Below are 71,408 nucleotides of genomic sequence, written 5' to 3' on the forward strand. Positions count from 1 at the left end.
AAAAAAAAAGCTTCTAGCCATTCTGGCTGCAAAGCCCAGCCAGCCAGCAGGACCAGCGGCAGTGCTGGCTCCGAATCTGCACTCAGACAGTGTCAAACACCCATCCACGTTATGATCTTGCCTTGTGAATGTGGAGAAACTCCCTGCCCCTTGTAGACTAGCCTTCACGGGGTGGGTGAATCGCAGTGCTAACACGAAAGGGAGCAGTGAGTATAGTGCCCTTTTCTGGCTCCAGCTAATGGCCATGCACTGGAGCATGTAGCCAATGAGTATGTCGTGTTTGTTACTGCAGCCGGCTGAGTCCCCCTGGTGTGATGCTCGGGGGACCAGGGGTATGAGGCACCTGCCAGTGGCATGACATGTCTTGTCTGGGCCTGCTGAAGAGCAGCTCCCTGACCGCACCAGCCTCTGGCAGCACAAGTCCTGCTGTTCTGGCCTCTGCAGACCTGGCTCCCTCTGTGCAGGGAGTGACAGGCACACGCCGGGTCCCCAAAGCGTGCCCTGCGGCGTCCAGCCCCTTGGCCACTCGCCCTAGTTCAGAGTTACCCGGCCTGCTGGTCCCAAAGGAATGGGACACACCAGCTTGTCAGGGTCCACTCCAGCTCATTACTCTGCGCAGCACCGCAGCACGGAGGTCTGGCTGTAGTGAACCCAGGAGTGTTTATTAGCAAAGAACTGAGACTCAGGCAATAAGGAGCAAGATGATTGGAAGCCAATGGTTACATAGAAAATGAAATCAGAACATGCTTCCTGGAGACTGAATGTCACTGATAAGTTACTCTCCTGTCTAAAGCTTGGCTCACCCCGAGTTCTCTCCAGCATCTTCAACCATGCCTGGTTGAGACCCTTGCTCATGAAGCAAACTCACTGGTCCTTTACTTCCTCAGTGAAGGATGCCAGGGTATCTGTTTTGACTCTCAAATATACTCGAGTGCACCTTTGATGTGCACCTCAAGCTAGGCTCCCCCGCCCTCTTGCTTTCTGTTACTTTCCTCTTTTTGAAGTTTTTCAGAAGCCTTCATTAGCATTCAGTTCCGACTGGTGAGAGGAGACGCACTGTGAACTGAACAATACTTAACTCAGCTAAGAAACATTTCTTGTCAGACAGAAAACCTGGTTTCACCTTTGCTGGTGCTCCATCCCAGACACAGACCTTAAGGATTATAATTTTCAGTGTACAGACATAACCCACGAGCCTGCGTTTTGTGACTTCTATAGAGGCAGTGTGACACTGGTTTTGTTAGAGACTCTCTCTGGTGTACATATCAGACCCAGGAGATCCCTGCAACCCCCTGGTGCTCCGAAAAGGTCTGGGGTCCCCTGGACAGCCGCGCCGGCCAAGTGAGCCAAAACGGAGTGGGTAGCAGGAGCTGTACCAGCTCAGTGTCTTGTGAAAAACCTGCCCTTTTGTGGCCCTGCACAGGCTTGTCACTGTGACAAGGCCCAGAGCCTCAAGGTATTAGGCTCCTAACTCATTTCAAAGCCCTAAATACTTTTGAGGATCTGGCTGAGACACTAGTCCAGAGGCAGGTTTCGGTGAAAGCTCCTCTAGGTGGGTTGTAGTCTGTGTCTGCGAGCATTGTGCCCGAGAGATCCCCGCGCCAGTCAAATGCTGGCAGGTGCCGCCTTTATTCAATTTGTGGCTCATGGGCAGAACCCAATTCATTCTTGTTGTTTCTGGGTTTGTCCACGCCTGCACCGCTGGGGCAGGCTCCATGCCGAGGGCACCCATCGCTCTACACGCAAAATTAATAATATAAGTATTGGTTTCCTGGTGGCACAAAAACCAAGTCTTCCTGCTTCCTTCAGTGGTAAGTTATGGGCCAGAGTGGTGTTTCATCATATACCATGCACAGTGCCTACCCTGAGCAGGGCCTTTCCACCTCACACAGATGAGTAATAAAAGCAGCAACTTGGGCTACTACTGATCCTGAAACAGTAGCCTGTGCTAAGGCAGTGGGGTGCAGAATCACAGCACTAGGCTGCACGGCCCCTGTCCACCAGCTGGCAGCGGCCCTAGCCTGTGCCAAACTCGACAGTCAGCAAGCTGCAGCAGGTAGCACTCCACTGTTGCTAACACATTGTCCCCGGCCCCTCGCTGTGCGTTTGTATGTCGTGTGCTGCCTGGGGCAGGAATGGGGCCCCTTTTTCCATTTGGAAAGCATCTGGTGCTGGGCCAGTGGACACAACTAATGACAATAATCTGTGTAATGTCCACGCACAGTAAACCTGCTTTCCTGCAGGCACCCATGACGGCAGCTTCTGTGATGTGGTGAATCAGGGCAGTTATTTGAAGTGCTTATGTTCCGCTATGGCGAGGCCGTACCTGCTAACTGCAGCAGCAGTAGATGTACATCAGCTGCCGTGTACCTGGTGGCGCTGCACAGCAAAATTCTGATAGTGGAAGTGAATGATCCACATGCATTTGTCACAGCCCTTTGGGATGGGCTGCACATCCCTAGCTGTTTGCACTCACCTAGCATGTTCTGTATTATTGAATAGTGGCAGGTGAAAAGAGGATGGGTAATGTGGTGGCAGAAACCTGAAACTGTAATAAGTAGCCCTGGCCTGATGGGTGAATGTCTCTGCATAAGGGGGCGCTTGTCGGGAGCAGGATGTAACTGAAGACAAGCCTCACATTTAACAATGCACTTTTTGAGCAGCAACTGGGGCAACAGAACTCCAGAGTCCTACTCCCAGTTCTGACACGAACTCCTTGATCAATTCAGCTCACATCATGTGCCTCAGTTTCCCCATCCATAAAATACTAATGCCCCTCTGCAAACTGTTTTGACTCATCCAAAGGAAGGTTGTTATAGAAGGGCAAGGCCTTATTAGTAACTACGTTTCCACTGGTGACCAGAAGCACGTTCTGATGTTTCCAAAGCCTGTGCTACACCTGAAGACTAAAGGTGAGATTCGGAACCGATTTAGTGCCACTGGTGCCACTGTGTGTGTATACACCGCTCAGCAGATTTAATCCTGCTTTATAGCGGTTTAGATTGCACACACCATTTTTGTGCTGGTATAACTAGCTGTGTCAGCGAGCAGGGGATATTTACCATTTTAGTAAATAATATACCACACCTTAGCATAGGCAGTTAAACCAGTATAAAGTCCCCTTCTTGTACCACAATAAGCTATATCAGTATAAAGCACCTTCATATGATACCACTGCATTCGCACTGGGAAAGAATATTCTGCTTTAACTCTGTCAGTATGTTCACAATGGTCCAACTGTCTAGCGTAGACAAGGCCTGAGAAATGAACCAGTATAGCCAGTTTGAAACCAACAGAAGCATGACTACACATTAAGTTGTCCCAATTTAACGAACCAGGTCGTTTAAACCAGTGGTTCTCAGCCAGGGGTACACTCACCCCTGGGGGTACCTAGAGGTCTTCCTACGGGTAATCAACTCACTTAGATTACTGCCTAGTTTTACAAGAAGCTACACAAAAAGCACTAGTGAAGTCAGAACAAACTAAAATTTCATTCAGACACTGACTTGTTTATACTACTCTACATATTATACACTGAAACTTTAGGAACAATATTTATATTCCAATTCCTTCATTCTATAACATGGTAAAAATGAGAGTCAGCAATTGTTCAGTACTAACCGGGCTGTGACACTTCTGTATTTTGATGCCTGATTTTGTAAGCAAGTAGGTTTTAGGTGAGATGAAACTTGGGGGTACGCAAGACAAATCAGACTCCTGAAAGGGGTAAATAGTCTGGAAAGCTTGAGAGCTACCGGTTTAAACCAACCAGCATTAATTTGGGGGACACTTGTCCAAAGGTTGCCTAGATGTCCTAGCAACAGAGGCAGAGGTCGTCCGGATCCCCCCCTCCCAATCAAAGCCTTCTGCTCTCTGGGAGTGGGGAGGGCTACGCACTCTTGCAGTTGTAATAGATATTCGCGGGTAACTGCACCTCGGTGGAGGTCACGCACCTGTCAAGCCACACAAAAGGTTAGCAGCGGCTGTTAGAAAAAAAACCGCTAAGCCAAGAAGACAAGCCTTGTTTTGCTTGACACGTTCACAGGCCAGCTGCTTGTGTGAGTGCATGAGGGTGGGATTGAAGGGAGCGTCACCCACAGGGCTCCTCACAGATGGGACACGGCTGGCCTCTACCATTACATTGCAATGACTCAAGCTTCAGCAGCGTTAGCATTTAAATAGTCACCCCTGGGCTTTGAAGTTAACACACCATTAAAAAGAAATGAGGGAGGTTTGCACTGCTGCTGGAGCTATTGTTCCAGACCATCAGGATGCAGCACACTGATTTCCATAGGCTTTTCCTGAGGCTGGGGAGTGTTTAAGTGCAGCTTCGGGCCTGATCTGTTTTCTCTGTCTACAAACAATAAACACATCCTCTCTGCCAAATCATGGGCCTGGTCCACACTACGCCGTTAAATCGATTTTAACAGCGTTAAATCGACTTAACGCTGCACCCGTCCACACTACAGTCCTCTTTAAATCGATTTCTGTACTCCTCCCCAACGAGAGGAGTAACCCTAAAATCGATATTATTAAATCGGAATAGTGTTAGTGTGGACGGATTTCGACGTTATTGACCTCCGGGAGGTATCCCAGAGTGCACCACTGACTGCTCTGGACAGCAATCAGAACTCAGAGGCACTGGCCAGGTAAACAGGAAAAGCCCCCACCCCACGAACTTTTGAATTCAATTTCCTGTTTGGCCAGCGTGGAGCTCTGATCAGCACAGGTGACCACGCAGAGCTCATCAGCACAGGTAACAATGCAGTCTCCTGAGAATCGAAAAAGAGCACCAGCATGGACCGCACAGAGTATGGATCTGATCGCCTATATGGGGAGAGGATTCAGTGCTAAACAGAACTCCGTTCTAAAAGACGAAATGAAAAAACATTTTGAAAAAATTTCAAAGGCTATGATGGGAAAAGGCCACAGCAGGGACCTCAGTGCAGTGCAGAGTGAAAAGTTAAGGAGCTCAGACAAGCATACCAGAAAACCAAAGCAGCAAACGGAAGATCAGGGTCAGGGCCAAAACATGCCGCTTCTACGCTGAGCTGCATGCAATTTTAGGGGGCTGCGCCACCACTACCCCCCCTTGTCCGTGGATTCCGAGGTGGGGGTCATAATCTTTCAACCATGGCCTGAGGATTCAGCGGAGGGGGAAGATGAGGAGGAGGAGAAGAAGAGGACGACCTTGCAGCGAGCACACAGCACTCCATTAGTCCAAACAGCCAGGAGCTTTTTGTGACCCAGACGGAATTACCCCCCCAGCCCTCCCAAGCCACTAGCCCAGACAGTGAAGCCATGGAAGCGACCTCTGGTGAGTGTACCTTTGTAAATATCAAACATGGTTTAAAAAGCAAGCATTTTTTAATGATTGATTTGCCATCAGGGCTTGGATGCATTTGCAGCAGTAAAGTTACAGGAAAAGTTTGTTAACATGTCTGGGGATGGAGCGGGAAATCCTCCAAGAAATCTCCATGAATCGCTCCTGGCGAGGTACTCCAAAAGCCTTTGCAGAAGGTTTCTGGGCAAGGCAGCTTTATTCCGTCCACCATGATAGGACACTCTGCCACGCCATGCATGTAGCAAGTAATTGGTATCATTGCGTGACAAAGCACAGCTGCGTATGGTCCTGGTGATTGCTGGCATTCAAGAAACATCGTTCTTTCATATCTCGCGCTGTTATCCTCAGGAGAGTTATATCATTCATTGGTAACCTGGTTGAAATTCAGGAATTTAATTAAGGGGACAGAGATGGCCATTTTCCTACTGGGCTGTTGCTTAAATCAAATCCTTCCTTTGCATGTAGCCAAAGCAGGGGGAGGGTGAGGAAGGATAGCGCTGAGCTTCTTGAGCTTTGGCCAGCAGGAATCTTCCCAGCTACCAGCCAGCGGTGTGGGGGGGGAGGAGGTGTTGATTACCACTGATGAGCAGCCAGTGGCGGGTGCATGGGGGGAGGAATATAGCAATCCCTTGCATAGGGAAGAGGAGGGGTTGGCGTCTGCTGCTGCCTCGTTAACAGGAAAAAGGCATCATAGGGCACTGTGTATATGAAGGGCTGGAGAAGTCAAAAGATAAAGCCTTACCATGGCCGCATGAAAGCTGAAGTATGATGCCCGGACCTGCGTCTGTGAGATCTGTAACACCAGACGCACAGGCACTCATATTAAAAGATGCAAAATGCGACCTTGTAGTGAAATCACATGTGCTATGTAAGGTGAATAGTGTGTTTCACTGTGAAAGAGTATAACCATTGTTCTGTAAAATGTATCTTTTTACATACTTCTCTCCCTGTTTTCCCTCCCCCATTGCAGCTGCACATTTTCAAGCCTCCCTACTCCATCCCGAAGGCTTAGCTCAGATAAGGCGGAGGAAGACGAGGACGCGAGATGAAATGTTCTCTTGAAATCATGGAAGTAACCCGCAATGAAAGAGCTCATCAAATGAGTGGAAGGACATGCTAGCAAAGTACAGAAAGATGCCAGTGAACGTGAGGACAGGAGGGCACAGGAGGGATAGGAGAGACGCTCAGATGAGAGTTGGGGTGCAGGAAGATCAGGTGTAGGCAGGAAGATCAGCGGTGGCGGGATGCAACGCTGGAGCTGCTGCGTGATCAAACTGATATCCTCCGACGTCTGGTGGATCTTCAGGAAGAGCAGCGGGGTTACAGAGTGCCGCTGCAGCCCATGTTTAACCACCCTCAGTACTCACAATGTTCCATATCTTCCTCACCCAGACGTGTTAGAACGCAATGGGGGAAGGCTTTCTGCACCCGCCCCCCCACTCCACCCCCGTGGACAGTCCAACCAAAAGCTGTCATTACATTGGAAATGTGCTTAATATGCCTTTTCCTTCCCTCCTATCCTCCTCCCAACCACGCCCGGCGATACCTTGATAATTCTCTGCCTCTTTTATTAATTACTGTTTAACAAAGAATACATGCAAAGGGGGGAGGGTGGGTTGCTTACAGGGAATGTCTTTTAATACAGATACATGATTTTTAAATTGATAGTGACTTTATTTCCTTAAGCAAGCTGTAATCAAAGGGGGGGTGGGTTACAGGGACTGCTTACAGGTACATGCCTTCTTAGGAGTCTTTATTATGTTAAGCATGTAATCAGGGGCGAGTTGGGTTGTTACAGGAAGGATGCAGACAAGGGTTCTTGAAGGGAAGCAACACAGCAGTCACTAGGGCATACCCTGGCCCGTGATGAAACTCGTTTTCAAGGCTTCTCTTGATGCGCACTGCTTCCTGTGTGCTCTTCTAATCGCCCTGGTGTCTGGCTGTGCGTAATTCAGCGGCCAGGTGATTTGCCTCAGCCTCCCACCCGCCATAAAGGTCTCCCCCTTACTCTCACCAGATTTGTGGAGCAACACAGCAAGCAGCAATAACAAAGGGACATTGGTTGGTACTTGAGGTCTGAGGCGAGTCAGTAATGTTCGCCAGCGCGCCCTTTTAACGGCCAAATGCACATTCTACCACCATCCTGCACTTGCTCAGCCTGTAGTTGAAGACAGCTCCTGACCACTGTCCAGGCTGCCTGTGTATGGCTTCATGAGCCATGGCATCAAGGGGTAGGCTGGGTCACCCAGGATAACGACAGGCATTTCAACATCCCCAACTGTTATTTTCTGTTCTGGGAAGTAATTTCCCTTGCTGCAGCCCGTTTTAAACAGAGTTGTGCTTCTGAAGACGCAGCGTCATGAACCCTTCCTGGCATATCCCACGTGGATGTTGGTGAAACGTCCCTTGTGATCCACCAGTGCTTGCAGCACCATTGAAAAGTACCCCTTCGCGTTACGTATGGTGCCCTGGGTTGCTCTGGGGCCAAGATAGGGATATGGGTTCCATCTATGGCCCCCCCACAGTAGGAATCCCATTGCAGCAAAGCCATCCACTATGACCTGCATAGTTTCCCAGAGTCACACTTTTCGTAGCAGCAGCTTACATTGATTGCTTTGGCTACTTGCATCACAGCAGCCCCCACAGTAGATTTTCCCACTCCAAAATTGATTCCCGACTGACTGATAGCTGTCTGGCGAGTTCGCAAGTTTCAGGGGCTATTGCCACTCGCTTCTCCACTGTGAGGGCTGCTCTCATCTTGGTATTATGGCAATTTCAGGGCAGGGGAAAGCAAGTCACAAAAGTTTCAAAGAAAGTGCTCTTACGCATGCGAAAGTTTCGCAGCCACTGCGAATCGTTCCACACCTGCAAAACTATGCGGTCCACCAGTCTGTGTGCTTGTTTCCCGCACCCAAAATCGGCGTTCAATGGGTAGAACCTGCCCCCCATTACCAGCAGGATTAGCTCCAAAACGCAGGGGCCCGCGGCTTTAGGGAGAATTCAGTGTCCACGTCCTCATCGCTCTCTTCGCCGCGCTGCCGTAGCTGCCTCCTCCTCGCCTGCCGTTTGCAGTTCATTCGGTTCACCATAGACTGCACGAGAATGCGCGAGTGTGTTTACAACATCCACGATTGCGTTACTGATCTCAGCAGGGTCCATGCTTGTGTCTATGGTGTTTGCTCAGTTCACCCAGGAAAAAAGGCGCAAAATGTTGTCTGTTGCTTTAAGGGAGGGGTGAGGCTGTACCCAGAACCACCCAGCGATCGAATGAATTTTGCTGCCCCATCAGGCACTGGGCTCTCAACCCGGAATTCCAAGGGGCAGAGGAGACTGAGGGAACTATGCGATAGCTACAGAATAGCTACCCACAGTGCACCGCTCCAGAAATCAACGCTAGCCTCGGACCATGGACGCACACCATCGAATTAATGTGCCTAGTGTGGACGCACACAATCGACATTATAATATCTGTTTAATAAAACTGGTTTTAGCTAATTCGAAATTATCCCGTAGTATAGACGTAGCCATGGTTGATAGCAAACCAAGAAAGAACCAACGCCAAGTGTCCGTGGGTGAGAGCACAGTGTGTGTTTCTCTCCTCTGCACTGACCACTGGAACCCAGAAATAACCCCCGTTTCTGCATCTAGGAGAGTCTCCAAGATTTAAACACATGACACAAAGAAAAGAAAAGGCATAACAGTTATGTCCACATCTGATTCCACAGATTCATTGAAATGTTCCTCTCAGGCCAGGCCTATACTAGAGATTTTGCCCAGTTTGGGGTGTGAGTCCCCCACCCCGACACTTCTATGCTGGCCCAACCCCTAGCACAGATGCCATTATACCAGCATGAAAGTCCTTTTTCTGGCATAGCTTATTTTGCTCAGGGAACTGGTATCAGCTGCACTGGCCAGAACATTTCTGTTGCTAGTATAAGCTGCATCTCTGCTAGGGAGTTTGGCTGGTGCACTGATGCCAGCGTTGCCCCATTTCGACCGAAGCAGCTAGTCAGAAGTTCAGGGCTCTCTGGGTGGTCCAGCTGAGAGCAGAAATTGACAGGAGCTGGGTGATTTCTTTGATGCGCTCTGATTTATTTACAAGGGAACCTACAAAGTCCTGTGTCTCTGAACAGAGAAGGAACCAGAAACAAATGCAACAAAGTGGGTGAGGCAATGCCTTTTCCTGGGCCAACTTCTGCAGGTGGGAGAGAGAAACTTGTCCAATAAATGGTGTCAAATATCAGGGGGTAGCCGTGTTAGTCTGTATTCACAAAACCAACAAGGAGTAAAAACGTCACTGATGAAAGCTTATGCCCAAATAAATTGGTTCATCTTTAAGGTGCCACCAGACTCCTTGTTGGTTTTGTCCAATACAAGCTATTACCTCCCCCACCTCTCGTATCCTGGGACCAACATCACTGACTGCATTCAAAGAGAAAAGCATCAGTTTCTTAGCTCTACACACCTCCTCAAGCTTCTTTAGCCAACACCAGACCCAAAAGCACTCGCTCGCTCTCTCTCCTCCCGCCCCTCTTTTTCCTGGGTCACACAGGCTCCTGCTTGGCTTTCTTGCCTCTCTTCTTCTGCCTGTCTCTCTTTTTGTTCTTGTCTGTGACCTGATTAGCTGCGTGTTCACTCCCCCACACACCTACCCAAAACAACACTCAGCCCAGAAGCTCCTGGGCAGGTTCACACACACTTTTTGTCTTCACCAGGGGTTAGGTTTACAGTTATGTTAATTTGCAGGCTGAGTTCACACCTATCAACCTCACTGGGGTTTTAACCCATCAATAAGGTTTCACCCAGCTCATAACACCTGCCAGCCTGTAGCGTAGACCTGACCTGAGACGGTTTTGAGTGCCCCTGTGTACACCCTGATGGCTAACACCAGCTATTGGAAATGGGCTTTGGGGTATGATCAGGGTGCTAGCCAGACACCCACGTTTAATTCCCTGCTCTGCCACAGACTTCTTATGTGACCTTGGGCACGTCTGTCCGTGCCTGAGTTTCCAGTGTGGAGAAAACAGCCCTGCCCTGCCTGACAGGGGATTGTGAGGAGAAATTAACCAAGGACTGTAAGGTGCTCAGATACCATGGGAACGGGGGCTTTGTATGTACCACTGACAAGGACGATTGTGTTCATGGAAACAAGGTCTAGTGAGACGGGGATACTGTCAGGCTGTGAGCCACATTTCAATTTTTTGAATGGTTTGACAAGGGGATCGGCTGCTTTACACACATTTGCTCTGAAATAACAGACAGGTGTGAATTGCTCCCGATCTTGTTATTTCCGGACACGTCTCTGGGTGACCACTTTTGTTTTGGAATGAAAAGGGTTGAATTTGATTTAGCTCAAGTCAGTTTGCGTCCAGCCTAAAGCCTGGTCTCCATGGCGAAATGTCTCCAGCAATTTCACATCACTCTTGTAAATGGGACTAAAACCAGATACATTGGTGCAAACCCCTGCCCTGGACACAGTTATATCAATTTCAAAGTGGTGAGATCCCTTGCAAGTTTCAAAGTATTGTGTCCATATGGCAAGCTGGTCTGAGAAAAGCTGAAATTGACGAAACTGATGTAAACACTTACATTGATATACCTGCATCCACTCTAGGCAAATGCACTCATTTAACTGGTCTGTTTTCATTCCACTTTGGTGAGATCAGTGGAAAAACTACACATAGACGGATCCTTAGTTAAATTAATTTTAATCAGTTTCATTCCAAAATAGGAGCGTTCACATGTTGACTCAAACCGAAATAAACGCATGATGTCACAGTCTTACCAGTTCTCCAGTCATCCATTAAGTCTTTTCAAAACCAGACTATATGACCGATGAATCTCAAAAATACGAAGATTCTAGAGCTGAGATTTGAACTCCACTCTGCATCCAGGGCCTTAACCGCAAGACCATCCTTCTTTTTTTTTGATCCATAGCAAGAGTTCATTTCAAGCAGCCTGAGACTGGGTGCAGAATTCCCAAGGGAGTGAGTTATACATGATGTGCAGGGGGTCTCTCTGGCTACAGATGTATATTTCAACTCACGGAAAATACCACTTCACAGCATAAAGCCATGACATGGGGGAGACACTGCAATTATGCAGCGCTGAGGGACAGCCACCTTAGCTAAATGCTGGCAGCGCTGCTGAGCTTGTCAAGTCTGGAGATAATCTCCTCCAGGTGCGAATGGCTGAGGACCTAAGCAATTCAAGAACCTGCCTCTCGGATGCCAGCGAAGGGATCTGGCTAATACACAGGCTAGTTTAATTCTACATGCGAGATCTCTGTGCTGCCCAGTCAAATTCTAGCTCCTGCAGAAAGATCACTTTGTCTAGCCTCAGATGCCTCTACCTGGCCATGAGGTCTGTTTCCTATTTCTTTGGCCTCAGAAGTGCTTCCTCCCTCCTGGGAAGGATTGGAGGTGGCCCACAAGCAGTCAGGCCCTCGTGGATATTTTTAGCAGGACTAATCACAGCTGCTCGCCATCAGCGGATGTGTGAAGAGCCCACTAGGACTGGAGCAGGGAGATAAGCACCGTTGTGGTGCCAGGCCTCGCCAGCGAGTGGCTGCTGGGCTCTTCCCCAGATACCCAGCTGACCCTGCATCCAGGATGTGGGCTGGTGGCTGGCAGTGGGAAGAATATTCCCATCTCCCTCCAGCTGGGAGTTCTTTGGTAACGATTCTCTCCCTACCCCGCCAGCTCGGGGTTATTGACTAGAAAGCAGAAATGCTGTGGGGAGTTTCCTATGGGTCGGGCGCATGGCCAGACGTGCTATTGCTGTGGGAGCTGAGCCAGAGAACGACCTGATCTCCTCATTCACAGGCTGCTCCCTCCCTGCGGCCTTGTGCTGAAAGCAGTAGATCAGTCCAGGCCCTGTAGCCAGATGCACATGCGCTGCCTCATACAGCCCCCTGCACTCTGCCCGCCGGCACCGCAGGTCACTAGCTACAGCCAGGAATCGCTCCTAAAGGCTGCTGCTGTTTAATGGCGCAACAGCAGAGTGTAGGGCAGGAAGTGAAGGAGGAGACTATCCTTGATTGAGGGGGGTTAAGTAGGTCCCAAGGTCCTCTCCACCTTGGCCAGGTTTGGCCAGGACACAGGAGCCTCTCTCTAAACCCCTGAGCCAGACATTTTCACCCCCAAAACTCCCGTCAACACGCAGACGTGCTAAAGCAGAAAGGTCCGAGCAGGTTAAGACAGCATTAGGCAGTTCTCTAGATATTTTCAGAGTTTCTGAGAATAGTCCCACTTGGATGCCAAAGCAGAAGCTGTAGGTGGAATTTCCCTGGGAACCCTTCAGCCCTGGGGAGGATGGAGAGGGCTAGGGACAGAAACGACATCATGGGAGCAAGCCTGTGTCACTGGCTGAAAACACAGCTGTGGTTGGGGTGGGATCTGATGAGAGAAGGGGCAAATAGCTGAGAGGAAACCCAGAGCCCTCCCTCAGCCCCAGTCAGGGCAACTGGCAGCCCCCAGTGACGTTCCATCCCTGTTAACACCACAAGGATTTGAGGAGGCATCGTGTGGTCTAGCCATTTATCATTGGAGTGGGTGACAGGACTCCGGGGTTCTTTTCCCAGCTCTACCCCGACACTCTGTGCAAGTCATTCCATTCCTCCGTGCCGCAGTCCCCCCTCCCCCCCCGCTGATGGTATTTCACCCCTTTCTACATTGCTTTGCGATCTCTCGGTGAAAACGGCCCTCTCAGTGCCAAGCGTTATTATCAAGAGCTAGCTCAGGTCCTAAAATTCCCTGTCCATGTCCCACCCTAGAATGGCTCATTGCAACCGAGACCTCGATGGCAATAAAGGAGCTGAAAGGGCCCGGACAGCTAGAGCAGAGGTGACACAGTTCTGAGCGACCGATGGGCACAATTTGGGGTGGCGTGAGACACAAGGCCAAGGATCAAAGGCCTTTAATCACCTAGCTGTGCAGCAATAAATGAACAGGCTGCTGAGCCCTTCACACAGAGACAAAATGCTCCTGGGATGACATCACTCAAGGGCTGCTATAAAAAGGACCATGATCAATTGCTCTCCTTGTCCGCTGAAGGTCGGACATGAAGTAATGGGCTTAATCTGCAGTCAGGGAGATTTAGGTTAGAGATGGGGGGAAATTCTCTCACTCTAGTGAAGCATTCGGTTCAGGTTAGCTAGGGAGGTTGTGAAATCCCCAGCACTGGAGGCTTTTAAGGGGTTGGGTTAGGATTACTTGGGCCTGTCTCAGTGCAGGGGGGCTGGACTAGGTGTCAGTCGAGGTCCCTTCCAGCCCCGACATTTCCCTGTTTTTTCTCGCAGTCAGAAAGCTCTGTTAGTGAGGGAACGCCTGAGTTTGGGGATTTGGAATAATTGAGACAGATGCCTTAGCAGCAGCCTTAGCATCTGACAGCTGCCCCCCGTGGGTCTGGTAAAGTCACCACTGGACTCGGGGGCACAGTCTGCTGCCATGTGACAGGTGGCATGTGGGACAGGTCTCCTCCCAGCATGATTCAAACAGCTGCCTCCAAGCACAGCGTGAACTGGCAGCAAGGCCCCCCAGAGGATTCAGGAGGCCTGGGGCAAAGCAATTTCTGGGGCCCCTTCCATAGAAAAAAAGTTGCAATACTATAGAATACTATATTCTCATGGGGGCCAGGGGCAAATTGCCCCATTTCCCTGCCCCAGGCGGCGCTGGCTGGCAGCCCCAGTAGTAGCCTCAGAGAAAGGCCAAGGAATAAATGGCTCAGGAGACTGAAGTCCCTTCTGAGCCCTAAAAGCAGCCCCTCCAGGGCACAGGAGAGGCACTCTGGCAGGAAGCTCCCAGTGCTGCTCCCATTAGACTGAGCAGACAATAGCCGTCGCCACAGAAAAGCATCCAGCCCAGAGAGCTGGCCCCAACAGCTGGGAAAGATGGAATCCTGGTGCCAGCTGTGTGACCCTGTCCATGTGGAAATTGTGTCCGAAGCCCAGCCTCTGCCCTGGCACCCGAGGAGTCATGGCCTGTGGCCCTCCGCCAGCAGCACTGCAGGTGCGCCTCTGACGCAGGACTGGTTAACCCTTTACTCTGAAATGCTGCAGCGGTCTGAGCACATGACTGGGAACCAGATGTTCTAATCCCAGCGACTCACTCGACGGCCTTGAGTGAATCCGTTTGTCGCTCTATGCCTCAGTTTCCCCCTCATTAAAATGGTTTGGCTGGTGCTCACTGGCCAGCCTCCCCGGGGGTTCCCAGGATTGGCTAGTTAAGGAGGCAATGGTTAAGTGCTGCGTTTTACCTACATACTGGGGCCCTGGCTTCAGCCGGGGCCTCTAGGCACTACCGTGACTCAGGCGTGATGCTGGTGTCTCTAGAACACACTGCATTGGGATACCCCAGTGCTTCTGTGCATGGACAGGCCTGTTGCTCACACACTTAAGTGGTATTCCCTAAAAAGAGACACTGAGGTGCATCGTGGGCCAGTCCCAGCTGGCTAGGGAGAGCTCGAGGTTCTTTGCTCGGCTGCTTTCTAGCTGTGGGGGTGAGGTGGCTTTGCTGTAGCAAGCAGGCTCCCTGCGCCCTGGCAGGAATCCGCTCCATGCTGTGGCTGGGCTCAGCAATCGGCAAATACAGCTGTTCTCCCAGGCCTGCTGGGCATCCCCAGCCCAGGTACGAGCAGTGCTGGGCCCGGGCCACCACAGCTTTTTTAAATTAATGGGGTGGATTTTTCCTTCCTCTCCCTCCCCTTTCCACCCACTCCCACGTCAGCCACATGCTGTCCAGCCCCATCCTGCAGAGTGTCGACACCTCCGCTCACAAACGACATCCAGCTGCAGCCACCAAAAGGCAGGGGGAGGCTCATGACAGTTTCCACCAGGAGCTGCCCTGGCCTTTCACGCCAGTTTCCTGTGCTCCTCACCCCAGGGCAGGGTTCGGGGTAGATAGAGCCAGGATCCCCCAAGGATGTCCAACCCCCCCTTACTCCCTCATACGGCCCCTTCCTCCTAGTGTCACTTCTCTCTGGTTTGCACCCTCCCCCTTAGCCTTCCTCTCTCAGCCCCCCAGCTGGGCGCTTGGTTTCTGTATCCTACAGCTCCGGCTAGAAGCAGCAGAGAGAATGGGCCCTGCGTGGTGGGGGCGTGTGCGTGTGTCTGAATTTGGTTGCCTGAGTGGCTCGAGCAGCTCCCCTCCCGTGCGAGAGGATGAGCTCTTGGCAGATGTGCATGTGGTTTGTTAAGCAAAGCTGAAGACACTGACAGTATTAATCCCAGGAAAATGCTTTAATGTGGGGCCCGGGGATGTTTTTAAAGCTCCCAAGCATACAGGCCGGTGTCACTGCCAAAGCAGACAGCCGGAATTTGCACAGGGCATGACTTGCACAGGAAGTGACAGCAGAGAAAGGGGTTTTGCCCCTACAAACAGCCCAGTAACTGTTGCTCCCCACTCCTTACCCCTGGCCCATCCGCCTGTCCCCAAACAAGCACAAGTTTCCAGGATCAGAGGTCGCATCTGTGGGGATCTTAGGAAGGAGCTGGCAGCTCTGCTTCCCCCTGCGTAGAGCGAACTGTGAGGAATGATAATCTCTCAGCCGAGAAGCGGGACAAGACTCTGCTTTCGAAAGGCTCTGCTCAGCGGCCTCAGATCCAGCCCTGAAGAAAACGGGCTGGTCCTGGGCCTTGAGACAAGACATCAGCTCCATACACCTAGAAACTCCATCTCTGCTGTGAAAGCCCCAAGCCTTTGCCTCACGTAAGGCCAGGAAGTACTCTGAGTAACACTTACATGGGCTAAGTGCTGATCGAGCACTAATTAAACAAGGCTCCTGCAGGCCTGTGAGGTGGGTGTTATCCCTGTTTTACTGGTGGGAAAACGAAGCACGGAGCAGGGACCGGCTGCAGGTCACTCAGCGAGTCAGGAACTGGCTTAGAACTCAGCAGCTCTGGGCTCCCAATCGATGTGTAGCTCACTAGACCATGCTCCAATTAAGGACAGGTGAAAAAAAGTGTTAGAATTGATGAAGTAAAGCTTGTTATGGCCAACTGTGAGAGCCTGGTTGTGATGTTGACATGTACCTCTGGGGAAGTTTCTTGAGACCCCCAAACTCATTTCACACAGGAGCCAGCCCAGAGTGTTATCAGGCAGGGGTGGAATTTGAACCGGTGACCCACTAGAGAGGTGAAAAAGCAGCTCCTGTGCTAATGAGCGCTCCCCTAGGCCAGCCAGCCCCTGCTAGGCTCCCAAAGCCTCACAGCAGGGCAGCAGCACTCTCCTCAATCCAGGACTAATGGAAGGTAGCTCTGGAGCTCATGCTGCATGTTGATCTGGAGGACGGACAGACTCTGATGGGACGTGAAGGCCCAACCACAAAGAGCCAGCCAGGAGATTTACACGCTGGTGCCGCTCAGCTTCTGGGCTGCAGTTTCCAGCAGGGCCAGCTTTAGGAAGTGCGGGGCCCAATTCGAACATTTTTGGCGGGGCCCTGGAAGGGATGACTTAAAAAAAAAAGTGGAAAAAAGCCCTTCATTTCTTTCATGTATTATTTACTTTCCATAACTATATGAATAATAAAATTATATATTATATACATTGCGTCATATTTGCTGTTGATTGGCTATTAATGACCGCCGTTTCACAGGTGTGGGTCCCCGCCACTCTCTGGGGGTGTGCACATGTGTTGGTCCCAGCTGCTCCCTGCCCCCCTCATTGAAGCAGGTGTGCAAGGTTACTGCCCTGGAAACTGCAAGGCAGCAGTGGACATGGGGCTGGCTGGAGGCAGGGCAGGGGCTGACTGGAGGTAGGGTCTGGCTGCAGGAAGGGCAAGGGGTGTGGGGCTGGTTGGAGACGGGGCGTGGGGCGGGCTGGCTTCAGGCAGGGCCACAGGGGGATGCAGCAGGGGTTTGTAGGGCTGGAGACAGAGGAGTGCGGGACTGGCTGGCTTGAGGCAGTGGGGTGCAGTAGGGGTTGACTGGAGACAGGGCAGGGTGTGGGCAGGGTGTGCAGGGCTGGTGCGGGCAGCAGTGTGTGGGGGCTGGCTGGCTTTGGGCAGGGCTGCAGGGCTGTGTGGCAGGAGTTGGCTAGAGACAGGAAAGGGGGTTTGGCAGGGGCTGGCTGTGGGCATAGGGTGCAGAGCTGGCTGCAGGGGGGGCAGACTGGTGTGGGCAGGGCAGGGGTGCAGCAGAGGCAGCTGGAACCCTAGTCCTTTAAGTAGCGCCCCAAACCCCCTTCTACCCCGCCCCTGGACCTTTTAAATAGCGGGAGCGCTGGGGAATGCATAGGGGAGGCGGGGCTCCGGGGACTATTTAAAGGACCGGGGTGGCAGAGGCAGCTGGAGCCCCGGGCCCTTTAAATAGGCCCCAGAGCTCCTCACTGCCCCAGGGCTCTGGGGGCTATTTAAAGGGCCCAGAGCTCCAGCCGGGGTTGTGGGGCTTGCCGTGCTCTGGCCGGAGCGCTAGACGGGAGTGCCCCACGACCCTGCTCTCCCGGCCAGAAGAGCGGCAAAGCCCCGCCGCCCCGCTTTCCCGGCTGGAGCCCCGGCTAGAGCGTGGCAAAGCCCCGCCTCCCAGGCTGGAGCTCTAGCTGGGAGACCGAGGCTGCTCTGCTCTCCCTCGGGCGCTTCGCTCAAAGGAAGACCCTGGAGCACACCGCAGCCGGGGACCGGGGTAAGTGTAAAAAAAAAAATTAAAAAGGTGCCTAAGGCACGTGGCCCTCTCAGGCGCGGGGCCCGATTCCTCGGAATCGGTGGAATTGGCCTAAAGCCGGCCCTGGTTTCCAGTGTGGTTTCAGGCAGCCATGCAAAGCATTAGCCGAGAGGACCAGGGGCTGGATTGATCCATGCCCCAGACACCTCACAGAGGGAAGCACTAGCTCATCAGAGGCTGTTCCCTAAGCAGACTCACTCTCCATGTGTGAGGGACCTCAGTTCACCCCGGCACTGAATTCTAGGAAGTGCAAGGGCAGCTCAGCTCTAGCACAGGGCTCAGGCCCCTGGCTGGGCCACTCTGGGGAACTTAAACTGAAACCAGACACTTCTCTGTTTCCAGGGGCCCTTAATGCTCTAACAAGGCACCTGAATATTGGGTGAGAGCCATTGTTCTCTCTGCCGATCCTGTTCCAGGTGGATCCTGAGGAGGGCTGAGAACTTCCTGGGGAATATCATCATCCGCCCCCTCCTTGCTCAGTACAACAGCTCCTAAGCCAGGCTGTGAGGAGCAGGGGTTCACCCATTTCATTTCTCACAGGGTTTTTTGCTTTGTAGCCGTTAAGTTTCAGGGCTAGTTTCCAGGGATGGGAAATGAGAGACACATGGAGTCTTCCCCAGCTTGACTGCTCTGCTATGTTAAGTGCCCTTCTCGAAAACACCTGGGCACACATGTAACCAACGCAGACCACAAACATTCAGCCTTTCACCACCCCTCCCACTGCAAGCAAGGCTCCCTCCCCCCACCCCCTCCTCCAGGAAAGGCTGATGGACCCTGCAGCACGGCCTGTGAAGCTCTGGCAGACCAAAGGGAGAGGGAAGCTCAGGATTAGCCTGCTCCCGACCCATCCTCTGAGAGCTGCTGGCTCAGGCACCAGGACTGCATCTCCCTGCAGTGGTATGTCACAAGAAGACCCTGGTGACAAGCTCTGGAGGAGAAAGCCAGCTCAACCAGGTCACAGCTTGAAGCTCACCACATTTAAAGAGACAGTCCTCCTGATTTAGGCTCAGCTGGTGCAACCGGGAACCCTGACCCCAGTCCCAGCCACGCTTTGCACGGGAAGAAGGCACCAGGGTCGTCTTTGGGAAGTGTGGGGCCCAATTCAAACAGTTTTGACGGGGCCATGTCAGGGATGACTTAAAAAAACAACACCACACATTTAAAAAAACACATGGGGTTGTATTCACTGGGCAGTGCTCTGAGTCTTTGGTGGCACTTTGGTGGTGGGTCCTTCACTCGCTCCAGGTCTTGAGTGGCACTGAAGGACCCGCTGCCGAAGTGTCGCCGAAGACCCAGAGTAAGCGAAGGACCCGCCGCTTAAGTGCCAAAGACCCGGAGAGAGTGAAGGACTCGCCGCTGAAGTGCCGCTGAAAACCCAAAGCGCTGCCAGGTGAGTGAAAATTAAAAAGGCACCTCTAGCCAGGGAAGGGATTCTCACTGGGCGCAGGGTCCGATTTGGGGGAATTGGTGGAATAGGCCTAAAGCCGGACCTGGAAGGCACGCTGGGAGCTTGACCTTGGGGAAAGGTGCCGGATTGACCGCCCTGCAAGCGTCTATTTACCCATCTGCTGTCCAGCTTGGAGCCTGGAACAACTGCACCGCTCTGGGATTAAACCAAGAACAGATGCAGCATGAGCAGCCAAACAGTGAGCTCCCCCCATCCCTGGTGCCCCACCCCAGACCTCAAGGGACAGCTGGGTTGTTCAGACTCCGTGGCCCAGCCCATCTGGATCCTACTGCTGGGGACTGGGGCTAGCGCTACTGGCAGCGGGTTGCTGTAGGCACAGAAGCCTGCATTAGATTTGGGTGAACAATGGTTCTGAACTGAATTGGGACATTGGCATGAGCAACAGGCCCAAAGCAAACAGGGACCAGAAAGCGCTCAGGAGAAAGAAGAGTAGTTGTGTTAAACTGGGAATGACTCTTTGAAATACTAGTGTTATCTTAGTTAAGGATTGGGCTGAAATAATAGAAATAAAACGGTTAATTGGCACCAGGTGCAGTTGCAGTAAATAAGTGCCCAGATAAGTTGGTTTAATGTATTACCAAAAAACTGCTTCCTCTGGCCTTAGCGAAGGTCTGAGAAGGGGCAAGGACGTCATTTCTTTGTTAAAGGGGCATAAAAAGGAAAACTGCTAATGGCTGCTGTGACCCAAAGTCTGAAGGCCACCCAGGTTACAGGGCAGGTGGTGACACCTCTTACATTCTGGTTTTCAATCCAGACCAGTGACCCCTGCCTGCCAACCTATATGGGTTTAGCCCCCTTGTAAGTATTTCTAATGCAATGCTTGACAGTGGTTTGGCACTGTTTCCATATCGTACACTGCTTAAGATATAGGATTGTTTTAGACTGTTTAGAGCAATGGTAGAAATGCCGTTCGGCCTCAAGATTTAATAACGGAATTTCGATGACATGGCTGCTGTGGTAGTATCCTCTGTTAATAATTCCAGCAGTTGCCTGATGACTAGGAGTTGGGCTGAGCCTCACCCAGCTCACTGCACTGCTACAGGGGGACACAAATTGGGAACAACTTTCAGCCCCTACTGGACGGGGCTGGCTTGAAAGCCTTGTGAGAAGAGGCCACAGGGTGGAGGGAGAGGAGAACCTTAAATGCAAAGGGGAATGCAATGATAGACATGGCCAGCGAGAGGTGGATTTGCAGCTGCTGTTGCATTGATCCACACCAAAACCCAGAGGGCACAAATCCCTGCCCCTTGCCAGCTCTCCTTCAGTAGGGCTCGTTTTAGGGAGGCTTTCCCACCGCAGTTCCTTGTCTTTGCTTCTGACGCCACCAGGTGGGCGAAATGGGGCATTGCAGCTGTCAGGATGCAGTCCAAACCCCCTCCTGCAATTTACTGCGTTGCCAGAGTGATGTCGGTATTATTGTAGAAGCGATTGGGGGGTGCGGGGGGGGGGGTTACAAAAGGCAACATGGCATTTAATTCTGGGAGTGTGAATCACGGCTGGATGACTCAGCCTTAAAGTCCAGAGAGACAGATGCTGGATTTACATTCCTTGCGAACCAGCAGCCCATGGGGGCAGAACCAGAATAGTTAAATAAGGGCAAAGAGGGGAGGAAAGCGGCATGTCACTGGGATGGCTCAGCCAAGAGCTGGCCTAGCTCCTTGTGAGTCATCCTAGAATGCCAGCAAAGGCTTTGGGACAACTGGGGAACAGGACTGAAAGTGAAAAGCTAACTGCAAACATCCATCAAGAACCTGTCAGTCAATGGCATATATACCAAGGTGAGCAAGCGCAGGGCAGGAGCATATACGCAGGGCTCACCCTTAAATCCAAACTTCCTGGGATGTTTACACCACAAACTTGGGTATCGGACATGGGTGAAAAAAGTAATTTACATGCATCTCGCAGCTTCCAGCCTAAATGACTTGACACTTGGATTTTATTGTCCCCCAGTCATTGGAACACAGCTAGCTCTAGGGTGGAGCACACCAGCAGCCATTTTAAACAGCAGGAGGAATTTGGGTGGCAGGAAAGGGTTGTGTGTGCTGAAAGTTAGCCAGCACATGGGGTTAATGCTTTCAGACAGGATGACAGGACTGCAAGTGGTCAGGATTTTATGATGAGCATCACTTCTGTCATCACCACACACTTGGGGGGCACTGATTGGGTAAGCAGCCAGCGAGCACCACCTGCTGACTTTCCTCCCACAGCCATCACTACCTATTACACCACCTTTCTACCCAGCTCTGATACACAGTGCCCATTCCTGGCAGCCTCCAATGCCATTCAGTGCTAGACACAACAAAGGGAGCTGTCAGAGTACCATGGTTTTCGCATTCCCCCACCTGCCCAGACTGTACCACATCTGCTCATGGGGTGGGTAATAGCCCAGAATCCCATCCCAACCCTGCATAGGGCGCTGCACTTGTTACAAGGTAGCAGAATTCAGTGCAAGCACCAGGAAGCTTCCACACTCTTCTTAGGTGGTATTAACTCTTCCCCTCTGAACCAGGCAACACCCGGAGACCTCCCAGGTCCTGCTCCCAGCCATGAAATCAAACCTGCTTCTTACACCTTCAGCCTCTATGGGGCAGATTAACGTACAGTACAGTGTACCCGTCCCAGAGATCATTGCAATAGACCCCTTTTAAAGGCCGCTCAGAGATATGAAACTGCTGCCTGCCCGATTGCTTGCTTTGTATAGTGTTCTCGGGTCCAGGGAACGCCAGCAAGAACAATTCTTTCTGTCCAACTCAACTAGATTGATGAGCATCAAGATAAGCCGATTCTGGACAGCTCTCCAGGAATGGAGGAAGAAGATGACCTCACCCCTAGCAACCACATCAGGGTACAAGGAACTCCCGCTACCTCAATCCCCTCTGTGGGTCAACTGGATGCAGCATTTGTGCTAAAATTACACTCTTCCAAGCTGGATTTTTGCTTCCTCTATAGACTGCCTCTGAGCATCCATCATGGAGGATCAGTCCATCAATAGCTGTTCGCCAGGATGGTGTCCCTGGCCTGTTTCCCAGAAGCTGGGAATAGGCGACCGGGGAATGGATCACTTGATGATTCCCTGTTCTGTTCATTCCCTCTGGGGCACCTCGCACTGGCCACTGTCAGAAGACAGGATACTGAGCTAGATGGACCTTTGGTCTTACCCAGTATGGCCGTTATGATGTTCTTAAGTGAGGGCCAAGGCTGTGATGAGCCAATAAAGTTAGTTTCATTAGCAGGTCACAAGATATTAGGGCTGAGACAACTTGTCTGGATACATTTCCTGGGGGCAGGGCCAGGCAGAGAAGCATTTTTAATGCAGTATCAGAGGGGTAGCTGTGTTAGTCTGGATCTGTAAAAGCAGCAGAGAGTCCTGTGGCACCTTATAGGCTAACAGACATACTGGAGCATGAGCTTTCATGGGCGAATACCCACTCTGTCAGTGTAGCAGAAGAGTGGATACCCAGATAAAATGGTTGTCTTTGCCCTTTGGGGGAGCCGCCGTGCCGCACAGGGACTAGCCAGGCCTGACACAATAGGACAAAGCACTCGTCTCCAAAGGGCAAACAGGTCTGCTAAACCCATGAGAGGAAATGGCAAAGGCAGTTTATTTCCACTCCCAAAAGTTCCAGAGGTCTCTTGTGCCTGCCCATTGGGACCCAGACTGTCCAAACCAGCTGACTAAAGTCAGGTTCTTAAATCCATAGATTCTCAGGCCAGATAGGACCACTGTGAGCCTCTGATCTGACCTCCTACAGGGCACAGGCATTGGACTTCCCCACGCTAACTCCCAGAGCAGAACTGTAGGAAAATAGAAGTCTCACATTGAGAAATTGCCAGCGATAGAGAAACCACCAAAGCGCAGGCACCCACAACTCCCTCTGCAGCTCCAGGCCACTTACGGTAGGTGCTAAACATGGATTTAGGAGTTTAAGCTTGAAACCTGCGGCAATAACATTCATCCTTGGACGCAGCAACATGAGGAGCCTTGCAGGAAAATATTGTGCCTGGTGGTGTGAGCCATTGCTGCTGCTTCTTGGTTGAATCCCTTTTTTGGGAGATTGAGATGTTGGGTAACAGCAGCCAGTTGGCTTAGCCCTTTTCTCCATCTACGTCTCAGAAAGGAACGTATGGGAACATAGGGCTCTCTGCTGCTGAGAATTAGCCTCCGCCACCCTGTCCCCAACCTGTCAAACCCAGTTGGTGGGTCTCACTTCCTTTTACCTCCTGGGGGAGTGGTGGATAACACTGCTCCTTCATAGTACAGCCCCTCCAATTGGGGCGGGGCGGGGCAAAGAGGCACGGAAGGAACTTCATTCACCTTAGGTCACGGAAGGAGCCAGAACTCAGGTCCCCCAACCTCTAATCACAAGCTCTACCACTCCCTAAATAACTGAAGCATGTGTAACAGGTGTCCTGTGATTGGCCCGTTACCTTTCAGCTGTAAGGTATTTGGAGGAGATTCTGACACTATTATAGAGACATGGATACCTCAAAGACAGAGGGGAAAAAGCTACTTCTCACTAATAATCCAAGGACTGGGCTAAACCATCCAATCCAAGAATTATCTTAAACCAAAACCCATGAGGTGGCCCCACAGCAGAATGACCACCAGCAACTCTGTTTATAAGACTGGGACCCTGCAGACTGAATGGGGAAGCGAGCACTGCCGCTGGTAGTTGCACCAAGACTTCGCATAGAGCCTGCAATGTGTCTGAAAAGAATGTCTGGCAACTACATGGCCTCTAGGAGTGTTTCCCCCACCTCTGATTTGATGATTCCTTGGACCTTGCCGCAAAAAATCCCACAGAGTCAAGTGATGCTTTCTGCTTTTATTCAATTAAATGCAGCATTCTATACAAGGAAAAAAATGAAATCCATGAAATTCCAAACCCTGACAGTGAAGAACTAAATTCTTCCTAAGAATCAACCAGAATTAAAAGATTCCCCCCATGGTACTGTACATAAAATAATCTCTTCCCCATTTACAGCGTTCCACACAGTACTTTGTTTTGTATCTCAAACTTCAGAACTGTACAACTTTGTTACAAACTACGCTTTCCTATGAAACTTATTACAGAAAAAAATATTGCCACTTTTTATTTATTTGTAACAAAAAGTTAGAATCTTTTAAAAAAGAAAATTTAAGTCAGCCAGAACTCTGTTAAGAGCGGGGGGGAGGGGGGGGGATTTGAAAATGAGGGAAGGGGTACTGTGGAGCTTGTCAGAGCATCAGATTAGCATTCCCTTTCTCTGTCTCAAAAAGGGAAACTGCATTTGGCATATAAAAACTACTTATCACTAGAGGTGGGTCCAAGCCACAGGGTTCGGGTCCAGCTCTGAACATCTCTCAAATTTCAGGGCTGTTTGGATCTGGGAGTTTTGGTTTAGAGCCATCTCCAGTGAGCACTGCTATCAAAACCTCATACTAACAACAAACCAAGAAACAGAGCCCTACCCTTTTCCTGCACAGGAACCCTGGGAAAGAGTTTGAGAACTTGGGGAAAGAAAAAAAAAAAAGCTTACGCCCGCATGTGTGTGTGTGTGTGCGCGTGCGTTACAGTAGAAGCTACCTGATTGACTAACTCAGAAGTGTGCATGTCAGTTGCCAAAATATCAACTCATGGACTAACCTTCAAGATGAACCAAGCCTTTGGATTACAGCTCATGTGTGCCACAGCTCAAATTTATTTACAACAGCTGGATTAGAATTTTGCAGGTGGTAAAAGCCAGATGTGCCAACCCACATCTTCCTATCATTGTGTAATTTACCTAGATGCGGTTAAGTGGAATGGCTGAGGTTGCCAGATGCTTAAGAAGCAAAGCAATGTTCTAAAGAAATCCCTGTGCCAACGCTTCTCTTCTGTTACTAGCAAAGCTTTTCACTCTCTTCCTAGGGGGACACCAAGCCCAGGCAACAGGCTCAGAATTTTGGTTCCACCACTAGAACAGATTAATTTCAGCTACATAGAGCCACGTGTAGCAAAAAGACAAATTCCTCCCCAGCCTTTGTTTGCAGAGAAACAAAAAGCATCTGCTTTCCTTAGGTACGAAAAATACCGTCATGGTTGAGGTTGGGGGGCATGGGGTGTTTTTTGGGTTAATTTTACCGTGTCTCAGATTTAGATGATAGTTTAATGAATTAGGCATACTATATGCAGATTTACAGAGAGGAATTGGGACCACATTACTGTACCAGACTATGAAAGATTTTAAAGCCAAATTGGTCAAGTCTGTGAATAAGGCCTTGTTAGAAGCTACCTGGCTATAGCTTCCATTTCTGAACAGCTGGTAATGACTCAAGCTCCATCCCCTGACCCCAGAAATGAAAAAGAGGTGGGACTGGAGTGGCCATTAACCAAACCAGAGTTGCCAGAACTCACCTCACATGTGGACATTCTCCAGGTTAGGAGAGTGTATGCAAGTCTGAGCTGGGACTTGCAAGCAGCCCCATAAGCCACCACAAGCCAGCTACAGAGTACATGTGGGTGTCACTAACACCATGAGCCATTGTTCCATCAAATAAAATACAGTAGGTTCTCTAGACATTAGATCTGTGTGAAAATGTAAAGTCTCCATTTTTTTTTAATTCAAGATTTCACTTTGAGTGATGATCAGTGCAAAAAGTTAAAAAACCATGTATCTACAGATATACATACGTGTGTCTATATAAAATATCTGTACAACTGGGGAGGATGGCCTGCCAATACACAGGGTGACATCTGCCCTAAAGAGAAAGATGCCTTGAGTCCAATTAGTTGTGCCCCAATCTCTCTAGGAAACGTTGCAGTCAGTCAGTTTAAAAAACAAAAAAACAAAAACCAACAAACAACAAAAAAACCCACACCAAAGAAACCCACAACCAGCTCAAAGATTTGAGACTAACCCTAAAAGGCTTTCCTGACCACTTGGGCAAAACTTGTACAACTGAACAAACAGCAAAGATGGAAAACAGGAGAAAGTTGCACTGAAAAATACAAAAATAAATCTGAAGTAAAGGTACCTGTTGTCGACAAAGAATGCATAAGAGTTAGAATGAGGTGTCATCTGTACCATGTTAGAGGAGAGGCCTCTATAGATAATGCATAAGTTGGTCTTGAGCTCCTTTAAGACAAATCCAGTACCTCGTTCCCATCTGGGTCACTCAGCAAACCTTGCTATATCAAGTGCTGCTTTGGGAGCCACTAATATCACATCACAAAGGAGGCACAATTGCAATCAACTTCATTTTAAGTTGGAGCCAGAACACAGTATCCTTACTGCAGAGGTAGACTTAAGGTAGCGTGTTTAGGATGGGGGTGCACTCCACATCAGAAGAGGACTGTCACAGGAAATAGAGGCACAGATAACTATGGTTTCTGCTATTTATCCAGCCAGAGCTACGTTTAAGCAAATCAGAATGCTACTATTTAGAAAAAAAAAAAATGATGTACTTAGCATGGCACTCTAGAAGCACAGAGGGCATTTTAGCGGTATTTAAATTGTGAATCCAGAAGTGTTCTAATTAAAACCATTCCTCAGCCTCCTGCTAGGAGTCACCATCTTAAATCAGTGACATTCACGAGGCCAGCCAGAGACAGACAAGATTGCAGCAGATCCAGTATGAGAAACAGAAAAAGAAGAGTTTTTCCCCTTTCTGATTGTTAAGCTGGTCTTGGGGTGGGGTTGCTACTCTCCTCAGCAAGCTAGGAGACAGAGCAATAACAGTTCTAATTTAACAGCTTATTTTCAAATGCAATTTACATTTTGAAGACAGCCAGAAGCACAAACTTTTAGAACTCTGCAGAGAGGTGGGGATCTCTTTTAAAGGGCTGGCAAAAAAGACTCTTCTCAACTTTGAGCGATGCCAACTAAAGTTTTACCCAGGAAAAAAAAACAAACAAAACAAAAACACTGCAAAAAGACAACCCTAGGATAACCTTTGAAAGACTCAGTCTAGTAATCCTTATGCAGATAGCACTTCCCCTGACGTCTGTAGCTGTTTTGTTTGCATTACCACCAATGGTGGATCTAGTTTGAAATAGACTCAGCACTGAAGAGGGACCACCTGTACACTTTGGTGTAAGAGAACCACACATGAAAAGTCAGAAGGTTGGTAAGCACGTGAGGGAACAATGCTTGGTTTCTGGACTGGAAACTCCTCATGACAGCACCAGACATGTTTCAAAATATATTAGATCTTTTTATTGTAAAGTACATAAACCATAGCTAGTGTTCAAGACACAATACCAAGGAAAACTACTTTTTTTGATAGTTTAGGGAAGGCAAAGCTGTACAAAAGAAAAAAACACTTTTAAAAATAAAGACCAATCTTTTTGCAACTGCTGACATTTGGATTCAAGGAATCAAATGGAGGAGAGTTTTACTATTTATTAAAATTAGGGTACTAAATAAGTTATTAGACCCCAAACTTTGACAACTCATTGAGGCTTCAAGCCAGGATAATGCAGATTGAATGTGGAAAGATGATCAGAAAAACATATTAGAATATCTAAAGTCTCCTATTAACTCCTGGAGCTCCAGGAGTCTTATTTGCAGCACTTTAAGTAGCTGGCCAAGAGGCTCATGACACCAGAATTCCTATTGTCTCTCAGTAAATAGAAGAGGGACACAGACCAGTTGTGATATTTGTTGAGGCTAGGAACAGACAGAGCTATGCAAGTTAAATGGGAGGCATCTGACACCTAAGCAGAAGGTTCCTGCCTCAAAAGGCCAACCCCCAGAATCCCCAAGGTACTGAGGGAAGAATAAGTCTGCTAGTTCTACTAGGGTGACAATATCACACACTTCTATGCATCAGCACATCTTTGTGGCTGAGAAGTTTGAGAGTTTCTTCAAGCTGCTGCAATGCTCTGAAGGATCATCAAATAGGGTACTCCAGAGACAATGCAGTCTGGGGATCCTTTTCCTCCTGAACCAAGAAGGAAGAGATCCACTTCCACCAAGATGCCAGCCAGCATAAAGACACCCCTTCCCAGGGTGTTGCCAAGTCACATTTCCTCACAAGTGCAATCTGCTAGCCCTCCCCATTGTTCTGGCTATTCTCTAGCTTTGAGAGGGAAAAAGCATGTATCTAAAACACACAAACACCCCCCACCCCAACCAGTCATTTTCATACTCAAAGGTCTAGGGGGCCAATACAAATCTCAGTCCCGTAGTTTGACAGGCCTCAATAAAGCCAACTAAGACACTTATCCACAGATTAAAAATCCAAACACAATATACTTCTGAAAAATTGTAATGATGATGTTAGCGAGAAGGGTCAAGTGGATGGAGCAACTTCAAGTCCAATATGCCTCCCTCCTTCAAACAAGCCTATTCTCTCCTTGAGGAGCCCCTCAGAACCACCACTGATGTGAGCAAGAGCTTATGTACGGCTTTTGCAGACAGAATACACCCTCCAGTCAGCAGTGCAGAAAACGAGAGGCTTGCAAACCCAAAGTAGCTGAAGTGGGGGAGTGGAGGGAAGCATAGGGCATTAAAAACTGTTACTAAAGTGCAACAAATATCCTAAATCCTTTGTAATCGATTGCTGTAAGAGGTGCCTGCAAAGCTTCAAATTTCCAGTTGCTGCAGGACACCTTTAAAAACAAAACCCCCAAACTATGTAATAGCAGTCGTAGGAATTCAGGAGCCCTTTGGTGTAGCATGGAGTATGAGGCAGCTACAAAGAGTTTCAACTCTTGGGGTCGAACAAGATATTTAGAACATTTTAAAAAGAAACTTAGTTAAACTTAAAGCAAAGGAAAAATTAATTTCTTAAATCTTCAGTAACGAAAACAGTTAACTTTTTGGTGTTTTCAAAAATACAGACCAGGCAGCCTGCCACAGCATTAACAATATCCACTTCATGAGGGAGAGGATGCCCATCTGATACACCCCTTGGGAAACTGCAGGTGACACCTTACACATTCCATCAATATTTCTCCCTCAGTATTACCCCCATTCATAAAAACAAATAGCCAGATCCTTCCCAATTACTCTTCAGCCTGAAAGGAAACAACAAACAGAAGCTAGATGAGAAATAGCCGGGGGGGGGGGGGAAGAGATGGAGGAGAAGTTTTCATAGACTTGAGGCCAATCTCTTCAGCTTTGAGACTCTGGAAAGCTCATGCCTCAATGTCGCCTCATTTTAACTTTGCGGGCTGGACTTCCATCCTCCTCCTCCTCGTCATAGTCCTCTGTATACTCGTAAGACCTTCGCCAATAGTTCTCAGAGCTGAAGTTGCTCCGTCTCCTATGTTTTGGTAAGAGGACCGAGCGCCTGTTCTCCTCCTTATCCATTTCTAAAATCCGTGGCCTAAGGAAAAGAAGAGAAACATTTGGAGCAGACACTCGGTTGTGAATTTAAGAGATGTCTCAGACTAGCTGTGTTATTTAAGCTACAATTTCTTGAATATTTTGACCAAATGGACCACTTGGAGCACACGGCAAATTGGACTTCCAGCATTGTCAGGTTACAACACTGCAGTATTCCTACAAGTACAGAACGCCTGTGGAGTCCAACACAGGCAAAGAGACTAGAGTCACATGAATGCTGAGGGAGGATTTTGCCTGTAGTGATGCATGTTCTTTCTGAATCGAGATAACAAGTTATTAAAAGGCTCTTTATTTACTCTTGTCCTACACTGAAGCTGTTAAACTACAAGAGAAACTACCAAAATATGCAACTGCTCTTCCATTCCTTCCTAGGTGTACCAGACTGTACCAAATATTACCCTCTTTTATGGGAGATTCTTTACCTGTGCTTAACACAGTGGGAATGTCAGCATTAAGGGCATGATCCCTTTTAAGTCAATGGGATTTCTGCCATTGTTTTTAATGGGAACAGGACTCCATATGCCCTTGCTCTTTTAGCAGCTAGTTTACTGTTTTTTTAAATATATAAAAAGTAGTTCCATAAGGGCTGGGTTTTTTTTTTTGTGTGTGTGGGGCAAGGTTTCTTGCTCTCCCCTCCCGGCTCTGAAACATCTGGTACTGGCCACTGTCAATGGCAAAATCCTAGACTACATGGACCAATGACCTGATCCGGCACAGCAGTAGTTACTGTCCCATAACAAATGCATCATGTTGACATCCATGGATTATGCATATACTACACTAGAGTCTCTTAGGCTACATAAGGGGACAGACCCAAACAGCATTGGACATAAGTGACAGAGTAAGAACATAACCTTCAGGTTAAGGAGAAACAACTCCCACTATCACCCATGTTGTACTGACATAGTGACTCTTGCAGTTCTATAAACTGTTTTTCCTGTACACTCAATTGCGTTTATGTTGTATATTTACTCCACATACGTTTAGATGCAACGCTACATTTGTAGATGTGTCTCTCTTCTTGGCTTATGCTCATACAGTTAGTCTGGGACTTGAGTGGGATGTTACACAAATAAGACTCCCCTCAAGTGACTGGCTGCAGCATGGACTGGACCCTGCTGTAGTCAAACCATGAAACCAGGCCAATCTCTTGGTTTTACATGATGTTGAGAAAAGTCTTAACCCTTGCTAAGGCTCAGACACACCCCTGAGTACCAGGAATACTGGTTAGACTTTACACAGGACAGCTGGCTTTGAACTATCATGATTCTGAACCAACACAAGTATGCCAACATTTTTTTTTTCCCCTATAATAGGAGTTATCATTCCTGGCTAGAAACCATTATATAGGCCAAATGCATCACTGTAGTCACAGGTAAAATCTCATTATGGACAGGATTCCATAAACACACTCTAAAAGACTGGCTCAACTTCTGGCGCTGCTAGACTAACTGGACTATTTCCAAGAAGAAGTCAGTGTCCAAATCTCTCTTAAAACCAAATCCTGCAAGAGTTCACCAGGAGTTTGGGTACGGAAGGAATGCAGGATTGGGACCACAGCAGGTATGAGAAACATCGCACATTAAAAAAAACACAAAAAATAAAACAAAAAACCTCTCACTCTTCCCTGTGAGTGAAGCCTTCTATACTTTTCAAAAGTCATTTCATTTCATACAATAGCTTGGCAATAAAGGTCAAAATTAGCTGCAGGGAAACTTGATTGTTCTGAATGAGTGCACCACCAAGAGGAAGCTGAATCTACTGCGTCTCAATCCTGCCAGCCATTTGACAAGAAAAAACAAACAGCTTAAAATTCAAGCTCAGCTTTAAATTACAGGTTTGGCGCTAAAAAAAGAAGCCATTTTGATTAAACAGACCTATATTGCCTATGAAGTGTGTGTGGAGTAAGCAGCCCTCAGGCAGGGAAGGGGAGAAAACTAGAGTAGAACTTTAATGCACAAGAAAAGAAAAAGCCAAACTAAATAGGATAGAGAGTTTCAGTTGTTACACAACAGCATTATAGGAATGATGTTGCATTATCTTTGCAAGAATCACATCAAGACCTATGAAATGGGCAGTTCTAGCAACTGTGATTACTACCAGGCTGATAGGTGGGTGGGATTTACCATTGTTTTGCCATATCATGAAATGTTGCAGTTCGCTGAGACCAGAAGCACTGGAGCCAGATCACTACTTTCACAAGCTCTCATCCTACCTGTGAGCAGCATCAGGGTCTGCTTTGCGATGGGACCGCTTTGGTTTCAGGATCTGATCCCTGTTGCTTCCTGATAGACGGTCAGAGGTGTAACCTGGTGGCAGCACAGAGCTGCTCAGCGATTTTGTTTCCAATCGAGGAGCATCTAGTCTTGTTCTGTGAATGTTAAAAGACAAGTGTTTCCAAAGAGTCTTTTGGGGAAAGTACTGAGGTAGCAAAGTAGCTATTCTGTCTACAGGGCCAGCTCTAACTTTTTTGCCGCCCCAAGTACTGCGCCGTCCAAAGCCCCTGCCCCCCCTCCGAGTGCCACCTGGCGGAAACAAAAAACAAACAGAAAAACCCTCCAGCACTGCCCCGCCAAACCATAAAAAAAAACACAAAAAAAAACCCACAACCCACCACACACATACACAACCCTGAGCGCCGGCCCGTCCCAAGCACGTGCTTGGTCGGTTGGTGACTGGAGCCAGCCCTGTCTGTCTAGTCAAACTGAAGTAGCTCCCCTGATCCAGGCCCACCAGCAAGGTTTAAGTGACAAGCAGGACAAAGTTTCACAAGGCAAAACTTGCAATCCTCCCCTTCAAACTCCCACTTCCCTATTCAAAAAAAACAAAAGCGTGCATGGGATCTAGCACATAAAGCTGATAAATTGGCCTATATTAACTCAACTATTAATTCTGAGGGTTAATGACAGTTTAGCAACTTAAAACCCTGGATAAAGTATCTAGAAGTGATGAAGCAAAATTCCCATTTCTGATTCATATTGCAGTGCCTAGCTTCACCATTGTGTTCTCCCTACAAATCTAGCTCTCTCGCTGGGATCAGGAGAGCTAACCTGTGCAAATCAAGAGAGTTTTGCTGGAGGAGATTTTCTGACAAACTCAACAAAAATATACAGTAGTCATCAGGTGAAAGTCCGGAAGGAAGTCCAAGCAAGCTGCAACGTGGTATCTCAACTAAAATATTCAAGATCTAGTCCACACTAGAAGGGAACCGTGCTAATAGTTGCATCACTGTGCAATACGGTCTTGCAAGCACAGTTCAGCTAAAAAACAGAATAATTCTGTCCAGCAGCACTGTTTGCTCAGACACAGCTGTAGCTGGCTCAGTTTGCGTGCCCAGGAAACAAGAGAATTGGCAGAAACTATCCTGCAGGAAGAACAGGAGTACTTGTGGCACCTTAGAGACAAAATCCTACAGAACACTCAGTATATAGATTCTTACTGTGGTTGCATTATTGCTATGCACAGACACAAACTTTTGGCTTCAGTAGTATGTCGTTTCAGACATGGACCCAAGCCCTAGCACTGAAAGGATGCAAGATGAAAAGGTACCAGTGCTTAGAGCAGTGCGTGTGGTGGAGATGATCCATGCAATCTTCATGAAAAAAAGATGGCTGCAGATTCCTCCTGTTTCCTAATATTATTTTACAATGTGCATCTCCCATAAGGGAAGTTTGCTAAAAATCAGGTCATGGGGTTGGGTTGTAAGAAAGGGGAAAATTAGCTTTCAGGTTATTCTTGAACTTAAGCTTTGCAAGCTTGATTTCAACAGGGTCTGAAAAAAAACTTCAGATCCTTTCAAATTCCAATTACAAACTGTTTGCAGTTGCAGAGCAAACCATCTTCTCCACCAACCCTCACCAGCTTACTCTTTGCTGCAGGTACAATGTGTCGACACATGAATGAGTATGTAGGTTTGTCAATTACACTGCGCACAGAAAGTAGGTTTGTGTCAGACTAACAACAGTCCAGATTACCTGCCAGTATCCTACTGGAATTCAGATCCAAATCAGTTTGTTAGAACACTGAATGCAGAAATGATGGCAAGCCCTATGCTGAACTACTTTATTGCCATTCCAACACTACTCACAAATATGCCTAACAAACACAAAGTTGCAAAGAGTCCTGTGGCACCTTATAGACTAACAGACGTATTGGAACATAAGCTTCTGTGGGTGAATGCCCACTTCATCAGATGCATGTTTTGTGGGTGAAATTTCCAGAACATGCATCTGACGAAGTGAGTATTCACCCACAAAAGCTTATGTTCCAATATGTCTGTTAGTCTATAAGGTGCCACAGGACTCTTTGCTGCTTTTACAGATCCAGACTAACATGGCTACCCCTCTGATGCAGACAACTTGTGTTATGTTTCTGATTCATGAAAGCTACAATCAGCATTCCAACAGGGATTGTAAGCTCGGCAACAGAACCTTTAAGTTCTTCCTCACCCCCAAGCACTTCATGATGGCTCACACAAAAGTGATTTTATGAAAGAGTCAACTTTTGGAGGGAGAATAAAGCTTCTGAGGGTGTGGGATGACATAGCCACCCCCTGAAGTTAATGGATTAAACAAAAAAATTAAAAAAATTTTGCACAGAAATTAAATATGATTGGAAATGCAAGTCTCAAAGTTTTAATTGGATTACAAAAGAGCATAAAATCTTGGCTTGAGCCCTCTGAGTTTTTAGGTCTTCTAAAATGTAGCTAGGCAGCAAAGGACACTAAAAAAGGAAAGATACGCACAGGCAAGTAAATTATGAAAAGCTGAAGTCATTTAACACACAGTTTCCGTCTAAAGTATTGTACAGGTACAGTATGCAAGAAGTATTACAAAGAGCTTGAACTATCATTTGGAAGTTACTCCCAAAGCCTGTCTGAGCAGGTCTCAGTAGGTTGCACTAACACACTGCTTATTTCCCTGGTTAGAGTTATGCTAAAAAAATAAAAAAATGGGTAGGTGTTTTTTTAAATTTAGGAGTTTCAGCCCCCCTCAGGGCCTCCAACCTCTTAAGCTGAAGATAAATTCCAGCCCTTTCTGTTGCCCTCATAGGCCTATACTCTAGTACACAGGGAAAGCTGTAAATATCATTAAGTTCTCGCTGCACTAAAGCATTTATGACCTACTTGGTAACCATGCGGCTCTCAAAATATTCCACAAAATTGACCAAACATCAGAGCATTTCTCCAACAAACAAAGTTTGTTCTACACTCCCTGCTAAAGTAGTACAGAGCTTCACACATACAACTATTCAGGAACAGATTCGAGCCCAAAAGTTTTGCCTGTTGGCCCCTTCACCATGTGACTAGATATACTAGTTCTTAACTATACTGAAGTCTAAAGCTAAGCACCCTTGCCATAATACATTTATCTTGGTGAGAATCAGATTCTCAGGCTACTCAAGCAGACCCTGCAGAAAGAATGCTCTTTATGACATAAATATTAGGTAGTCTGTTGCTAGCATAAAGGGAAAGTAGCTATTTTCCTGGTTGCGCAACACACTATTTAAATCTGCAACAGTCACATGATTTAGGATGTGCTAAACTTCACCATAGCAATCTGCACTATGGGATGCAAGTGTTTACGAAAGTCACCGCAGTCCTGCGGTGTATGGATGCAGACCAGGTTCAACAGCAAGGAGATGTTTTAGCAATGGGTATGCAATAGCTAAATAAGCTGTAGGGTGCAATGTGCATAGTGTATGTACCCTTTTGCAGAGTGGTATATCTGCATTGTAGGGATCAGGCCTGGTAGGTGCCATAAAGAGTGCGGGAAAAGGGGGATTCCACTCCTTCCTTTTAGGCAGATATACCACCACCATCCTTCATCACACCAGTCAGTCAAGCAGCTATCAGAATCTTACTCGGTAAAGGCATAGAAGTTCTCATTGTACTCTCTCCTGCTCTAACCTTGAGTGAGGCAGAGTGTAGGATGCTCAAATACACAAGACCATTCAATTTCACTGACTAAAAAGCAAGCTCTAGAGGCATTGTGATGCAAGCATTCCCAGCACAGTTCTGCCAAGATATGTAAATCCCTGCACTCCTAGGCCTTTTCTACTATAGATCCGTGCACTGGTTTAATGTCAAGTTCAAATCTATTTAAACTGCAATGTAAACAAAGGATGACACTTTTTTTTTTTTTTTTTACATTGATTTAACTGGGCTAACAAAAACACAACCAACAGATAAAAACACTTCAAGCATGTCCACATTATAGGTTTCCGATAGTTTAAATCTAGTTCAAGGGTAAGCAACCTATGGCACGGGTGCCGAAGGCGGCACACAAGCTGATTTTCAGTGGCACTCACACTGCCTGGGTCCTGGCCATCGGTCCAGGAGGCTCTGCATTTTAATTTAATTTTAAATGAAGCTTCTTAAACATTTTGAAACCTTATTTACTTTACATACAATAGTTTTATTATAGACTTATAGAAAGAGACCTTCGAAAAACATTAAAATGTATGACTGGCATGCGAAACCTTAAATTAGAAAGTGAATAAATGAACACTCGGCACAGCAGTTCTGAAAGGTTGCCGACCCCTGATCTAGTTAGTTAAGCCAATGCTCTTCTCTAGCACAGAAGAATCTCTAGGCACTAGCCACTCATGAAGATAGGATACCAGGCTAGATGGATCATTGGCCTGATCCAGCGTGGCCACTTATGTTCTGAAGTCTGGAAAGCCCATTTCTCCCATAACCCTGCCAATGCACCTCAATCCGGCCCCACAATACCCTTGAGTCCCTTCAAATATTTCAACAGCTACAGAATTTGTGAGAACACCTCTAGTGGCATTAGTCCAGATCGGTTTTGTTTCTCTCTAGCAGCACTACTCTCACTCCAGCTGGTTTCAACCGCAACTGCCCCTACTTCGCACCTCTGTCCTGTGTTTCCACAAGCTGATTTTGCCTCACTAATGTCTCAGGGCTGTTGCCTCTCATTCCATGGCTTCTCTCTAACCAGTTATCTTTGTCTTCACTTTGTCCCTGAGTTGATCTAACTGGCACTGTGTCACATCTTCCATGAGGCTAGGTTTCCTTGAAACCAGCTAAGCTGCTTGAAAGCTCAGAGGATCTGGAGCCAGATTTCTGATGACTAGCCTCACTCTTGCCTGGGCTGCAATTCCAGCGGTCTGCCATTGTGTCTACTTCCTTCTGGGTTTTCAGTACTTTAAGCCACAAGAGCTCCATTGGTTTACACTTTTTTCATAAGGGAATTTATTGACAATGGAATTACTGGTTGGACACCCCACGAAAGGGACGACCCCAAAACGAGTTTTAAAAACAGAGGGTGCCATGTATTTTCAAGTTACTCAAAAAAGTGTTGTTTCATTGGGTCCTGGTAGCAGAAACAACAAGAGATACCTAAGGGGGTAAGGGAGAGTTAAGAATATAAGAATGGCCATAGAAGGTAAGACCCAATGATCCATCTAGTCCAGGATCCTGTCTTCTGACAGTGGCCAGTGCCAGAGACCTCAGAGGGCATGAACAGAACAATTACTGTGTGATTTATCCCCTGTTGTCCAGTCCCAGCTTCTGGCAGTTGGAAGTTTAGGGACAACAGAGCATGGGGTTGCATCCTTGACCATCTTGGCTAATAGCCATTCATGGATCCAGCCTCCATGAACTCATCTAATTCTTTTTTTCAACCCAGTTATATTTTTGGCCTTCACAACACCCCAGGCAATGAGTTCCACAGGTTGACTGTGCACCATGTTGTTTTTAAACCTCCTGGCCTACTAATTTCATCAGCTGACCCCCATCTCTTGTGTTAGATGGAAGCATTGTTACCCCTTCTTATTCACTTTCTCCCACCTTTCATGATGTTACAGACCTCTATTATAGCTCCCCGGTCTTTTTAATCTCTCTTCATATGGAAGTTGTTCCACACCTGAAATAATTTGTTGCCTCTCTCTCTAACTGTTCCAATTCTAATACATCTTTTCCGAGACGGAGCAACCAGAACTGCAAGCTGTATTGAAGACATGGTTGTCCCATGGATTTATATAGTGGCATTATGATATTTACTGTCTTATTATCTATCCCTTTCCTAAGGGTTCCTAACACAGTCAGCTTTTGCTTGCCAGTGCACACGGAGTGGATGGTTTTGGAGAACTATCCATGATAACTCCAAGATCTTTTCTGAATGGTAATAGCTAATTTAGACTCCAATAGTTTGTATGTATAGTTGGGATGTTTTTCAACATGTATTAGTTTGCACTTACCAACGCTGAATTTCATCTGCCTTTTTGTTGCCCGGTCACCCAATTTTGTGAGCTCCATTTGTAACTCGTTGGACTTAGCCATCTTGAGTAATTTAGTATCAGGGAGGCGCAAAGCTTGCAGATGTTTACCACTTTTTCCAGCTCATTTAGGAGTACGCTGAACAGCACCAGTCCCAGTACAGATCTGTGGGGGACCCTGCTGTTTACCTCTCTCCATTCTGAAAACCGACCATTTATTCCTACCCTGTGTTTCCTGTCTTTTAACTAGTTACTGATCCATGAGAGGACCTTCTCTCTTACTCCATGACAGATTACTTTGCATAAGAGCCTTTGGTGTGGGACCTTGTCAAAGGCTTTCTGACAGTCTAAATACACTATATCCACTTGATTGTTGACACCCTCAAAGAATTCTAACAGATTGGTGAAGCATGATTTCCCTTTATAAAGACCATGCTGACTCTTCTCCAACATACCGTGTTTATCTGTGTATGATAACTTTGTTCTTTACTGTAGCTTCAACTAGTTTGCCTAAGACTGAAATTAGGCTTACCAGCCTGTAATTGCCAGGATCCCCTCTAGAGCTTTTTTTAAAAATCAGCATAACATTAGCTACCCTTCAGTCATCTGGTATAGAGGCAGATTCAAGTGATAGGTTACATACCACAGTTGTTAGTTCTGCAATTCCATATTCGAGTTTCTTCAGATCTCTTGGGTGAATACCATCTGGTTCTGGTGACTTATTACTGTTTAATTTATCAGTTTGTTCCAAAACCATCTCTACTGGCACCTCATTCTGGGAAAGTTCTTCAGATTTGTCATTTAAAAAGAATGGCTCAGGTGTGGGAAACTCCCTCACATTCCATGTAAAGAATGAACGTAACTTTTACGCTGCTGAAACTTTAAAGCTATAGGGACAAAACTGGCCAGAAGAAATGCCATCTATGGAATAACATGGTGTCATAAGATAGTGTCATGGGTGAGGAGAAAATTTACAGGGCACTACTTCACACTGCCAATTCCTAAAGATACATTTATAGGCCTAGTTCTGTAATCCATGTGTGTCAGACATCAGCATTTCTATTTCCCTGTTGGAAATGAGTCATCCTCCTCCCAGAGGAGAAGAATTTCTCTGGCTTATTGTGAAAGATGCCCCATATAAAAATTGATATGGACAATATCTACTTGAAGGGACCATGTCAGGTCATTCACTACTTAGAGATCATGTAAACAAGCCTTAAATTGAGGCCAAAAATTTAGGGTTTTACAAGGCTAGTTTTATTTACTTTTTTTTTTAAATAAGGCAGCAAACCAAAGACATCTGTTTGGATGTGAACATACCCTCTGCAGTGTTTTCAAATGTTATAAAAAATATGCTGTTGCAAGAGTCAGAAAATGAACCCAAGAAGTTACAGTAACAAAGAAGAGATCAGAATCAAGCAGTCTATTTTCATTGTTAGAAGCTAGTGTAGTAAGTAATCAGATATTTAAGATTTAAAATGCTGAATAATCTAGTGTTTTATACCAAGTGATTTACCACCTGATATTGTCCTTTTAAAAATGTTCTGAAATGACAGAGTGCTACAGAATCAACTTTATTCTGTCTTTCTTCATCACCCAAAATGCTTTAACACTTACTTTCTAAGAATGATGACAGCTCTCCTCTCCTTGATGTCCTGCGGTCGAATGCAGTGCGTAATTTCATCAGCTGCATATCCACTGGAAAAAAAACCAACAAAAACCAAAGAACTATGAGCAGACTGATAAACAAAAGATTCCCTGTTTCAGAGAATCAAGCACTGCTACCTACTCTATAACTTTCATGGTGCAGTTCCTAAACTTCACACTATTCTGAAAACAAATTAATGTTACAGCCTTATGGAATTTTTGCTTTAAAGTTCAGGCAGGCTGAGAAACAGATGGACATTAACATGTTTTGCTCCTGGTCATTTTCTGCCACAGTATGTAAGTACCCATCTAAAGAAAATTAACACGAGCCATATTCATAAATAAAGTGACATTTGAAGCATGACCACAGAATGTACAGTCAGCTACCTCATTTAGTAAAGTATGATCAGGATCATTTAAATGAACATAATACCACCACAGTACCAAAAGAGATATTCCCATGCAATTCCCCCACAGAAAGCCATCTCAATTGTAACGGAGATAAATGTGAGCAAGCTGTAGACAAGTACTGATTACTGGAAGATTCTGCTCTATCTTTTGAGTTTCCCCTTAAGGGTTGTGGCTTTGGGATCACAGGTGGATTTTTAGCCTGGTGAAAAGCAGAGTGACAATGAGTGCCCTTGTGCTAGAAAGACTAACCTGTGTCCAACAAGTTCAGATACTTCCCTACATTCCACAACCACTCCCTGCTCAGCTGCCCCAAGAAAGCAACACAGACTGTCCTATGTAACGAGAGAGAGATTCTACTGCTGGAGTTACCAAGGCCCAGGCCCAGAAGCATGCATGAACAGGATTTAGCTAGACCTGTGTCTTTAGACTAATTTCTATAAAACAAGATACTGTCCTAAGAGCTATATTCGATGGGTATTCAGAAGCATTTGAGGTGGATTGTTGGCACTATCAAGTAGTACAAGTATCAACTTTCTCATTAGAATTCCGTCCTCATGGTAGACTTTTTGTTGAAAAAGTACAGTTTTCAGAGTTCAGGGCAAGCAGCAAGGTATGTAGTTTGAGGTTTCACTGAGCAGGGCCACATTTTACCTTAATATGGATGATTGCAGGCAACATCTGCTTAGACAAATCACCTTGGAAGAACTTCTGGAAATACAACCATTCTTATGATGTTAATTGAAGGTAAGGAATGAAGCTCACTCAGTCTGGGAGGGAAGGGAACACACCATGCCAATGCTTCTCCCGCTTTTTTTCTAGAGCAGGGGTGGGCAAACTTTTTGGCCTGAGGGCCACATAGGGGTTCCAAAATTGTATGGAGGGCTGGGTAGGGAAGGCTGTGCCTCCCCAAACAGCCTGTTCCCTGCCCCCTCCCAGAACCCCCAACCCATCCAACCCCCCCGCTCCTTGTCCCCTGACTGCCCCCTCCAACNTCAGCCCCCCAGCGGGGCACGTTCCACTCCCAGTGCTGTGCAGAGAACCAGCCCCTGGTCGGAGCATTCACCTCACCAACAACCTGGCCAGCAGGCTCAATCCTTCCCCCACTGCCTCTGGCTGGGCTGGTGCCCCAGGAAAGCCCAAGACCCTTTGGCTCTGGAGTGGCAGGGGAGTGGGGAGTGATTTCCAGCCTGTTCATGCCCCAACCCTGCAGGTTCTACAGCAGCCTCCCAGCCAGGGGCTTAGCACCCTCTTTGCCCCTCTCATCACACTGGGTCTTGACCCGATGGAGCGCAGGGCTACTCTGTCCCCTAGGCACCCTCCAACCCCCCGCCCCCCCGCTGTCCCAACCCATATCCACAACCCCCCACCCTGACAGGCCACCTATCCAACCACCCGTTACTCCCTGTCCTGACTGTCCCCCCCCGGGACCCACTGCCCCTTATCCAACCCTGCCATCTTACCATGCTGCTCAGAGCCGCAGGACTGGCAGCCGTGCCGCCCAGCTGGAGCCACACATGCGGCTGCGCTGCCTGGCAGGAGCTTATAGCCCTACCGCCCAGAGCACTGGCAGCACAGCAAGCTGAGGCTGTGGGGGAGGGAAGACAGCAGGGGAGGGGCCAGGGGCTAGCCTCTCGGGCCAGGAGCCGGGCAGGATGGTCCCGTGGGCCAGATGCGACCTGTGGGCTGTAGTTTGCCCACTTCTGTTCTAGAGCATTCTGGAGACACAGAGTGAATCCCCATCCCAGCACAGAGTGCCCCATGCCCGAATGAGGCTTAAGAGGGCCCTTCTAGCAAGATAAGTCTTTCAGAATGTTCTGAGATAGATGGCAGGGGCTTTCAAGGATGCAAAGGATTTCTAAGGGGACTTGAGAACAGATTGGAGAGATCAGAGTTGGGCACTATGGGCCACTCTCCCATCTCCTCTTTAAAACTTAACACAGACAGCTTGCACATTCTGCAGTGCATCCACATCATTCCATAATTCAGTGATTCTATAAGAGGCTTCTATTTTCACTTTATTTGCTCATTTCCCAAGTGCTTAGAAACTGGCTGGGAAGACACCGCATACCCTCCCCAAAGTAAAGCCCTAACACTATGCCTTCCTCATTGCTAAGTCCAGTAGTCAGCAGTAAGCATTCTTGCATGGCCTGACTCATTGGGCTGTAGGTTACTCAAGCAGGTCTATCCAGAGGATAGATGGCACAGGACAGTGCCTTCTACATGCATGGAGTTAACTTGTAGATAGGACTGTAATTCTTCCCCCAACCGCTCCAAAAGAGAGGGAGCTACCTTTCACTCCTTCCAAGATACAGCACGTATTGTTTCTAGGACTGAGAAATTCTGCAGAGAAGATCAGTGTGTTTTATTCAGATGTATCACAAAGAATTAAGAAGTGTTATGCAAGTGGGCTTATTATAGGGCTCTATTATGTTTCAGTATCTTTGTTTCAAGCTTCAGTGAATCAATTAAGATCAGATCACTCACGTTAGCGTTCATCTTAACAGAATCCTAATAATGCCTTTAACTTAAGAGACCAAGCCAATTTTCTAAACGTGAACACTCCATAAGACGTCAGGCTGCATGTTCTGATTATTTACTGGGCGGGAGCCTATTTCACAGAGGAGTTTAACACCAATTTGAAACTAACAGGACTCTTGGCACAAAGATTATAATCCTAGATATTCTGCCTCCCTGCTTCAAGAGGCATGTGCCAAGAAGATGGCAGCAGTAAGTATCCAAAGCTGGTCAGCCCAAGCTCTATGCAGACTGAAATGAAAGTTATATTTGAAATAGCAGAAAATGCTCTCTGTCCCTCAACAGCCCCATACTGAATACGATCATCGAGGTGAGATCTGACACAACAATGTCACTTTCTGTTTTGCTAAGGTCAGTCTGCTACATCCCCGAGCCTCCCAACACCTCTAACACTAAAGCTACAAAGCAAACATTCATTCCCCATTGTATCGTTGTGAGAATAACTGGATTCTATTCCCTGTTCTTCTCAAGGCTTCCTCTAGGACTTTGGTCAAATCCATTAACCAGCGTGCCTGTTTACACTGCTGTAAAATGAGGTCAATACCTACCACACAGGGGTGAAGAGAGGCTTAGTTTATTGTCTGAAGTGATTTGAGATTCTCAGCTACGCCATCTACTGTAAGTAGAAGTTTCATCCTAATTTTATAGGCAGGTGAACTGATGCATAGCCTGGTTAAGTGAGTTGCCCATGGCTGGCATCCCAGTCTCATTCATAGAAGCATAGACTTAAGGTCAGAAGGGACCATTATGATCATCTAGTCTGACCTCCTGCACAACGCAGGCCACAGAATCTCACCCAACCACTCCTGTAACAAACCTCTAACCTATGTCTGAGCTACTGAAGTCTTCAAGTCATGGTTTAAAAAGACTTCAAGGTGCAGAAAATCCTCCAGCAAGTGACCCGTGCCCCATGCTGCAGAGGAGGGCAAAACCCCCCAGGGCCTCTGCCAATCTGCCCTGGAGGAAAATTCCTCCCCAACCCCAAATATGGTAATCAGTTAAACACGATAAATGTGCAAACTCACCAAACACCACACAAAGAATTCGCTGAGTAACAAGATCCCACCCCATCTAAACATCCCACACAGCCATTGGGCATATTTACTGCTAATAGTCCAAAGATAAAGTTAATTGCCAAGAATTGGCTATCCATCATACCATCTCCTTCCCATAAATTTATCAAGCTTAGTCTTGAAGCCAGATATATGTCTTGCCACCTACTCGCTTCCCTTGGAAGCTGTTGCCAGAAACTCATTCCTCTGATGGTAGAAAAACTTTCAATCCTATTTTCAGTCTAAACTTTCTGATGCCAGTTTATATCCACTGTTTCTGTGTGACATGGTAGCGAGCCAAATAATCCTCTCTCCCTCCCTGGTATTAATCCCTCTGAATATTTAAAAAGAAGCAAGTCAGACCCCTCAGCTTCTTTGATTAGCACAACAGCCAACACTCTCGGTCCTTTTGCAAGTAAAGACAGGTTCATTCCTCGGTTGTCCTAGTTACCCTTCCCTGTATCTGAAGGTTTTGATTCATCCCTTCTTAAAACATGGAGACCAGAACGCACACAAGATTCCAGAGAGTCTATCATGCCCTCGGATAATAGTACTAACACCTCCTTATCTCACTGGAAATATCTTGCCTGATGCATCCCAAGACCGCATTAGCTTTTTTCACAGCCATATCACATTGGCAGCTCAGTCATCCTGTCATCAACCAATACTACAAGGTCCTCCACCTCCTCTGTTACTTTCACCTGATGCGTCCCCAGCTTATAGTCCAAAGAGTGCTGCTGAGCAATGTGGTACTCATCTCTGCTGCAGCGGAGCATATTTCCTACACACAGCACCAACCTCAACAACCTGCTGAGAAGACAGACATAGGCTGTGTACATGATGCTGCCAGTACAAATCACTAGCGCACTAGACAAAGTGCATTTGAAGATCTCAGAAGTGCTTTGCATGTTACCCCATCAGCATATCAGTGGCAATTGGGTTTAAGGCATTAGCCTATTTTCAGTGATTTTGAAGGAATCCTTCCTCCAATCAGCTGAGTCAGTACTCTACAGGTTGAAGCAAAGCTTGAAAAATTCACATGCCTACTTATCATTGGCATGAAGTTTCCTCTGAAAAGGGGATCTACACCAATTTCTGAAGTTTAAGCTCTCTTCTTAAAATAAGTTTCGAGCTTGAACAGCTAAGAAGGATTTCTTGCAACCACAAGGAAAGCAGGCTCATTCTGAGTCTGCAGCCAGCTCTAGTGTTTCTGCTATGTGGAGCCTTGCCAGCAGCAGGAGAGTGAAACTAACATATTGTCAGTTTCAGAACTGGTCAGCAAGAAGTGGAGCATGACAGCAGTTTTCAGGTATCTAAAAGGGTGTGGTCAGGAGGTGGGAGAAAATTTGTTCACCTTAGCCTCTAGGGATAGAACAAGAAGCAATGGGCTTAAACTGCAGCAAGGGAGGTTTAGGTTGGACATTAGGAAAAGCTTCCTGTCAGGATGGTTAAACACTGGAATAAATTGCCTAGGGAGGTTGTGGAATCTCCATCTCTGGAGATATTTAAGAGTAGGTTAGATAAATGTCTATCCGGGATGGTCTAGACAGTATTTGGTCCTGCCATGAGGGCAGGGGACTGGACTTGATGACCTCTCGAGGTCCCTTCCAGTCCTAGAATCTATGAATATACTGAGGAGGAGAGCCCAAAGAATGGCACAGGGAAGGCAAAAGTGTTAGAGATCTTCCCCTCATAGCAGTCAGAAGGCACCGGGGATCAAGAGTAGAAAGCAAGGTTCCCCCTCCACCCTTTTCAGCATCCAGATGGGGACTTGGTGGAGGCATCATTACCCTAAGACTGATACAAGTGATATAGTTCCACCACCCCAGTAAAGTTCAGAGATAGCACCTAACTCCAGCTGCTGGACCTTTCATGTGGGCATTGCTCATGAAGCTCACTAGTGTCCATCCCCCTCACACATCTCTGTTAATGATCTCTCACTATTCCTCTAGTTAATAGCAATCTAATCAGTTGTTCTCCAGACCCAAGCTGAAAGATGCATCATTTTTAGCAATCAAGAGAAAGATTTGCTTTCTGCTGAACTTTGTACCTTGCAAAGATCATCATGGTACATTTATGAACAGTCTAATATTCACAGTGATACAGCAGTAGCTATCAAGACATATTGTTAGATATAATGAAGCTCCCCCACTATGTTACAAGTTTCTTTTTGGTGCAGTTTAGGTATTTCCCCCCCACCCCCCCCCATCAAGACACATTCTCTTCAGAAGACTGGGAAACTGTTGTATTCCCACTGCCTCATGCACACCAGTTCTATCCTACCAGTACTCGTCAGATTCCCTTAAAAAGGAAATGCTAATATGGCTGAGTCAGTAGTCAACAGCATCCCTTGCACAACTCTAGCCTACAAAGAGTGGCACTGAAATGAAAGGTACATAGTACTTCCACCAAGCTTGATTTACACTTCCTAATGGGAAAAGAAATTCAGCTATGGGTTGAAAGTTGGGGAGAAAGAGGTTTAAAAAGGTCAACTTTAAACAAGAGAGAAAGTAACATTATACCTTGGAGGGAGGGATATGACATAGCAAGATGCAACCCTTCCTCCGCCCCATAAAAAAAATAAAAGCCTCCAAAAACTCTGCTGCACAGAGTGTTAGAATACTTAGGCCAACGGAGCAGAATGAGTGGAAGGGGGAATAGGTGGCTACAAGGTCAGAAAATGAAACAGAGAGCTTTGAAAACCAGGAAGACAGTCATAAATTGACTGTTGATATTAGTAGGAACACCACAGTAAAGGTGACATGGGGAGGGACAAAAAGAGTTGGAAAAGTGAGTTAAAATGAGCGGGAGAAATGCAACTCCCTCCACCCCCACGCACACCCCAGACTCTTTGATGGTTCCCACATAGATCTAATCCACACAGCCAAAGCAATGCTGTTACATTGGCTTCCCAGAGAACACAGCCCTGCTGAGAACAGCCACTGACCCAGCAATGCTAGAGTCACACAGACATTTTTACAAGCATGTTACTTCTATCCATGCAGTTTCTCAGAACAATTGCCTTCAGGAAGTATTTACTTGGATTCTTCCTCCCTCCCACTTTGGAGAACTGACTTTTCAATGTGCCTGAGAAGGACGGATCTTAGGCATCACCTTCAGCAGGATCTAGAAGACTTGCAAGTCATGTTCATTCTCTCTTTAACCTGGAAACTTTAATAAGTCATTACAACTTCAATCCAGCGTGGATCACAGTATCACAAAGTAATCCCTCTGACAGAATGTCCTGGATGTGCTAAGTATTTACTAACTGCTGCATTTAAATGGAAATAATCCCTATTTTAAAATATATTATTTACTAGAAACTAATCTCTTCTCTTGGATTAAGCAAATGCATTCCAGCAAGGGTTCAGTAACAAGAAACCCTCAAAGCACTATTCCAAAATCTTTTGTTTCCATTCTACGCTTGTCTCACCCACTGATATTATTTGTCAATACCGAGCTGACATCCTCCAATACGAGGCAATGAAAGTTTCGCCATTAACTTAATTTGGAGCAGCCCATATTCTTTCCTTTTACACCTGTCCAGTTAGAATATTTGCAGCAATGTCAGATTTACTATTCCAGATCAAACTGCTGGTCCATCAAGGCTGGTTATCCTGTCTATCAGTCTCTAGTACCTTACCTCAGGCCAATATTCCCCACTGGAATAAGCAGGTGGAATTTTGTTAGCTCTCAGAGAGCTGTGCCCACTTACTTGTCAATTTTGTATCCCCACCAATCTGAAAGTCACTTATCACAAGGGATACTGGGGAGAATTACTTAATGTTTGTGCAGCAGTTTAGAGATAAAAAGCAATGAGAATGCTCAGTATCTGTTATTAATGCACCTGGTCAAATGTACAATGCTGTACGTACATTAGGGGGGAAATTCCTTCCTGACCCCCTGCAGCAATCTTTTTACAAGCCAAAGCATGAGACTGAGTTACCTACAGACTGCTTTACTGCTAGCATAAGCATTTACCAACTCAGACATTAGAATAGCTAAAATACTTCCCTTTGGCAATGTTGAAAAAGTTAGGGGTATTCGACTACTCCTGTCAAAATGAATTCTGCAGAACTGCCCTTAGCATCAGGACTATAAATGTTGATCATAAAATTATGCAGCCCCAGCACGTGACTTCCTCCCGTCACTGATACCTAAAAGCCCACCTGCTCCACAAAGCCACATGCACCAATCTCCACATGCAATTTAACTGGCCGCTACCTGTGCCAGTTTCAACATTACATATGTTGTTAGAGAGGCAGCATGACACTGGGACAGAGAAAGGGATTAGAAGGTTGGGACTTGTAAGTCCCAATCCTGGCTGTACTAATGACTTGCTGCATGACCTTGGGCAGGTCATTTCATTTCTAGGGCTGTTTTCCCATCTGTAAGAGCGTGGGAGGGACCTTACTGTACCTATCATACAGGGCTGCTGCGCACAGTTCGGACAGTGCTTTGAAGTGCTACATGATTTACACTTACAAACTATGTTCCACAGGAGATCTCGGAGCATTCTACAAAAAGACAGCTAAGACATAATATCCCCACTTTACAGACAGCAAAACGAGGCCAGTCACCTCACCTCACCCTATTTACAGTCACACAGGAAGTCAGTGAACAAGCTAAGAATAGACTCCAGGAGTCCTAAGTTCTAAATCGGCTGCTCTATCACAGACACGCCATTGAGCAGGGGCTCCATTTTATGCCTTACTGTGTATTCTAACCATAGACAGGAGTGAGCTTCAATCCACCGTTTCATGCACACTCTCACTGAGGCCATTGCAGATGGGCTTGTCTTCCTCCCAAGCCTAGCTGCGTCACTGCCTGCTGCCCGAGCTGAATCACTGCTCCAGCCAGACCCCCACTGACCATAATGCCTTCGTCCCAAGTGTCCTTCCTTCATCCTCCCACTCAGTCAGTGGAAAGCCCATGTATCTAGGATGCTATATAAACATCTCAGGCATGTGCCTCTGCTGATGTTTGGTATTGATAAACAAATTACTAAGGAGTCTCAGTTTAGTCCCTGAAACTCAGAGGCCTTCCACTTAGTTACCTTAGCACAGTGACACTCCCTCTTCTCACTGGCAGGAACAAGACAGGTTCGGAGACTCTGATGGGCTTGAACTGGAACTTACAGCCAAAGCAGAGGGCAGAGTCGCTGAAGAAAGACACGGAGACGATGGGTCTCTCAAATATGTGGATAGGGTCCACATGGGAGACAATGCAGCCACCAGGCTGGTAGTCGTTGATCACCGCACTGTTCACAAAGCCCTCAGGGATCACCCTGTGCTCCACAAGCTTTCGGATCACCAGGTCATGCACCCATTCCGGGATGGCATCCACCTCCCCCTGAGGGTACAGCCTTTCCTGACCAGGGCCTCGCCTCTGCAGCTGGGACCCATATGTGTAGCCCTCCCCAAAGAAATACTTGTTCCGAAGAGGGGCCCTGTCCACCGTATGCTCTTTATAGAGGCCTTTCTCAGCTCTAGATACGACATCCTCAATCCGGGCTTCGATCTTGGCACACTCGTCTGGGCTGAAGAGACGAAGCTGCCGGATGCCACTTTTGACTTTCCGGGCCTCCTCCTCCTCCTTCTGCTGCTGCTCCTCCTCGTAGTCACTGGGCTCAGAGTCAGAGTCCTCATGGTACTTGCGTTTTCGCTCCGCAGCAGCAGCGCCCCCCCCAACTGCCCCATAGGGGGACTCTGTAGGATCCCGTAGGCTGTTGCCTTTGTAGTTGTCCCGATAAGGCATCATGGACTTCAGCTTCTCTCGCAGGTCTTTGTAGCCACTCCCCGCCATGGTGTGCTCGCAACCCACCTCCTCTATTGATCTCCTCTGTGCACGACTCTTTGGGTTAGAGAGTGCGAAGTGCTGCTGCTATTCATGGCCTCCACCGTCCTGCTGGGATAGTTCCAAAAGGAAGGAGGTACACGGAGTGGATTCTATAGTCAAAACTTCCACATACAGGGGACCCACCCAACTCTCTCCTTTGGTAGGGGTAGGAACCTTTGATACAGGTAGCTCAGCTCCACTCTTCCATAAGAGCCCTGACCCCTTGGAGGGGAGAGGGACGTGCTCTGCTCCAAAACAGGAAGTTCCCCCCCTTTCCTTTGGGTAGCAAAACAAGAGACGTATCTTGTACTGCTATAAACTTGCACGTGCCCCCGCTCTCCTTGCTGACACGCGTGTGTGTGTGTGGGGGGGGGGGATTAGGAAGCTCACCTCCGTCTATGCGTGCAGGCTCTTCTCTGGCTACTGCGTAGGGCAAAAGGGGAGGAGGAGACAGGCAGGCAACACAGGGCCAAGCCTCCCCTCTTCCCTCCTAGGGCCGGGGGAAGCTAGCTCGGTCCCCCCTGCCACTTTCTCGTTGGCAGGGAGGGGCTGGGTAGCTCGGGTCCCCGTGTCTTCCCGGGGCGGGAGCGCGCAGTTCCCCCAGCCGATGCCAAACTCACGGCCGGGCCGGCGTGGGAGCAGGACTCCGCTCTGCGGGGCCACGCGGCCAGCCTCCCTGCAGGCACGGCGAGGCCTCCGGGCCGCCCGCGGGCTGTCAGCTGCTGGGCCCCACGCTCCGCGCTGGGAGCCCGCCGCCCATGGGGCGCTTCCTCAGGCAGTGGCGGAGCCTGGCACATGCCCAGCTGCTGCCCCGGCTCCCGGCAGCCCCCGGGCCGCCACCTCTCTCCCCATCGCAGCACAGGGGCTGGGGGCGGGAGCTCCGACGCGCTCGCAGACGCTGCTCAGACTCCTCGCTACGTCACCAGGAACCAGCCCGACATTATAAATAACTCAGGGGCAGCCTAGAGCGCAGGCCGCGCACTGCGCAGGCGCGGTCACTGCGCCCGCGCCGACGGCTTCCCCTCCCCCCACCGCCCGATGGCGGCGCATGCGCACTAGGCCCGTGGCGTCTTTTTGCTGGCGACGCACTTCAGAGCCGCCGCTGCTTGGCAAGGCCACCGGGGCTCTTTGATCGGGGTGGCCCGGAAGGCCGGTGGAGCCGAGTTGGGCTGAGTGTAACTGAGGAAAGTATCGTTCTGTGAGGGCATCACCGATACCTCAACATCGCCCCCTCTTTACGGTACAACCTACCCTGCTTCCCGCTCCCCCCCCCCTGCTCGATGCTGATTGGCTGTGCTGCCCTGATGAGGCGGGCACAAAAGGAGATATCTAGCTGATTGGTCGTTGTGAGATGGGGTCCTTGTGCACAAGTTGCGTAGAGCTGTGCGGGATGCCGAGGACCCCTCTGAGAGGCGGTGTTGGGGTGCCCTGAGAGGGGCCTGATTAGGTTGGAGGTGAGAGACGCGCCTAGAACCGAGCTCTTTTCCCGATAGCAGGGTGGGCGATGGCGGATAGGTGGGAGCCGTCTGGCGGGGATAGGCAAAAAGAATCAGGCATCAGGCAGGACACCCCAGCCCTGGAGCATCTGCTGCGCACCGTGTGGCTGCCACATGGCACTGGCAGTTCTGCCAGGAATAGGGGGGAAAATGATGGGACAGACCATGTACCCCCCCTCCCAGGGCGCAGGGGATAGTCATCCACCTTAACACCCCCAGGGCACAAGGAATAGGCATTCACTCCAGGGGATTGGTACCCACCACTGAGGTATGGGTACCAGGTACCAACCCACCCTTGCTCTGGAGACTGAGCATTGCCACGGGCTAGGGGCATGGCCTTTACAATACTAGCCCAGGTCAGGGGAGTCTCTGCACTCCTTCATTCTTCTCTCAGCATTTGTGCATCACACCTGTAGTACATAACTCAGAAGCATCAAGTCCTTTGGAGTAGCAAAGAACTTGCTTTTAAAGAAGCCCTGGTAGATTCAAGACATCAGCTCATAGCATTGTTATAATCTTGCAGTCCATCTCACAGTGCTTTATCGGGATCATCCATTCAGAGAGTTAGGGGCTGAAGGACATAAACCTTTGTGCCAACATCTGCAGTAATAGTTTTCTTGAGCCCAAGAGTGTGAACTCTGAAGTAGTTACCAAACCCTGTACTAAGTATAGGGAACTAGAATAGAAGAAGGCTGATAAGAATTCTAAATAGTTGTCCACATTGCCCACACGTCCCCTGGCCTGCACCACTTCCAGCAGCTCCCATTGGCCCAGAGCGGTGAACCGCGGCCAGTGGGAGCCACGATCGGCCAGACCTGTGGACATGGCAGGCAAACAAACTGGCCTGGCCCACCAGGGGATTTCCCTACACAAGCAGCGTCCCAAGTTTGGGAAACACTGCAGTAGAGCATTAAGTGATACAACTGACATCTGTCACCTGTAATTTCTTCCATCCTCTCCTGGGGGTGAGTTGTGTGTGCAGTGGAGTATTTTGATGTGGTAGGGTTGCGTTTGGTTTTTAAATGCCCATGCTGCTTTGGTTCCTGGGGGCATTCATTCCACCGTTTTGGGCCAGCCCCCAAGAGCACTCGGTCTCTTGCCACAGATGAGCTATATCCATACAGTAGAAAGTTCAGTGTGCAGGAGAAGCAGCGTTGTCAGTCTAAACACACTTGGGCTCAAGACACTTAGATCATCTAAAGCTTTGTCCCAGAGCTTTAGATGATGTAGGTGTCTTGAGCCCAAGTGTGCAAGTCTTTAGATCCTAAGGGATCTGTCTGCAGTTGAGGAGACCCATGTCACCTGTGCCCCACTTTGTTCATTCCAAGGACTCTCAGTCTCTTCCTTGCAGCCACGTTTCCTTTCAAGAGGCTCTAACTCCTTTAACTCGCCCTCCAAGGAAATGCTGGGCAAAGAGAACTGATGTTTCTTGGTTTTCCTTTTCTCAGAGGGTCTGTCTTTCATGGGATTCTTTTCAGCAAGATTTCTGACCTCTGCCTGTTGCTCCATTTCAGACTGACTCGTCCCAAAGGGGAGATTGCTGTCCTAGATGACATACTGAGCTCTGTCACATTGTCTCTTCGGGGACTCATGGTGTTAATCTGTGTGTGTATGCAAACCCCAGCAACGCTGGACAACTAATTCTGTCCATGCCCGACGTGGAAGCATTCAAAATCGCTAAGGTTCTGGATGACCTCGCATGGCAGCAATCATGTTTCTTAGAAGACCTCAGGTTTGAGGGGATGGCGGTGGGGATTAGTAGAGCATTGGACAATTAAATGGCTTCCTAATACTGCAGTGCCTGGAAAGATGGTTATTATTACCAGGCACAAACATGAAGCACTATAACCGTAAACCATAAGGGGAGAGACTAAGGGAAATAGAGTAAAGCGTGTTTGTAAACTAGGAAGAGCATGGGGAATAACGTTCACTAACTGCATCACCTCAGGCTATCTCCTCCTCCTTTAGGCTAAATAATGCTCTGAAACAGATGTATGGACAGTTGTTATTTCATTTCTCTGTCTATAATTTCTCCTCTGCCTCGCCCTCTAATATCCTGGCATCAGTAGCTAATAATACTTCACACTTCTGTAACACTTGTCATCCAAAGATCTCAAAGCACTTTGCGAAGTGGGTATTGTTATCCTGATTGGACAGTGGGGAAACTGAGGCACAAAGCGGGACAGGAAATCACCCATGGGGACACTGCCATTGCATGGCCAAACTGGGACTAGAATGCAAGTCTCAGGGCTCCTGGTGCCAGACTCTAGCCACTTAGCACATATATAGTGCTTTATATTTCTCAAAGCACTGAATGTGTGGTGTGCAGTGGAAATCTTCACATACAAACAGTATTTGTAATATCTATAAAAGAGCAAGACCATGAGAGGAAAAGCAGGTCACACGGAAAGCCCAGAATTTAATTTCGCCTCTGGCCTAGTCTCTTACTGCCCTTTGGGAATCATTATCTTTAAAGCTTGGAGCACCAGAAATAAGTGACCTGCTAACCCCTGATTGTAGGTTCTGCAGCAGGCCTGCTGTGACTCTTGTAAAACTTCTTGCTTGCTTGCTTGCCTGCCAGTTCAGTTAACACAGTGTAGCTGGCTCCTTAATATGCTCTGGCAGGTTTGTGCTGCTGTCGTGCCATTGATGCCTCCATTGTGGGGAGGCCCCACCCGCCCTCGGTAGAGTTAGGCCTTCCACTGGGGTGGTGGTGAGAGATGAACGTCTGACTGAGTTACCCCTCCAGCGTGGCTTGTTCGGTACATGGTGGGCGGTGGAGGTAAATGGCCTGTGTAAATCAGGCTGTAGCATTTGGATACTGAGTCATGCGTGGTTGCCCAGAAAGAGTTGAGGGGGAGGGATTGGCATCTCGGCACTGTCATCCCCATAAAGATTAGACTGAAAATGATTCACACACCTACCCCTTGGCAGGGAAGAATTCTCCTGCCCTGGCTGCGCCCAGCAGGCTCCACAGCTGATCTGAAGACTTGTCCCAGACTCAGAGAACCAAAAACTAATTAGGGGGAAGAGGTCAAGCTTGTAGGTCTCTGTGACTTTTAGGTTGACCAGCTGGTCTCTTCCCAGGTCTTCCAAAGTCCTGGATTCACTCTGCTCATTGAAAGAAATGTGACTCTATCTTTTTACAAATGTTTACTTTAAAACTTAAATCAAAAAAACATATCCGCAAAGCTAAGCTTGTGTTAAGCAACAGAGCTATCAAATCAATATCAAGTCGACAAATTAGTCTCAGTGTTGGATTGAAGTTAAATCATCAAATTAGTTAAATGGTCAAATTAATAAAAAAAAACAAACACCTTCAAATTGTAAAGAGGATTCCAAGGATGTAGCTGCCGGTTTGGTTCTACAATTAAAGGATTTTACCAAAATCATCCAGTCTGGAACTTGGAGCTGGCTAAAGATCTTAATATGGAAACCAAATTATTATCTAATCCAGGGGTCGGCAACCTTTCAGCAGTGGCATGCCAAGTCTTCATTTATTCACTCTAATTTAAGGTTTTGCGTGCCAGTAACACATTTTAATGTTTTTAGAAGGTCTCTTTCTGTAAGTCTATAATAGATAACTAAACTATTGTTGTATGTAAAGTAAATAAGGTTTTAAAAAATGTTTAAGAAGGTTCATTAAAAATTAAATTAAAATGCAGAGGCCCTGGATCGGTGGCCAGGACCAGGGCAGTGAGTGCCACTGAAAATCAGCTCGCGTGCCACCTTCGGCACACATGCCATAGGTTGCCTACCCCTGATCTAAAGGCTGAGCCACAACCTCAGACCCAATTATAAATCTTCCTCTTAGCTTTCCATTTTTGCCTGGTGACTAACCCTTTCCTTCTGCCCTCCTATAACACAGACTAACAAAACACTCTTGATAAACCACAGTTTGACAACCATTAGTTTCTAGAATTACAGGTGACAATCACATTCTAGCGAGTAATTTTATGAGACAATATTTAGAGCTGTTTAACCCTGGGGAACTTTTCTTTCAGATACTTGTCCCATGTGGACTTTCTGGGTGTTCACACACACACACAGCCATGCTTTCACTTGCATACCCTAACAGTGTAAAGGCTGAATAGCTAGGACGTCAGCCAGCTGGTTAAAAACAAAAGACAAAACCAGAAAGAAGAGAGAGTAGCTACTTGAGGGACCAGGGGTTTAGGAGCTGTTGCAGTCTCCTAAACGTTCAGAGTAGGAGCTGGGGCTGCCGTGATGGAGCCAGACAGTGATATGCTGCTGGCACAGCACTTGTCGCTAACAGCCCTCCTTCAGATGCAGGGGCAGACTGATCAAAGGAGTGGGCTGGCCCTTGATGTCATGACTTCCTCTGCCAAACTGAAGGTGGCTGCTCTTGGGGATTTTGGAAGGTCCCTCTTCCCACTAATGACTTGTTGACCTGAAGGCGAGGCATCTTGGCCTTACGGTTTGCGAACTCCACTTACTGTGCCTTGCGACGCCTTCCTCCAAGATCTTTGCACAAATCAGGTACAAGGCTGACACTGGAGCCATGGAACTTGGGCCAGTCAGGTTTGAATGAAGTCATCTGCAGTGAGTATCAGTTTTGGGAATAGGCCACTTAAGGGCAGCAATGACAAAAGTATTTGGAGTTTTGCAGACTGTGGGGACTGGTGTCTGTGACTCCCCTCCAGAAAAATCAAAGTTCCGCACACACAAGACCTGTTTTGAGGTGGCCTTGAGATGACATGATGGGACCAGAAAGTTGGACACCAAAATCCTATAAAAACAGCCGATGTCTCAGGGGGCAGGAGGTTCCCCAACAACCAGTTGCTGGACATTCTGCCAGCAACAAAATTAAAAATAACCTGGAGAAACTTCTGATTGATGCCCTCATTCTCGCAAACAAGACAACGTACCTTTAACAGTTCTAGTTTGGAACTGGGCTATAAGTCAAACTTTTGGAATCTTTCTCTTGGTGGAGAAAAGCGACTTTGAAACCTATTGAGATAAAACCCACTTCAGATAGAACATTTTATAGGTCAGGCTTCCCATAAAAGCTGTAGACTCCAGACCCAGATGATATGCTATTGTTCATTGCGCACAGCCATGCTCTGGAATCTAGTTGGGAAACAAGACAGAACTATACTCTGACAATATTACCTGTCAATAGATTAATTTCCTGCTTCTAAATGAACCCATCCTGAGGCATGGATCATGTACAGAAAACGAGCACTGGCTGAATTTGGGCTAGGAACTTGATCAAGTTCTTGTCCTAGCTTTTTGCACCACCGTGTAAAGTTACACTAGTGGTGGATGATGTTGCAGTTTTGGTTCCTCTCCTTTTGCAGGCTGGATTGGGCATGCTGTACGCAAGGATGTTACGTGAATAGTAAACGATTAATTAACAGACATGGGAGAAGGACAAGTGGTGATGTTTAGGAGAAGGCAGCACTTAATCAGCATCACTGACTACTGCAGAGATGATGGACTAGGACACAGACAGGAGAACTAGGATGGTGTGCGCACTGACTCCGAGGGGCTACAAGGAGTCATGGATTGCTTCTCCTCAGCCTGCTAGGGTGAAGTATAGCATCAGCTGAACATCTAATAGAACCTCTCTTGGGCGACTTTATTCTACCCTTCTCTAGTATTTTCCTTCTCCATCTGCCCTGAAGAAGGCTGGTTAAGATCCTCTCCTCACTGTCCATACCTAATGGGAAGGGAAGTGACAATGGTAAGGGTTGAGCAGGCCAGAAAAGTGACTTCAGAGACCTAGGGAGAGATCAGAAGACCAGTACCAGGCAGGTGGCTTCAGAACTTGTCCTGAGATCTGTTCTGTGAGTCGAGGATTCACCGTAAGCAATAGGGATGTAAATACTATTTAAAAAGTTAAACATGTAAACGATTACAAATATTTCATTTAAATGGTTAACTGATTAAAGGGCCATCTGGGCCTGATCTGGCCAGGCGGCGCTGCTCCGGCCGTGCAGTGCAGCTGGGGCCGATCTAGCCGAGCGGTGCGTCTGGGGCCGATCTGGCCAGGCGGTGCGGCTGGGGCTGCTCCAACTAACACGGGCTACTGGGGTCGGTCGGCCAGCTGTTAACGGTTAAGACAGGTTAACCGGTAAGACTAGTGCTTACCGGTTAACATTTTACATCCCTAGTAAGCAGTTGGGTCAGCCCAGCTGTCTCTTGTCAAACAACAGGGGGTCTGAGAGCAGGATGCAAGCTTGCACCCAAACAACTCAGCTGGTGGGAGCAGTGGTCTCAGCCCCAGCGAGAGGAAAGATCAGCTTACCTGACAACCATATCTGGCTCTCAAGGCTGGCATCTTGCTCCAAAGGAGCAGGGTCAGTCTGTGGTGATGGGGGGGCGGGGTGGAGAAACACAAGGGAAAAGAGACACACAAAGATTTCCTCAGTGAGCAATTGCAGCTGAGCGGGGACAGAAGGGGGAGCTCGCTCCCTACCCGGCTCTGCTCTTTCACTGCTTACTGTGTCCAGCCCCCCCAACTCTCAGGGAAGTGGATGGAAGTCTGTCCCCGCCAGCACATGGCCATACACAGGGCTGCTTTACCAGGAAGCAGGAGAACAGACCCTGGGGGATCCAATCCCTCTCCTGCCAGTGAGTCACAACAGAAGTTGAGTACAAAACTAGCTCCGCTCTGCAGTTGCCAACAAACAGTCTCACTTGTTGAGATTATCAGCGGCTGGGTGAACCAGCACTGCAACAATCCTCTCCTTCAAAAAGGCCGCACAGTCCAACCAGCCTGGGGGAGGTGCCTGCAGTGATGTGCTGGTGTCCTGAGTTGTGGCAACACCCTATCCCTTCCAATTCTGGTCCCAAATTTCATACCAGACATAAAGTACATTTTGGGACCAATGCTGCACCTGAGACCAATAAGAACTTTGTCCTGGACTTCAGTGGGAGCAAGGCTGGACAGGTCCTTTCAGGGTGCTGGAGAAGAGAGCTAATCTCTCTACCTGAGTACCTGGCTGGCCCTCTTCTCGGTAGTGTTGGAGCACCTCACCTCCTAGTCTCTAATTCCTCACAACACCCCTCTCTGGCACAGAAGTGCTTTATCCCCCTGACAGATTAAATGACTTGCCCAAAATCACGCAGGAAGTTTGGTAAATGAGGAACTGAACCTTGGTTTCCTGAGTCATATGCTAGCACCCATCCCACTAGCCCATCCTGCCTTCCAGGCTGCCAGGACTGTGCTATAGGGGTTTGCTTTTGAGCTGGGTCTGAGCCAGCGCCCCTGCTCAGACTCTCCATCTCTCCCATCCTTGGGGGAGTTCCACTCCACTTGTCACACCCAGCCTCTAGCAAATCAAACGTACCCCACCCCACTCTATGCCAACAGTAGGATATGAAACTGGAGCCTCTGCGTTGGCCTCAAGGAACTCACTGGTTTATGAGCTCCTAGGGCCAGGATTAGGTGCCTAAAGAGGCAGCTAGGCTCCTAGTGGGAATTTCAGAACTCCCAGGGCACCTGGCTGCTCACGGAATACAGTGAGGCCTGTCCGTGGTGAACGTAGAGGTCATGCTATACAAAGCTCTCTGGTTCAGTTCGTGGGAGTCACTGTTAACGTTTTGGCTGATGCTGGTTCCGCTGAGTTTGTGGCAGCCTTTAACTCTGAGTCCCTTGCAGACTATCTGCCGTGTCACCAACCCAGGCTCGTCTCAGTTCTGCGTTTACATTAAGGCAGGGGTTCAGTTGGCAAACACTTGCGATATTGCTGCAGCTTGGATGCGGCTTTAAATGCCACAGTAATCCCTAGGGGACATGTCCAAAGTCACGTGGAAAGTCTGGGAGGGCCACTAACATAACCCGGATTCCTGGTCCTGTGCCGTAACCACATGATCATCTGTCGTGTAAAGAAATGCAGTGATTCAGATGAAGGGCTTGAATAGATTCAGTGAATCGCAGTGTAGAAACTGCCCTTTCTCAAGGCCTAGTTGCCATGGTGGTAAAGCACTTATGGCTGGTCCAGGCTAGCGCCGCCTCTGTTGCTAGCAGCAGAGAAGCTGTAGCGATCCTCGAATATCACCAGAACCTGAGTGCAAATATGACCATCGAGTGCTTCACTGTTCTGTGGGGATCCGTCCGGACTAGAGTTTGGGGGCCTCTTTTAACCTGCGTTAACTGACGGCCAGTTAATGAACACGATTGTAAATAGTCTAGTCCTGGCACACATTTGTCTTAGGATACAGCCTAGGGTAAACCATAAACACTCTTGTCCTGGCATAAATGTCTGTGAGTTGGTCAGACTGGCATTGACAGTAGGGTTCACTGGCAAGCAGTTGAAACTAGACTGCAAGCTCTGCTCTTGGCTCTACACCAGCGGTTGTCAAACTGAGGGTCAAGACCTCAAAGTAGGTCATGACCTCATTTTAATGGGGTCGCCAGGGCTGGCTTAGACTTGCTGGGACCAAAGCTAAAGCCCCTGCCCGAGGGCTTCAGTCCTGGGCAGCAGGGCTTCGTCTTTGGCCTCCGGGCCTGAGGAAATGGAGTTTTGGTTTGCGCCCTGCTCTGGGGTGACAGGGCTCCATCAGACTCAGGCTTCGTTCCCCTCCTCTGGGGTCCTGTAGTAATTTTTGTTGTCAGAAGGGGGCGATGAAGTTTGAGAACCCCTGCTCTACACAAATCCTGGGTTGAGGAAAGAGAAAGGACTTAGTTCCCCAGCACACCCAAATGACAGGTGGCTTTGGACTTAAAAGGAATTTTTAATTTTGCACAAATTAGAAACAAAATAAAATCTCAAAGCAACGTTGAGTGCAAAAAGTTACAAAAACGGGAAGCCATTTACAGGGCTAGCACTACAGAGCAGTATACAAATACAGGTGCCCCAGTGACACTTATAAAAACGAGAATTAGCTCACAGGACAAACAAGACCAAAAAACCAGGAGCGAACACAAGTAAAAGCCATCTGGTGTATGCAGCACGTGAGCAGTTAGATTTCTGGGTCCTTGGAACAGGCAGATGTGCAAAACTGGGCATGTCCTACTCAAGGACAATCTGTTAATATGTTGCTACTAAAATAATGGATTAAATACACTTGATTCTGGAAAAAGGTCACGCCCTATGTCCAGGAGGGCAGTTATTAAATATAAATTAAGGCATCTGTGTTCACCTGTTAACTGGCCAGACTGCATTCCCCACACTCTTCACGCCTCAGACCTCACATATGGTCTGTAAATCCCCCACCCCAGCCCCTCAGCAGATGTCCGTCAGCCCCAGCCACTGAAATCAGAGGGGCTATGCTGACTCAAACCAGTTGGGAATCTGTCCCATCGGTGTCTATATTTAGTCTACGTTGCCTCTCCCAGGACATAGAGATATTTGCTTATCTCCATGCTGGCTTTCACTCAAGTAGCTGTTAGGGAGGGAGCGTGCGAGCATGTGTGTGTGTAACACGCCTGATCAGAGCAGCGTAATCTCACTGGGAGGGAGGGTAAGTCTCTTCTCGCGAGCGTACAACAGACTTTCCATGTGGGTGGCGATCACGCAGCACAACTCTAGGCCCTAAAGAGGGAAGGGAAGGAATGCAGCATTACAGCATTTTAACTCGGGTTCCCCCGTGCTGAAATTTTGTTGTGTGGCGTCCAGTCTCGCAGTGGCGAAAGCCGAATGCCAAACCCTCAGCATACACCTCCCAAGTACCTGCGCCCAGTAAAGCAGGAGCCTCTGCTGCCTTTGGGCTCACTGTTTTGTTGCATTGGAATGAAAATGGTGCCTGCCTGCAGGGGCACAATGCTGTGTGAGCCAGTTGTACTCACAGGGCCCAATCCTGAGAGCTGCTGACCGCCTTCTGCCAGGTGCTGAGCGCCACCCACGCCTACTGTTGTTGCTGGGAGCACTTCCCAGGCCTGAGCCTGTAATGGTTACCAATACCCGGCTTCTCCGATTTTCTGCTTCTCTCCCTGCTGGTCCTTCCCTCTAGTTACTGTTCTGCTGTGGCCTCCCATTGGCATTTGATTGGACTCTCTGTGAAACGCCCTCAAACCGCTGGCCTGGAGGTGCCCTTTGCCCAACCATCACAATAGGCAGCACCAGAGCAGCCCCTGCTTCTCCCACGTCCCCCATATCTGGCAGTGCCACTGAGCTACAAAATTCCAAGCAGTTAATGTAACACGGCCCTGGTCACGCAGGGCATTGAGCAGCTCCGAACACTGGTAGCGAGACCATCGGAAAGGTGTAATAACGAGCCCCAGTTTTCTTCCCTCTCAGTCCTGGGCTTTAAACCATGAGGCCACCTTCCCCTCTGCATCCTGGAGAGAGGAACAGAAATTGCTCCTTGCAGGAGTCGAGCAGCAATAAAAACCTGTAGATGATTTACTGGGTCCTCATGTTGCAGTTAAAAGGAGAATGCAATGGTGCATTAGACTTTGGACATGCTGGGCCAGCTGGGCATCTGGCAGAGTCAGGATTTCATTGGGTTTTAGACTCGATACGTCTAGATTGCAATTGGGGGCTCTGACTGCAGCCTGGGATAACTTTAATCTAGCCAGCTTGAGTAACACCAGCAGCGAAGCCGCAGCAGCCTGGGTGGCACAACCCCGCCCAAGTCTGTGGGTAGATACTTGAGCAAGTAGTCCATGCTGGAGTCTGTGTCGTCACAGCTTCACTGCTGTTGTTTCTCAAGCTGGCTTTGATCAAAGCTACCATACAGGCTGCAATCCCACCTCTAACTGCAGCACAGATGCACCCTGAGTTTTTTTCACTTGGATTCCCTTGTATTTAAGCAGCTGCCTCCATGCGCAGGTTGTCCAAGCAAGTTAGGCAGGGAAAAAGCAAACCTTGTGATGAGGAAATCCTTGCAATGATGTGCTTAGTTTGTGTGCAGCGATACCGGGACTGCATGTGAAAAGTGGGTAACTGCACATGCAGAGCAGCGTGCTGAGCACAAACACACACTCATTGCATGTGCTGCTGCACACCTAACTTGTCTGAAGATGTCTCTTAGTTTGCCGATGCGGAGTATGTGGTGTGGAAGCACTTTTGTGCGGGAAGAGACAGGCTGGGGAAGGTGCTGGCTTTACTGTATTTCTGTACCCTCACCAAACACAACCCATGAGCATTCTCTCTGGGAGGCAGCGGCTACCTACCATCTGAAGGTTTAGCTTCAGAGATCCAGGTGAAGAAGCCAGAAGGAGACAGTAGGAAGAGAAGCGACAAGGAGAGAATTAAGGGGGCTGTGGAGGGGATGAGTCACATGGAGCATCCTCTGGGGGGGTATTGTCCTGAAGAGATACAGGCGCCCTGCCTGCATTCCCTGCCCTGAGCCTCACCCTGGTGGGGTTCGGTGCTCCCCCAACCCACTGGCCGGGGACACTGCTGTCTTTACTGTGTTGTAATACAGGGGCTCAGGGTGTCTCACAAGTGCAGTGCACAGGGCCCATGTTGCCCATCTCATCTGTGGGGAGGGGGTAAGCTAGCTCCACACCCTTCACTCCCTGCTCCCAGAGGCCACAGAAACCCTCCCTGGTGCTTTGTGCGGTGGGGTAAGGTGGGATGGGCTCCTGGGATCCTGCCCCCTGCAGAGGGGAACCGGGAAGGCTAGCTGCATCCTGCCAGCCCCATGGCTGGGGAGCAGGGCCTCGGCAGTGCCATTCGACCCACAAATCCCCGGGAAGCCAACAATCAGGAGTCACATTACAGTCTAAGAGCCTAAATGGCCATGCAAATTCAGGGGAGGTGGTAACACCGTGGGAGCCTTCGCCATGGCCCTCCCATGCCCTAAGCACATCCTGGCATTACCCTGCGCCAGGCCTTGAATCTAGGCAGGGCCGAGGGGTTTAAAGAGGGGGAAAGGCAAGCTACTTAACTGCACTCCGTACCTGCTCCAGCTGCAGCTGCGTCATCCTCTGTGACATCAAGTCTCCCAGCATGATCTCCACATAGGGGTAGCTGGAGCCAGCTGTGGACCGCTGGGTCCTCGTGGACTGAATCTCCTTCAGCGAGAACTTCACAATCACCTCCTGGGGATGGATGCGCAGCTCCTTCATACGTGCGCCCCACCAGAGACCCGGCCCCAATGTATGGACTGCGAGCTCCTTCCTACCAGTTCATCCCATCCTTCCTGGCTACTGTCATTTATCATTCGCACTGCAATCCTGCCTAGGAGCCCAAGCCATGGACCAGGACTCCTCTGTGCTAGATGCTGTACAACCCCAGAAACACAGGACAGCCCCTGCCCCAAAGAGATTCCAATCTAAGCACAGGACAGGAAACAAAGGATGGATACAGACAGAGGGACGGGGGAGCACAAGCCATCCCTGCCTTGGGCCCCCTGAATAATACAACTCCATTAGTCTTTGGAAAAATTGCCGTATATCATGAGGCAATAGCTTTGCACTGAAAGGCAGACGAGAATGGGGTGGGCAATCTATGTACCAGACATCCGCCCTTTCTGGGCCACTGGGGTTAGCCCTCTAGCCTGGTCCAATGCCCAGGGTCACAGCGACAGCAGAACTAAGCTATCACCTGAATCCAGTGCACAACAGAGTGAAGGCTCATGTGTCTAACACGTGGGTCACTGCCGTATTATGAGGCAAACAGCTGAGCCCAGGGGAGGGGAGGGGGCCTCTCTGCGATGTACTAGAGCACACGGCCCCGCTCCCAACCTGCATGATGCCAGTCCCGATGGGTTCCACTCTCGGATCCAGCCCTCCCAGGGCAGATGTCACCCGGCAGCCAATGGGCCTGGCCGACATGCTTCTGTCCTTTCCTGATGGACTCCCAGCAGGCCTTGACCAAACCTGCAGGAGCAGGGGCAGTTTGGCTCTTTCCAGGCCCAGTGAGCTCTCCTGGAGCCTCACCATGCTGGCAGGTAGCTCTCTGAGCCAGAGCCAGCCCACACGTAGACCAGGCCCCGGTTGCAACTGTGCCCTGCACATCAGGAGCAAGCACCTCCTGGAGGGACCGGGTGAGCGGCTGGCCTGCTGCCCCCCACACCTACGTGGGTGTCCTTGTGGAGGAAGTGGAGGCCGTTCTGGTTGACGGCCAGGATGCACGGCGAAACGATGGCGTTGTTACTGCAGCTCTGGATGTAGAAGAAGGAAGAGCCGAACATGGCGAAGGCGCTCAGGAGCCCTGCGGAGACGACATGCAGTCAGCAAAACCAGGGACCTGCCCAGAACCCGACCCTGGTGCTGAGCCACGATGATCAGCTGGGACATACCCACAAGGGAAAGGGTGGTCCCCACCAGGACAGGGAGATCCTCCCCATTGGGCCAGGTGGTAGCACTGCCACTGCCCAGTAGGGGGAGGCAGCATTCGGTCCTGCCGCCCTGCTGGTGGAAGCTGCTAAGGGAGGGAGATGATCCATCATTGCATCTGGCCACATCCCCTTCTAAACAGCCCTGCCCCCTCTGGGCTCCCGCGTGCCCCCAGCGGAGGGGGAAGGTTGTCTCCCACGAGGCTCTTCGTGTGGGTTTATGCCGGGAGAGGCCAGGGCCTAGCCATGGAGAGTCAGGGGGGATAACTGGGCTCCTTGAGCCTGCTGGATGGGGGGGGTGGGGGGGCATGGCCGGGGGACTCTAACTCGCCCTTCCCTCGACATGCCAGGTACCCAGCACAGCACACACTTCCAGAGCAAGAGCCCTTCCTGCTTCCTCCCTACCCTCTGCCACTGGCTTGGGAATCGGCCTGGGCAGCAACATTTTGCATTGCTGATGAATGAACAGAAGCCAGGATGCCCAAGGCAGCACTGAGGACATGGCAAGTGCCTGCTGGGGGTGGGGAAGCACTGCCGAGACCCACCCAGAGCTGTGACTGCAAAGGCCCTCAACATCAGGGCAGCACTCAGCTGTTTCCGCTCCTGGCCCTGTCCCATCTTTGACCACGTTCCCCTCTGATCTAAACACGCTCCCCCAATCCCCAGCTCGGCCGACTCCCAGCAGCGGCTCCCTTGCGAGCTTGCCCCCAGTCCTGGTGAAAGGAAGGCTTACCTAGGAACTGAGCTCTGGCCTGGTGGGCGCTCAGGGCCTGGACCTGCGGCATATGCTGCAGCACTGCGTTGAGCCACGACTGAGCCTTCAGTGCTTGGCAGAACTGGGGCGGGACGTAGCCCTGCACCTCGCGGCTGGGGGGGAGAGACCCAGGGAAAGATCATAGCCAGCCCCAGGCAAACGCCTCCCTGCCCATGTCGCAGGATAGAAAGCTCACTGCGGGAGAGTGCTACCCACCCATCCCTCAGCTCGGGGTACGTGCTGAGCACCGGAGCAGCAGAGAACCAGGGGGTGGGAGGACAAAGACCCCTCCTTGAGTAATAGCAGCCAGAGCTCAGCCCTCAGGAGAGCTCCTTACTGGCAAGTCCCATGGTGTCTTGCTGAAGTGGGGAGTCCCTCATCCCTGAATCGGTCTCACACAGTGACGGGGGAACTCCCCACCACACTCCTAATGCAACACATTCATCACGGGTATTGTCCAGCCTCAGTCCCGTCCCCCCTCCCCCCCCGCAAGCTGGAGCTCTGCCTCCATTAAATAACAAAACCGTACAGCAGGAGTGTGCTTCTGAGCATAGGTCCCCATCCTGCAAAGACCCACACACATGCTTAGCTTTATGAAACCAGTTAAATCACATGCAAAAGTCTTTGAGGGATTGGGGCCTCCTTCCTGAGCAGGCTGATGAGTGTTTTCCCCTGCAGGACTCCTGCCCTTCCCACTAGCTGCCTCTTGCAGCAGAGCAGATCTGCTCCTCAGTGGCACTAATGAGACTCACCTGGTCTGGTTACCAGGGAGAGTCAGCAGAACAGCTCTGCACCTCCATGCAGGGTCCTACAGCTTGACATCCAGAGATAAGCACATATATACTGAGTTCAGGCTGAATATGTTGCAAACCTAGGCCCAGATCCTGCAAGCTGATCTGTGTAGATGGAGCCTGGCACCTGATGTCAGTGGGGCTCTGCAAGGGCATACCCACATGTATCAGATTGCAGGGCCACCGCAGCTACACACTCAGTTTAATAAGACTGGAGGATTTTGGAATTGATCAACGAGGTCACTGCTACCAGGAAACCCAAGTTCACAAAGCAGCCTTAGGCCAACAGCCCTTCAGTCCTTGGCATTTGGTCTGGAACTGAAGTTCCTACATGAGTTCATCTTTCTTCTCATTTAGGTCTTATGTAAGCGGTAGTAAGTCTCCCACCTCTCCTCTCCCCTCAGGGCAGCAATTCTGCAGGCTCTCTGCACACCTCTAAAAGCTTCACCTTCCAGGAGATTTTTTGTAGTGACTCAAATTCCAGGAATTCCCCAGCCCCCAAGTACATGTGGGATTTAATTCACCGCAACAGGAATAGTTAGTGCTCTGATTTGAGACCGGAATTTTGAATCTTCTCATTCCATGCAACCATTTCTCTGTGCAAGCACAGCTCAGGGGGGATGTCCTGCGCAGACCACTAGACTCGGCTGAGAGGTTGTGTGTGTGTGGATGGGAGGTGGGTTAGGGGCAACACCCAGATAAGACACTGTGCTGACTGCAGTGAAGACAGACTCCGGGGTGGCCTGTCAGGTCATATCGATGCCGATGACACTTAGTCTGTCTATAGCACGCGCCCGCCGAGGACCTGGAGGCACTCTGCAAACAATGGAGCCAAACAGCTCTGGGAGGTGGCAGGACATGTCACATATGTTTTAGAGCAACATTAGGCAGAGAGAGGCTAAGTCACTCGCCCAAGGTCACATGACAAGTAAGCAGCAAAGTGTGGAACAGAACCCAGGAGTTCTGGCTGCTCTGCTCCAGCCACTAGCCGGAGCTCCCTACTCACTAAGGTGCAAACACACCAGGATGGGATACAAGCAGTGATTAGCAGGGCAGCACCCAAGCGCCACCACGCCCAGGCTACCTACACGGTGGGCAGGTACATGCTGTCCTTGGCCCGGTGCTGGAGGGCTGCGAGTTTGGAGACCTGCCGGCACTGCTGTTCGCTGGGTTGCAGGGGAGGTAGGATGTTGAAAAGCCCCTTGAGATAATCAGGCAGGACCTGAAAGAAGATACAGAGCATGCCGGGCGTGCCTTTGTCACACTCTCTCATCAGGAGTCAATGGGAGCTGATCTGGGAGCTGTTGGGCTCCATGGGACGTGCCCAGGAAGCGCACATCCTGGTGTGAATGCATTGACACACATACAGGCAGTCAGATACCATGGAGAGGGCCCCGGCATAACAACACACGATGCAGATTGTGGCAAAGCACGTAACTTTGCATAGACTTCAAAGAGACACGTGGGGGCACAAGTACTGAACAGAGATGCTTTCCTGAATCACGGTCTTGGACTGTGCAGACACACCCACACACCCACTCTTTGGGGGACACACTTTGAAGAGTCAGGGAGGGATGCCCAGGGCAGAGGGGAGCACCTAAGATCTGCAGAGGAACTAGGGGAATTCTGGGACTGGCTGGGCAAGGAAACTGGGACGCAGTGGGGCAAGGAGAAGAACGTGGACCTGTTGGAGGGAAAGGGACATCAGAAGTCTAGCTTGAGGGAAATAGGCATAGAGGCTGCACCCATTAGAGAACACCCCTCCAGAGGCTGGAATGGAACCCAAGATTCCTGAGTCTCACCATTCCTCCACTGTCAGCAAATATCCATGAAACCTTCTGGCTAAGAGTCCCAACCCCCTCTAGTGCTGGTCCATACAGAAGATGACAACCTACTAGTGCTGGACTCCAGTAACTCCATTAGCACACATGGCAGAGGTCTGGGCGATGGATCTAAAGGTTCCAGCCCTGCCGATGACACACCCGGGTGGCAGTATGATGCCACATAATGGAATTGCTGGGTTTTTTCAGTTTGCTTGTCAATAAACCAAGTAAATCACACACAGCAAATGACATTCAAAGAACATTGTTAAGGTTGCCAAGTCAAGCATACAAGTTAGAGAATGCCAGAATCAACAAATAAATACAAAGTACAGTTTAAATAATAAAACACTACTAATAATCTCTAAAAGAAAAAGCAAGTGCCGGAATTAAGGGGGTCTTTGCAGCCTTAATGTGGCTCCTTTGTGCATGCACAGTATGATACAGTTGTTAATTACACGGTCACATCTTATCCTTTCCACAAGCCTCCTGCCTCATTCAATGCCCAGGACGGATCTGCCCCTGGGGATGAGTCAGGGTTGTGTAATGAAGGAGGCTGTTTGTTGAATCCTGATTTATTTGCTGCAGAAGTGAAAAGGTCTGTAGTGACCGAGAAAGGGGACTGCAGGAAGAGAAAGGCGGAACTCACTGTTAAAGCAGTTGAAAGCTGCCTTGGAGAACTGGATTCTACCCCTGCCTCTGCCACAGAATTTCTTTGTGATTCTGGGCAAGTCCCTTAAACCAAACTTTTCAGAGGTGGTCACTGATTGTGTGCACTTCATTTTCTGGGTGCCCAACTTGACACCTGGGGTCTGATTTGCAGAGGTGCTGAGCACTCACAACTGGAGCTGGGCTTTGAACACACAGAGCTAAGGACTCTGAAAAACCAGGGCTTAAGTGTCTCAAATTGGCCACCCAAAATTAGTGGAAATTGTTTACCTTAATCTCTCTGTGCCTCAATTCCCCAACTGTAAAATGGGAATAATACCATCCCCACATCACAGGGATAAAAATAAATCCACTAATGTCTGCGAAGCAATCAGACACTACACTGACCAGCACCAGAGAAAAAAGCCCATGAGGAAATGAATAATTCGGCCTTCAGAGCTGGGTTAGAATAGCATACAGCAGCTAAGGCCTGGGGCTAGCCTCTGAACAACCCAGAAAAACCAAAATATTGAATAGCTGCTCAGTAAGTGAAAACCATCCATCCTGTGCACTAAATGAGGCCGTGTCCTGTGGAAAAAAACAGTACGTGATCAGGTTAGGAAGGACTGTACCATAATGCATGGGCACACGCTGGCTGAATGATGATTGCACACAGGCCACATCATTTCTGGCATTTCCTAACTTTTGGGGGCTTGGCTTTGCAACCTGCCCAATGTTCTCTTAATGCCATTTTTCCAGACCGGCGGGGGGAGGGGGAGGAGGTGTGCTTAGGCAGACAGAAGCTAATCACCTGGCAGTGGAAGCTGGCTGGGACACCGGAGCTAAGCCCACTGCTCTGCCAGAAAGGGGCCAGGGGATCTTTAATGACCGCGAGATTGCTCCTCAGACACCCCTGAGCCCATACTCCACGGAAGGGAGGAGGACAAGGCCCTCCTTAAACTAAGGCAACTGCCCCTCTGGCCCTGGCTGGATCTAAGCTGCTACCTGGTTATAGTGCATGGTGACATACAGCTCATTGTCAAATTTCAGTGGCTGGGTCCAGATGACGCGCCGGTACCAGAACATGTAGCTGTTGTCCACTTGCTCCATCTCCGTGGCCACGTCAAGGATATACTCCCGTCTACTCAAGGGGCGGACATTCTGACCTATGGGGAGCACAGGGGAAAAGTCAGCTGCGTGGCTCTGATTTTAAAGGCTGCTCTGGTTTTGCTCCTTTCCAGTGGGGAAGGGTAAAGCTGGCTGGAGAACTGAATGGCGTATGCAGAGCAGAGATACTGAAGGCAGGAAATCGGATTCATTGCTACTCTTTGATGCTTTGGGTTGTGTCCACACCTACTTAACCCCTGGGAGAACAGCTCCGTTTGTTTAGGATTCAACCACCCAGCCAAGTCGAGAACGCTGCCAGGCCCCATCTCTGAGGCTGTATCTACATGACAGAGCCGGTGTCGGCGTAGCCCTGTCAGCACCTCTTCGCCGGCATTGTCCCTTTGTGAAGGCACAGCGTACGCTGACAGAAGGCGATTGCCCTAACCCTGGCAGACACCACCTCCCCATACATTAGCTATGGCGGCATAGCTGAGTCTACTCTGGGGGGGTTGGTGGCAGGGGGACATGGCTAGCTTGAGTGACATAGCTATGCCGGTGTAAGTTTTACGTGTAGACCAAGCCTCAGTCATCCATCAAAAACCGGGAAGACAAGACTGACCATTCCTGATAGTTCTAAGATAAAAAACAGGCAGAAAAACCCCCATAAAACCCCTTTAAAATAAAAGTCCAGGCCTTCTTTACACGTCGTGCCAAAAGGACACAAGCTGAGTCTGCGTTTCCTTCTGCAGGTTGGCTCTAAATGCTTCAGGATTTGGGGCACTTGGAATCATCCATGGAACTCCTGAAAGCATGTTATAATTCCAGAGTTCAGGAGAGCCCTTACACAGACAGATGGATGTGGGTGTCATAAGCCCCATTTTATAGATGGGGAAACTGAGGCAGGAGGAGGTGAATTGATTTGCCCCAGGTCACAGAACAAGTCAGAGGCAGGGCTAGGATTAGATCCCCTGAGCCTGTGTCACTGGACTGTGCCACCCCATCTCACGGCACAGCCCCCCAGCCAGGGATCAGATCGACTGTGGAGAATCCACATTCAGAGCCCGAGGGCTCCATTTCCAAGAAGAGGCTTCCAACTATCCTCATAAAAAGCAACAGAGAGGGAGTGAGAGGGTTGGTGGGGCTAAGAAGGCGGGTGACATTCCTAGGGTGATGCAGTGCTTTCCCAGAAAGCAGGATATGACTCAGATATGCTATTTCCTGGCAGTTCTGGGCCCATCCACAATACCGTGAACAATTTCCTGGCTTTTCAGCGTTTCAGAAGAAAGTCGAGGCCAATAATCCACCCCCCTCTCCTGGCACTGCCCTGGAAGTTGCAAAAATACCAAGCAGGACACCCCTCAAAGGCAGCATAAGCCCACAGCCAGCGCCAGGGGATGGGATACTCCACTGGGGCAGGGTGAGGTGGAAACCTGCATGGCTGCTGCCTGCACTGTACCCGTCCTGTGCCTAGAAACGCCAGGGCTGTGACTCTGGCACCATTCACCCACCCTGAGCTCCTCTGAGAAAGGACAGCACTTTCCTCCTCCCGTCACTACCTGTGGCTTTCCATCCTCTCTGTGCCTCCAAGCCCAGCAGCTCAGCACGAACACCATCTGGAGAGCCCTGGCACTGCCAGAAGATGCCCAGAAAGAGATATTCTAGGACCACGCTCGTGGCAGGCCTCGCTTGTGCCAGGGAGCATCACTGGGCACTGGATCGACTGGCGATTGCCTCATGTTCCCACTGTCGGGCAGCCACTGGCAGTTAGGAACAAACTACACTGGCACAGAAATGGCCGTCTGGGTCAGTTTGCCCGTTCTTCAGGGAGGCGGTGGGCTCTCAGTGCAGTATTTCACCTCAGCTGGGAATGCACATCACACGGTGCTTAGCCTCTGGACACACAAAGGGCTTAACCAGACAGCGTCAAGATAAAAACATCCCAATCCAGTCAGTGCCTCCTGAGCAGTCTCCCAGGGCAGCAGTTTAACTCGGCGATGAACAGCAGCAATGGCCAGTTCATTAGGCAAGAGACAGCATTGTTCAGCCAACACTCAGGAGCTGAGTGGTGTTTAGCCTGGTGCGAAAGCCTC

At 48.9% G+C, this 71,408-nt stretch overlaps 2 protein-coding genes across 2 annotated transcripts in view; both read right to left on the reverse strand.

Moving 5' to 3' along the window:
• Window positions 1-24,278: 24,278 nt before the first annotated feature.
• On the reverse strand, window positions 24,279-50,500 carry ALKBH5 (alkB homolog 5, RNA demethylase). The gene is made up of 4 exons (XM_075069152.1): window positions 48,724-50,500; window positions 39,640-39,720; window positions 31,997-32,152; window positions 24,279-29,761 (listed from the first exon to the last, which is right to left on the reverse strand). Exons 1-4 carry the CDS (start codon window positions 49,470-49,472, stop codon window positions 29,578-29,580), a joined length of 1,170 nt encoding a protein of 389 aa, XP_074925253.1. The 5' UTR covers window positions 49,473-50,500; the 3' UTR covers window positions 24,279-29,577.
• Window positions 50,501-54,183: 3,683 nt separating this feature from the next.
• MYO15A (myosin XVA) overlaps window positions 54,184-71,408 on the reverse strand; it is a 90,159-nt gene continuing 72,934 nt past the window's right edge. The window contains 6 exon segments of the mRNA XM_075069069.1: window positions 54,184-60,504; window positions 62,820-62,960; window positions 63,941-64,074; window positions 64,932-65,065; window positions 66,832-66,965; window positions 69,217-69,377. Of these exon segments, the coding sequence (XP_074925170.1) occupies window positions 60,403-60,504; window positions 62,820-62,960; window positions 63,941-64,074; window positions 64,932-65,065; window positions 66,832-66,965; window positions 69,217-69,377 (806 nt within the window). The 3' untranslated portion in view covers window positions 54,184-60,402.

This window comes from Chelonoidis abingdonii, chromosome 9 (assembly GCF_003597395.2).
Source record: "Chelonoidis abingdonii isolate Lonesome George chromosome 9, CheloAbing_2.0, whole genome shotgun sequence".
Lineage (NCBI taxonomy): Eukaryota > Metazoa > Chordata > Testudines > Testudinidae > Chelonoidis > Chelonoidis abingdonii.

Bases quoted from the DNA above. Each gene is read 5' to 3' on its own strand.
- ALKBH5 (XM_075069152.1), bottom strand. From the start codon at position 49,472: ATGGCGGGGAGTGGCTACAAAGACCTGCGAGAGAAGCTGAAGTCCATG. The intron at 39,721-48,723 runs GTAACTAAGTGG...TTTTTTTTCCAG, and splicing joins GGGAGTGTCACTGTGCTAAG to TGGATATGCAGCTGATGAAA. The intron at 29,762-31,996 runs GTAGGATGAGAG...TCTTTTCCTTAG, and splicing joins GACCCTGATGCTGCTCACAG to GCCACGGATTTTAGAAATGG.